The sequence below is a fragment of the Syngnathoides biaculeatus genome, chromosome 10 (genome assembly GCF_019802595.1).
Source record: "Syngnathoides biaculeatus isolate LvHL_M chromosome 10, ASM1980259v1, whole genome shotgun sequence".
Classification (NCBI taxonomy): Eukaryota; Metazoa; Chordata; class Actinopteri; order Syngnathiformes; family Syngnathidae; genus Syngnathoides; species Syngnathoides biaculeatus.
In genome coordinates this window covers 30,420,263-30,492,351 of record NC_084649.1, presented here as the reverse complement: position 1 = coordinate 30,492,351, position 72,089 = coordinate 30,420,263, and the positions used below count along the sequence as shown (strand labels likewise).

Here is a 72,089-nt window from a genome sequence, read left to right as displayed (position 1 = left end):
GAATTGTTTTGTAATGAGTTTTTAGCAATTTATCCTCGTCTCCGGTCAGTGTCAATGTATTCCCGACATCCGGTCATTTATCTCCGATCCACAGCAGGAGGAACTGCACTTTTTTTCCTCTTCAGCTCTGTTTTTAAGCGGTCCTGTGAGCATTAGTTTGGCGTGTTGCTTGAATCTCTGCCATGCATCTGGTAAATTGGATAAGTCCCAGTCCATCCTCAGGCTTCACACACCAAACGTATGCCGCTATCGTGGTCAATTCGTCATTGTCTTCGTTCATTTTTTTTCCCCCTGATTTTTTTTTTTTTCATGAGTCCATAGTTACTGTGAGGAAAATGAGTATTTGAACGCACTGCTATATTGCAAGTTCTCCCACTTAGAAATCATTGAGGGGTCTGAAATTTTCCTCGTAGGTGCATGTCCACTGTGAGAGAGAGAATCTAAAAAGAAAAATCCAGAAATCACAATGTATGATTTTTTTTTTAAACAATTTATTTGTGTGATACAGCTGCAAATAAGCATTTGAGCATCTGTCTATTAGCTAGAATTCTGACTCTCAAAGACCTGTTAGTCCCCCTTTAAAAGTCTACCTCCACTCCATGTATCATCCTGAATCAGATCCACCTATGTGAGGTTGTTAACTGCATAAAGACACCTGTCCACCCCATACAGTCAGTAAGACTCAAAGTTGTAACATGGCCAAGACCGAAGAGCGGTCCAAAGACACCAGAGACAAATTTGTACAACTCCAAACGGCAGAATCAGTCTGATGATTTGAAACCTTTGTGTGATAGGTATGCAAAAAAAAAAAGAACAAATCAGGAGGGAGGCAAATACTTTTTCATGGCACTTTTAGGTCACCCCATGATACTTAGTGTTCACTGCAGTCATTTCCACCTTTTTAGAAAATCTACCCCATCTGTCCCTGCAAGTGCTTATCGTGGACATAAACATTAGCAATAACTTCATCACTCGTTGTCTTTGACCAATATTTCAATTCGTTGGATGATAAGCAAGTGTGACAAATGTGGAAAAAAAAAAGTAAGAAATCAGGATGACTGCAAACACTTTTTCACACAACTGTACATGTCCCTGTCACATTTTAAAAATCCAAATCAATATAGTATCTTAAGACAGTGGTTACCAACCTTTTTTTTCTGGACACCCACTATTGATTCTACCATGAGTATCTCCTTACTCATACTGCACGTTTGTGATTCATGTTTTATGATTACCGGTAAAACTAACAGACCTGCCTATTGAATTAGTCATTTGAACTCTTTAATTTGAAGATTTGCTTGGAATATAGAGTGAACATGGAATGACTAAGAATATTTACTGTAATTTCTCAAATAATGCACAGATCTTTCAAAAAAATATTTTCAAAAAGTCAATAGAGCGCATTATATTTATGTATGGATAAAAAATACAATCACATTGTATAGTAGTATACAGGTACTTAGAGGGGTAAAAAAAAATATATATACAAATACATTTCGGTATGATATTCAATGTGTTATGTTACACATTTACATATATATCTATATCTATATATATCTATATCTATATATATTACAGCAATGTGTGCCACCAACCTGAACTCTGACCTTATGGAAGCTTGTCATTTTACGATCGTTAGCGTAGCATATTTGTTGCTACTGTACCAAACATCAGAAAAGATTTTCTAAAATGTTTCCTCACAAGTGCCATGGATGGCACAGAGCATGACATGCTCTGAGAGCAAGATGGAATGTTCATGATGCAATGCAGGAGGCACCGTAACTGGACCAAGTCATCAATGAGTTTGACAGTGATGCACCAAAAGTAGTTATGATGGATATTTTTCAGGTTGGAGATGAGTCAGATACTTCTTTTGAAGTCTTGCCCAAGGATGTGTAATGTAGTGGATAAACTGCACTATGCACAAGTGTTTTTTTACACACACATTTAATGCAAAAAAAGAGTAAATTTGTGGTGCGCATCGTACATTGGTAGAAGGGTCTTTTTTATTTTTTTAGGTTAACTTTAGGGGTGTGCATTATACTTCAGGACGCATTATCCTCGAGAAATTACGGTCATTGTCTTGAAAATGTGTGTACACAAAATGTGTGTATATATTTTCACACACAATTTGATGGGTTACTTTAAAAAAGTAAACTGAAACAATTACCTGTTAAAAATCTAGTTAGTAAAAATGTATTCTGATACAGTTATTAATACTTGTTAATGAATTTAATGTGGTTTAAGGACTATTATATTCAATATAACCTGATTACTTACTTTTTATTGCTTCAGTAACAAATGTGGTTTAATTAAAAAAATAAAATTAAATAACAATGCACTATTAGCTGTCTTTATCTGGTCAATTTGGTCTTGTGAATGTTTGATATGTATCGTTTAGGTGTTTTTTGACAGAGGAAGCCAGTACATCCCGACTAGGATGAGGAAGATTGTGCTGACAAGTTGTTCACCATGTTGCAGATACAGTATGAATAGAATGATAGATTGATGGATAAATTGAGGAAAATTTAAAACAATTGCTTAATTTCTTGAAGAAAAACATTTTTAAACTTTCCCCGAAACTAACTCCTTGCTTGGTGGCGTGAGAAAGTTTTGACCCGCTTCTCAAATTCTGTGTTTTTTGCATAGCTTCCCCACTTCAAGATAATAAAAATGTAACCATCAGACAGTAAAAACCTTCAAAGTTACCTGGCCCTGTATGAAAATGTAACTACATCCTTTGGTAAATCATGAATTAATTGTGGCTTATCCAAATTTAGGGTGAATTGTCATTCATTACTCCCAAGCCTGATTACGACCAGACCTGTTTCATCAAGAAATAACTTAAACAGCATCTGTCCAAACATAATTGTCGGACAAAAGATATACTATAGCCACAATAAGATGACATGATCCCAGGATGTACTTTTCAAGCAGCCAGTCTCTCATGATCGGGGGGGGTGCTATTGTGTATCGTCGCTGCGATGTGTGTGTGTGTGTGTGTGTGGGGGGGGGGATTTTTCCACTGGACTGTGTGAATGTCATGGTAATTATGGAATGTTTTATAACTCTCTTTATAGACCTTTTTGGAACAAACCAAAACAAAGTTCAGCAAGCACTATAAGGGAATGAATTTGTCCAAGATCACAACTACAGTTGGACTGAACAGTAAGTGGGCTTTTGCATGTTTGGTTGTGTAATTATACAGGTGTGCCTTGAGAGACCAGTGACCCAAATTACCAGTGTCTATAGATGCAACATGTCAGTTTTTTGTTTTGACTTGTGAGCACAAAGTCAAGATATGAGTGCTGTATTGTGGCAGAGATGTCAACTCATTTCCCTATCAGCAGCAGTTTGGCAAATATTGAACAATTCATCAAAAAAAGAGGGTTGAAGCCACTCATAGCTGAATTTTACTGTCATGCGAAACAATACAAATATAATTTACATCTTGAATATGAACCAGCTTTGTCTTATAAGTCAGTTTAATGCTAAGAAACAATGCAAAACGCGACATTTTAACCAGCATTGATAGTTTTTTGAAGCAACACATTTATAGTTAGATTAACAATACATAACACTACATCAGAATCAGCTTTATTGTGAGGCAGACACTTTAACCAGTGTCGCATATTCTTTATAATCTATTTTAAAAAATGGTTTATATTTCAGAGTCTACAGGAGTACAAGAAGTCTTCTTTGTTTGTCTACATGACTATAGTATTTCTGTAATTTCTAAAATAATGCACAAGATTTCCTCAAAAATCTTTTCAAAATGACAATAGAGTGCATTATATTTAGTTATGGATTAAAAATAATGAAGAAAATCACATTGTAAAGTTGTATACAGGTTCATAGTGTGGTACAAAAGAAGGTATACATTTACATTTCAATATGATATTCGAGCTCTTAAGATACACATGTATTATGGTAATGTGCGCCACCAACCTCAGCTCCCTGACTCGTGGAGTTTGCCATTTTACAATTATTAGCTCAACATATTTGTTGTTCCTGGACCAAACATCAGCAAATGGACAAAGATTATTATTAATGATAGTTGTACAGACAATTTGTTGAAAAACAATACAAGTACAAACCTTGCAAAATAGAAATACAGATAATTCCTATTATTTTGAGTTTATGGATAGCAGCAAATTGGTGGTGCGCATTGTTCATTGGTAGAAGGGTTTTACTGAATTTGATATATATATAATATAATTTCACAAGTACACTCAAACCTGATTACCAACTTATTGAATCAAGAAATCACTTAAATAGAAACTGGCAACAGTGGCAAACCTTCCCATTAGTGGATGACCATCTAAAATTTTCCAAGAATGCGACGACTCATCCAGAAGGTCACAAAAGAACCTCAAACAATATCTAAAGACCTGCAGGCCTTGGCAGGATTAGTTAAGGTCAGTGTTCATGACTCTACCAGAAGAAATGCCCTGGCTAAAAATGGCATCCATGAGGGAGAGTTCCGAGGAGGGAAAAAAACCCTACTGCCAGCAAAGAATATAAAGGCTCGTCTCTCATTTCCCAAAGAACATCTTGATGATTCTCAAGACTTTTGGAGGAACATTCTGTGTACTGACAAGTCAAAAATTTAACTTTTGTGAAGGTGTGCAGCCCATTACAGCTGGTGTAAAAATGGCACAGTATTTGATTAAAAGATCTTCATGCCAACAGTGAAGTATGGTGGTAGTAGTGTGATGGTCTTTGGGTCCTTTGCTGCCTCAGGAGCAGGACAACTTTCTGTGATTGATGGAATAATGAATTCTGCTGTGTACCAGAAAATTCTGAAGGAGAACTTCCGTGCCCTCAAACTCAAGCACTTTTAAATCATGCAGCAGGACAATGATCAGAAATACACCAGCAAGTCTACCTCTCAATGGCTAAAAAAAAAAAAATTCGGGCATTGGAGTGGCCAAGTCTGGATTGAAATCCAGTTGAGAACCCCCTGTGAAATGTGAAAAACCGTGAAGTAGGACCGCCCACCCCACACACACAACCCGGGAATTTTCATGTGTACCTGGGTACCAGAATGGTTAAAATATGTAAAAGGTATTTAAACTTTACATAGTTGAATCTAGGATTACAACAGTACACATATTTACTTAAATCTGGAATTATTAACAAAGGTTTGATCTTTTCCTACAACAGTCTTCTGACTGTGTTCGGGAAACGCAGGGGAGACACACACACACACACACACACACGGCGAAGGAGAGGCTAGTGGAGGCTTTAAGTTAACTCACCTGCAGCATTGGAAAATGACGATCGTAAACACGGTCCTTGAAGAAGTACGCATAGCTGTCCTCTTCCAAAAATGGCCTTTTTCATCCACGTTAAAAATGTGCGCCCGCCATTCAGGAAACTTTCTCCACGTACTGATGAGCAGCATCATGCAAAGGCATGTTTCTGAGGCTGTATATTTTTAAAAAAAATTTCAAACCAGCCTTTGCTGGTCAAAAAACCTGATCCTCGAGGGGGAGAATCACAATGCAGGGTCCAACAAGGTGAAAAGTGCCGTGTCCGGAGCCCTGGAGGACATCCCACTAGGTCCCCGCGGTGCCCGCGCCATTTGCTGCACGAAGTGGTTGATTCCTCCCGATGTGTCCCAAAAAGGATAAAAGTGTTCCCAAATAGGAGCCAATTCCTCTTGCTGGATCCATCAAGGAAAAATGTGCCTGCGGGATGACCACCTCTCGGGCGCCACGGAGTAAGCTTTCGCTGGGCCACAATGCTGACGTGGTACAGTATTGCAACTACATAATCAAAAAATCTTGTGGCTTGTAAAAAAAAAAAAAAAAAAAAAAGTTATCACAAATCCAAGACTAAGATACAGTACATATGCAGACAGTCAACAGCGTGGAGGAGACATGCATAACAAGGAAATGGGTGGGACAAGGGAAGTTGCCACTTGTGCTCTTATTGGTCGTTATCGTACCAGGAACCAATCCATTTGTTTTTTTTTTTTTTTTTTTGCTTCATTGTTCAACATGTTGCGCTAGCGATGTGCGTATGTATCAATCCCCCTCACGTAAATATAGTACTTAATGTAAGCCAATCCGGCTTTTTGTGGGGAAGGGGGGGTGAAAATAACGCGATGCAGTGAATATGTAATGGGTGAAACTGCAACGTAAAGAGGGATTACTGTATAGTGGAGAACAATTATGGGAAAAAAAAAAGAGTAGGACAAAACTTCTCCAGAGCGATGTGAAAGACTCATCACCAATTATTGTTCACACTTGATTTCACTTATTGCTGCCAAGGGCGGCACAACCCATTATTAAGTTAAGAGGGTAATTTCTTTCTCATAGAGTCTGAAAGGTTTGTAGTTTTTTTTGTGCCTTAATAAATTGAATTGTCGTTTGAAAACTGCAAGAACAGTAATTCAACAACTGCCTTGTCTCAAGTGTTTGGTGGAGGGGGAACTATGTTGTGGGGTTGATTGTCATGAGTCAGGCTTAGCCCTATAGTTCCAGTGAAAGAAAGTCTAAAGGCTTCAGCATACCCAAGATATTTTGGACAATTCTTTGCTCCAAACTGTGCACCAGTGCACAAAGCAAGGTCCATAAAAACATGGATGACAGAGTGCAGTGTGGATGATCTTAACTGGCCTGCAAGTCATAACCTTATTCTGATACAAAACCTTTGGGTTGAATCACTACAGAGACTGAGAGCCAGCCTTTCTTGTCCAATATCAGTGTGTAACCTCACAAATGCACTAATGGATGAATGGTAAAAAAAAAAAAAAAATCCCATAGACTCATTGCTGAACCTTGTGGCAAGCCTTCTGAGAAAGGTTCAAGCTGTAATAGCCTAAAAGGCTCTCCCAATGTCATATTGAACCCTATGGGTTAGGAATGGCATGTCACGTAATTTAATATGTGATTTAAGGCATGTGATATGATGTCAAATGCGTTTGACAATGTAGTGTACGAATGCCTTGAATTACAAGCATGGTCACATAATGAATTATAGTCGCATCTCTATGCTCTACTGTAGTCTTGTTTTCAATTCCTGCTATATTATTCGTGCTAATTTTAATCCTTTACAGTTGGAACTATTGACGTAGGAAAGGCACGTCTAATGTTCTGGGATCTTGGAGGCCAAGAGGAGCTGCAATCTCTTTGGGACAAGGTACGTGTTTACTCTCAATAACCACCATCAATGCTGCTTGACTTTCAAAAATATTTTGACTTCAAATCTGAAAATCCTGAAACTTCTATGGCTTTAAGATGTTTTATCTTCCCCTATCGTTATGCACATCACATTATGGTGGAATTTCATGTAGAAATTTCACAAAATGATCTCTTCAAATTTTGATTTTACCTGAGGACAACTTTGCCTGGTATACACAGAATCGGCCTGTTTTTGTGGCAATTCTAATTCCCCTTTCTTGACCAAGCACATTCAAATGCCAGATAATCTTAGCCTTTATAAAATTATCTGAAAAGATTCTCAGGTCTGATGTTAAGAGTTGATCCTTCCCAATTTTAGACTCCAAAACAGATGGGGCTAACAATCTCAAATAATGACCGCGTTCAACATTTACCGTGGCTTTACGAAGCCGTGGCAAGAGAAGCTGGCCCTTGGGATTTGAAATATCATCCCTCTGGCAGAGAAGGAGCCTGAGCTGGTATGCGAGGTTGAGATGTTCTCATTAGATATAAACAGGCTCACCACACACAGCTTCGGCTCTGGTACCAGTCTTCTGAAGAGGGGTTAGACTCTCCTCCAATCTAGAGTTGCCCATAGTGAGAGGCACCGAGCAGGTCTGGGCATACTTATTTCAGTCTGGGTCGGCATCTGTCTGTTGGGGTTTGTTTTTATTACATGTTTTAAATGTTTTCTTTCTTTGTATTCAAATCATTTTAATCATCAGAATCCACTTTAATGGCCAAGTATGCAACAACACACAATCATGAAAAGCACATTGAATTACCTTGAGTATGATATGAGGTATATAAATAAATTTGCTTTTTTTTTTTCTTCTTCTTTGCTTTACCTCAGTGGATGACATGTTAAGCTCCTCCTCCAATGGGTCCTGAGTATTATTTCTGCCTATGCACCAAACAGCAGTTCAGCGTACCCACCCTTTTTGGAGTCCTTGTAGGGAATGGTGGAGTACAGACTCCCTCGTTTTAGTATCCCTGTTCTGTTATTGGACATCTGTGTTTGTCTCAGACTGAACATAACAAACAACATATTCAGAGATGAGGGTGTCCACAAAGGGAGACGCGGAGGACGACAGGTAAACACATCTGCGTCGCAGTTCTTTGGACCCAGGTTTAAATCCAGGCTCACCTGTTTGGAGTTTCCATGTCTCCATGTGCTTGTTTGCATTTTCTCCGGTTTCCTCCCACATCCCAGAAATATGCATGGTAGGTTAATGGAAGACTAAAAGTTGTCCATGAGTGAGTCTGGAAAAAGTGCCCTAGTGTGCCTTGTGATCGGCTGTTAACAAGTTCAGGCTGTACCCCACCTTTTGCTCTTGGTTGGCTGGGATAGGGTCCATCATACCTGTGACCCTAATGAGGATAAGCAATGTAGAATATTGGATGGGTGGTTGTCCACATGTGCACTTGGTACCAAGACACCTTAGCCTGCAGATCAATGATTGACTTTATGGTCATGTCATCAAACTTGCTGCCATGTCTTGCACCCTCCAGTGAAGAGAGGAGTGGAGCTGTCAATTGATCACCACCTGTTGGTTAGTTGTCTCCGATAGTGAGGAAGATATAGGTCAGATCTGGGAGACTCAAATAAATTGTGAGGATCTACTGGAATGTCTGCCAGAGTCTACTGTCAGAAGGAGCTTCAACTCCCACCTGCAGCAAAATTTCAACCATTTGGCGGGGAGGTTTGAAGCCAATTTGACCATGTTCAGCTCTTCCATTGTTGAGGTGGCTGATCAGATCTATGCCACGAGGTAGTCGGTGCCTCTCGTGTCAATCCCTTAACCCGTTGGTGGACAAAAGCGGTAGGGGATTCTGTGAAGCTGAAGGAGTCCACTTGGGCCTTTTTGGCCAATGGGACTCTCTCAGCTAATGAGTACCAAGCGGAACATAGATTTGTTGGTCATTGAAGTAAACATTCACTCGTTCAAGGAGTTCGGCGAGGCCATGGAGAATGACTTTCAGATGACTTCGGACTTAAATGAGTGCGCCATCAACACTGTGTAGAGTAGGGCTGAGGTGCCGGCGACCTCCACCAGGCAGGTTGTGATTCTGCGGGCCGAATGCTTTGATGATCTCCTCAATCCACTGACACGCTTTCCCATTAGGAAGCAGAGTCAGGGTACTGTAAGGTGTGCTTTCCTATCTCTGGGGTTGAATTCATCAGTGTGGTCAAAAAGCTCTTCGGTCTCAGGGTCTCCCAGAGTTCCTCAAGGGTTTGGGTGTTATGGGGCTGTCCCGGATGACATGCCTCTGCAACATGGACATCAGGGACAGTGCCTCCGGATTAGCAGAGTAGCAGTCGACCGAAGGGCAAGTTCCTACTCTCCAATAAAAAAAACTCTGCCTCCCTGGTAAGATCCATTCAGGCATCCTGGAGAGGAGGGTCCATCAGGAAGTCATATCTCTGATTGATGAGGAAGAGTGTGGTTTACATCCTGTCAATGGAACAGTGGGCAAGGTCTCCACCCTCAGCAGGATTCTCTCGAGGGTAGATGGGAGTTTGCACAATCAGTCTGTTTTTTTGTGACTTGAAGAATACATTTGACAATGTCCCTCAGGAAGTCCTGTGCTCCAGGAGTTTAGAGTACCGGAACCCCGGATACCGGCTGTTTGGTCCCTGTACAACTGGTGTTAAGTCTTTGGTTCCCATTGCTGGACTTACTACAGTAAATCAGATTGCTTTATTTTTTTTTCCAGTGAGTTGGACGTGGCTGAATACTGGCCTAAAACTAAGCATTCAGAACATTTACACAACAAACCCATTAACAATGTTTGTTTTATATTTAGTACTATGCAGAGTCCCATGGAGTTATCTATGTGATAGATTCAACTGATGAAGAACGACTCTCTGAATCAAAGGAAGCGTTCGGTAAGTCACCCTAGACACGGTACTGGGTTTCCAGCTGGCTTTTATACATTTTGGGTTATTCATTTAACCATGGTAGAAAATGAGCAATGCACTTTACTTTAGTTTTAGCCATGATAGTGTCCGGAAGTCTGTTACTAAATTTTCCCATCGAGCTCCAAAATCTCGAGTTAATCATAAAAATCAAATTTGGTAAACAGTTTTAGAAAAAGCATGTCAATTACCTTATTTTACACGACACTGTACAGTGGCGACGGAAAGTATTCAGACCCCATAGATTTTTCACTATTTTGTATTTCAGCCATTTGCCAAAATCATTTTTCAATGTAACCCTCTGGGGGCACAAACCAGTGCAATCTATAGGCCGGTCCCAAGCCCAGATAAATGCAGAGGGTTGCGTCAGGAAGGGCATTCTGCTTAAAACTTTGCAAAACAAATATGAGCGTTCATCAAGAGAATCCCATACCGGATTGGTCATGGTCGGCCGTGGTTAAGAACGTCCGCCCCCGACACCACTACCTGCAGGGGCGTCTGTGGGAATTCAGCGACTGTGTGTAGATGACAAAGAAGAGGAGGAAAGCGGATTCCTAGGCAGAAGAAGAAGAGGAATGCACAGAGCCTACAACTGAGTGTAGAGACTTTGAACGTTGGGACTTGGACAGGAAAAGTCCAGGAGTTGGTTGACATAATAATGAAGAGAAAGGTTGACTTATTTATTTATAGAGAAGAGTTCGCAAAGGAAGAAGTTTAGGGGCACGGTTTAAATTATATTAGATGGGAAGAGAAATGGAGTAGGGGTTATTTTATTTTAAATGAGTCACTATTCAATTATTGGGTGACTTTCTTTTGAGTTAAGCTTGTTTGTTTGACTTAATATCACAATATTGATTTTATTTAGATTTAGAAAGTACTTCTTCTTTTCCTTTCGGCTTGTCCCGTTAGGGGTCGCCACAGTCTGTCAGTTTCCATCTAAGCCAATCTCCTGCATCTTCCTCTCTAACACCAACTCCCCTCATGTCTTCCCTCACAACATCCAACAACCATCTCTTTGGTCTTCCCCTCGCTCTTTTGCCTGGCAGCTCCAGCCTCAACAGCCTTCGACCAATATACTCACTATCTATTTCCTCTGGACATGTCCAAACCATCGAAGTCTGCTCTCTCGAACCTTGTCTCCAAAACATCCAATTTTGGCTGTCCCTCTAATGAGCTCACTTCTAATTCTATCCAACCTGCTCACTCCTAGTGAGAACCTCAACATTTACATTTCTGCCGCCTGGAATTCTGCTTCCTGTTGTCTCTTCAGTCCCACTGTCTCTAATCCGTACATCATGGCCGGTCTCACAACTGTTTTATTAACTTTGCCCTTCATCCTAGCAGAGACTCTTCTATCACATATCACAGCAGACACTTTCCGCCAGCTGTTCCAACCGACTTGGACCCATTTCTTCACTTCCTTACCACACTCACCATTGCTCTGAATTGTTGACCGGAAGTATTTGAAGTCGTCCACCCTCGCTATCTCTTCTCCCTGGAGCCTCACTCTTCCCCCTCCACCCCTCTCATTCACACATATATTGTTTTACTTCAGCTAATCTTCATTCCTCTTCTTTTCAGCGCATGCTTCCATCTTCCTAATGGCTCCCCAACTGCTCCCTGCTTTCACTGCATATCACAATATCATCTGCCAACATCATGGTCCAAGGAGATTTCATTCTAACCTCATCTGTCAGCCTATCCATGACCACAGCAAACAGGAAGGGGCAAGGAGCTGATCCCTGATGGAGTCCCACCTCCACTTTAAATTCTTCTGTCACACCTGCGGCACACCTCACCACTGTTCTGGAGCCCTCATACATGTCCTGTACTATTCTAACATATTTCTCCGCCAGCCCAGACTTATGCATGCAGTAACACATTTCCTCCCTTGGTGCTCTGTCATAGGCTTTCTCTAGATCCACAAAGACCAAATGTTGCTCCTTCTGACCTTCTCTTTACTTTTCCACTAGCATCCTCAGGGAAAATAATGCATCTGTGGTACTCTTTCCAGGCTTGAAACCATACTTCTGTCCTGAGTCTAGCCTCCACAACACTTTCCCATGACTTCATTGTGTGGCTCATCAACTTTATTCCTCTATAGTTCCCACAGCTCTGCATATCGCTTTTGTTCTTAAAAATGGGAACGAGCACACTTTTCCTCCATTCTTCAGGCCTCTTGTCACCCGCGAGTATTCTCTTGAATAAGTTGGTCAAAAACTCCACAGCCACCTCTCCAAATTGCTTCCATACCTCCACCGGTATGTCATCAGGACCAACTGCCTTTACATTTTTCATCCTTTGTAGTGCCTTTCGAACTTCCCCCTTGCTGATCATTGCCACTTCCTGATCCTTTACACTTGCCTCTTCTGCTTTTCCTTCTCTCTCATTTTCTTCATTGATCAACTTCTCAAAGTATTCCTTCCATCAAGTTAACACATTTCCATCTCTATCCTTAATCACCCTTACCTGCTGGACATTCTTCCCATCTCTATCCCTCTGTCCGGCCAACCTGTAGAGATCCTTTTCTCCTTCTTTCGTGTCCAACCTGGTGTACATGTCGTCATATGCCTCTTGCTTAGCCTACGCCACCTCCACCTTTGCCCTACATCTCATCTCAATGTATTTCTTTCACCTCTCATCAGTCCTCTGTGTCCCACTTTTTCGCTAATCTCTTTCCTTGTATGACTTCCTGTATTTTAGGGTTCCACCACCAGGTGTCCTTCTCCCCTTTCCTACCAAAAGACACACCAAGTACTCTCCTGCCTGCCTGAGTGTGTCTCACCTCTTTCGAGAAAAGCTGCACAACATTCTTTCTTTCTCAACTTCCACCACATGGTTCTCTGCTCTACCTTTGTCTTCTTAATATTCCTACACACCACCATCCTATGCTGTCGAGCTACACTCTCTCCCACCACGACCTTACAGTCAGTAACTTCCCTCAGATGACATCATCTTCATAAGATGTAGACCACCTGCTTGCTTCTACCTCCACTCTTGTAGGTCACCCCATGTTCCTGCCTTTTCAGGAAAAAGTGTTCACTCCTGCCATTTTCATCCTTTTTGCAAAGTCCACCACCATCTGTCCCTCAAAGTTCCTTTCCTGGATGCTGTACTTAGCCATTATTTGTTCTTTGCCCCTGTTTCCTTCACCAATATATCTATCACAATCTGCACCAATCAAAACTCTCGGTCTATCTGGGATGCTCAAAGTACTTCCTCTTGTTGCTTCCAAAATTTCTTTCAACTCAAGGTCACATCCAACCTGTGGGGCATAGCCACTTATCACATTATACATAACACCCTCAATTTCAAATTTTAGCCTCATCACTCGATCTGATATTCTTTTCACCTCCATGACATTCTTAGCCAGCTCTTAATTAAAAATAATGCCAACTGCATTTCTCTTCCCATCTACTCCATGGTAAAATAATTTAAACCCTGTTCCTAAATTTCTCGCCTGACTACCTTTCCACCTCCTTTCTTGGATTCACCTTATATCAACCTTTCTCCTAATCACCATGTCAACCAACTTCTAAGTTTTTCCTGTCATAGTCCCAACATTCAAAGTCCGTACACTCAGTACTTAGCTCTGTGCAATCCTCTTCTTCTTCTGCCGACAAATCCGCTTTCCTCCTCTTCTTTGTCTTTGACTCACAGTAGCTGAATTTCCACCAACGCCCTGCAGGTTAGCGGAACCGAGTGTGGGCCTTATTTATCAGGGCCAAAAACGATCCGGTATGGTATTCTTAAGATAAACACTCATATTCGTTCGGCACAGTTTTACGCCGGATGCCCTTCCTGACGCAACCCTCTGCATTTCTCCAGCTTTGCGACCGGGTTACAGATGGCATTGGCTTGTGCCCCTGTAGGACTGAATTTTATTTAGATGTTAACTGCAAAGGCAATTGTATGTAATGTATTGATCAATCTCTTTTACTTGGGCAAAGTGCATTGAACATACTTGTATTCTGTAGAGTATAATTGAATTTGAAAGTCAGTCTGTTCTAATTTACTCCTTTCTCATCTCATTCCAGAAAAAATGATCAGTAGTGATGTGTTAGAAGGTGTCCCGCTCCTGGTACTGGCCAACAAACAGGACATATTGGTAGGCTGGAGTTATGTTCAGTTAAATGCACAACATGTTTTTTACTCATATACAGTGCCTTGTTAAAGTATTCTTTTAAAGCTTTCGCCACATTTTAGGCTTAAATTTTTTGTCAAGAATCAACAATTGGGACAGAAACATGAAGTGGAATGAAATTTATTGGATATTTTAAGATTTTTTTAACAAATAAAAACCTGAAAAGTGGGGCGTGTAATATTATTAGGCCCCCTTGCATTAATACTTTGTAGCGCCACCTTTTGGTGCAATTACAGCTGCAAGTCGGTTGGGGTGTGTCTCATTCAGTTTTGCACAGAAATTCTTGCCCATTCTTCCTTGCAAAACAGCTCGAGCTCAGTGAGGTTGGATGTTTGTGAACAGCAGTCTTCAGCTCTGCCCAAAGATTCTCGATTGAATTTATGTCCAGACTTTGACTTGGCCATTCTAACACCTGGATATGTTTGTTAACCATTCGATTGTAGATTTGGCTTTATGTTTTGGATCATTGTCTTGTTGGAAGATAAATCTCCACCCAGGCTCTGGTCTTTTGCAGACTCCAACAGGTTTTCTTCCAGAGTGGTCCTTTATTTGGCTCCATTCATCTTCCCATCCATTTTAACCATCATCCCTGTCCCTGCTGAAGAAAAGCAGGCCCGACCCATGGGGCTGCCACCACCATGTTTGACAGTTAGTTTTTATGGATATCTTTAAGAAATGGCTTTCTTCCCATTCTTCCATAAAGGACAGATTTCGGCAGTGTACGACTGATTGTTGTCCTATGGACAGACTCTTTCACCTCAGTTGTAGATCTCTGCAGTTCATCCAGAGTGCTCATGGGCCTCTTGGCTGTATCTCTGATCAGTCTTCTCCTTGTTAGAGGTGAAATTTTAGAGGGACGGCTGGGTCTTAGTAGATTTGCAGTGGTCTGATATTGCTTCCATTTCAATATGATTGCTTGCACAGTGCTCCTTGAGATGTTTAAAGCTTGAGAAATCTTTTTGTATCCAAATCCCGCTTTAAACTTCTCCACAATAGTATCTCGGACCTGCCAAGTATGTTCCTTAGTCTTCATGATGCTCTCTGCACTTTAAACAGAATCCTGAGTCTTATCACAGAGCAGGTGCATTTGTATGGAGACTTGATTACACACAGGTGGATTCTATTTATTATTATCAGTCAACATTGGTCAAAGACAAAGAAGAGGAGGAAACCAGATTTGTCATCAGAAGAAAAAGAGGAATGCACAGAGCCTGCAACTGAGTGTGGGGACTTTGAATGTTGGGACTATGACAGGAAAAGCTCAGGAATTGGTTGACATGATGATTAGGAGAAAGGTTGATATATTGTGCATCCAAGAGAGCGGGTGGAAAGGTAGGAAGGCTAGAAGTTTAGGAGCAGGGTTTAAATTATTCTACCACGGAGTTGATGGGAGGAGAAATGGAGTAGGGGTTATTTTAAAGGAAGAGCTGGCTAGGAATGTCTTGGAGGTGCAAAGAGTATCAGATCAAGTGATGAGTCTAAAATTTGAAATTGAGGGTGTTATGTATAATGTGGTTACCGGCTATGCCCCACAGGTAGGATGTGACCGAGAGTTGAAAGAGAATTTTTGGAAGGAACTGGATGAAGTAGTTCTGAGCATCCCAGACAGAGAGAGAGTTGTGATTGGTGCAGATTGTAACGGACATATTGGTGAAGGATACCGGCGATGAAGAAGTAATGGGGAAGTATGACATCCAGGAAAGGAACTTTGAGGGACAGATGGTGGTGGACTTTGCAAAAGGATGGAGATGGCTGTAGTGAACACTTATTTCCAGAAGAGGGAGAAACTTGTAGTAACCTACAAGAGCAGAGGTGGAAGCACGCGGATGGATTATATTTTGTGCAGACGATGTAATCTGAAGGAGGTTAGTGACTGTAAAGGTGGTAGGGGAGAGTGTAGCTCGACAGCATAGGATGGTGGTGTGTAGGATGACTCTGGTGGAGGGTAGGAAGATTAAGAAGACAAAGGTAGAGCAGAGAACCATGTGGTGGAAGTTGAGAAAGGAAGAATGTGGTGCGGCCTTTCGGAAAGAGTTAAGACAGGCTCTTGATGGACAGCAGAAGCTCCCGGAAGACTGGACTATTACAGCCAAGGTGATCAGAGAGACAGGCAGGAGAGTACTTGGTGTTTCTTCTAGTAGGAAAGGGGAGAAGGAGACTTTGTGGTGGAACCCCAAAATACAGGAAGTCATACAAGGAAAGAGATTAGCGAAGAGGAAGTGGGACACTGAGAGGACTGAGGAGAGGCGAAAGGAGTACATTGAGATGCGACGTAGGGCAAAGGGAGAGGTGGCGTAGGATAAACAAGAGGCATATTATGACATGTACACCAGGATATACACAAAAGGAGAAAAGGATCGCTACAGGTTGGCCAGACCGAGGGATAGAGATGGGAAGGATGTGCAGCAGGTAAAGGGTGATTAAGGATAGAGATGGAAACATGTTGACTGGTGCCAGTAATGTGCTAAATAGATGGAAGGAATACTTTGAGAAGTTGATGAATGAAGAAAATGAGAGAGAAGGAAGAGTTGAAGAGGCAAATGTGAAGGACCAAGAAGTGGCAATGATTAGTGATGGGGAAGTTAGAAAGGCACTACAAAGAGTACTAGCGGGTGAAAAGATGCCTGAAGAATGGAGGAAAAGTGTACTAGTTCCCATTTTTAAGAACAAAGGCGATGTTCAGAGCTGTGGGAATGATAGAGGAATAAAGTTGTTTAGCCACACAATGAAGTTATGGGAAAGAGTAGTGGAAGCTAGATTCAGGGCAGAAGTTAGTATCTGTGAGCAACAGTATGTTTTTTTGCCTAGAAAGAATAACACAGATGCATTATTTGCCTTGAGGATGCTAGTGGAAAAGTACAGAGAAGGTCAGAAGGAGCTACATTGTGTCTTTGTGGATCCAGAGAAAGGCTATGACAGAGTATGAAGAGAGGAACTGTGGTACTGCATGCATAAGTCTGGTGTGGCAGAGAAATATCTTAGAATAGTATAGGACAAATATGACAGCAGCAGACCAATGGTGAGGTGTGCCTTACGTGTGACAGAAGGGACAGGGATCAGCTCTTAGCTCCTTCCTGTTTGCAGTTGTAATGGATAGGCTGACAGACGAGGTAAGACTGGAATCCCCACGGACCATCATGTTTGCAGATGATATTGTGATATGCAGTGAAAGCAGGGAGCAGGCGGAGGAACAATTAGAAAGATGGAGACATGCATGAAGATTAGCCGAAGTAAAACAGAATATATGTGTGTCAATGGGAGGGGTGAAGAGTGAGGCTCCAGGGAGAAGAGATAGCGAGGGTGGACGACTTCAAATACTTGCGGTCAACAATCCAGAGCAATGGTGAGTGTGGTAAGGAAGTGAAGAAACTGGTCCAAGAAGGTTGGAACAGCTGGCAGAAGGTGTCTGGTGTGTTATGTGACTGAAGAGTCTCTGCTAGGGTGAAGGACAAAGTTTATAAAATAGTGGTGAGGCCGGCCATGATGTACGGATTAGAGACAGTGGCACTGAAGAAACAGGAAGGCAGAACTGGAGGTAGCAGAAAAGAATATAGATGTTGAGGTTCTCGCTCGGAGTGAGCAGGTTGGGTAGGATTAGAAATTAGCTGATAAGATGGACAGCCATAGTTGGATGTTTTGGAGACGAGGTTCAAGAGAGCAGACATCGATGGTTTGGACATGTTCAGAGGCGAGAGACTGAGTATATTGGTAGAAGGGTGCTGAGGATGGAGCTGCCAGGCAAAAGAGTGAGAGGAAGATCAAAGAGAAGGTTGATGGATGTGGTGAGGGAAGACATGAGTGCAGTTGGGGTTAAAGAGGAAGATGCACGAGATAGGCTAAGATGAAAATGATGACGCTGTGGCGACCCCTAACCAGCCGAAAGGAAAATAAGAAGAAGATCATCAGTCATTGGATCATTCAGAGATCCTCGCTGAACTTCTGGAGCGAGGTTGCTGCACTGAAAGTAAAGGGGGCAAATAATATCGCACGTCCCATTTTTCAGGTTTCATTTGTTCAAAAAGTATAAAATATCCAATAAATTTCTTTCACTTCATGATTGTGTCCCATTTGTTGTTGATTCTTGTAAAAAAAAAAAAAAGACATTTTATACCTTTGTTTGAAGCCTGAAATGTGGCAAAAGATTGAAAAGTTCAAGGGGGCGAATACGTTCACAAGGCACTATATATATATATATATATATATATAATATATATATATATATATGTATATGTATATATATATATGTATATGTATATGTGTATATATATATATATATATATATGTATATATATATGTATGTGTGTGTGTGTTGTGTGTGTGTGTGTGTGTGTGTGTATGTACAGTGAAGAAAATAAGTATTTGAATATCCTGCTATATTGCAAGTTCTCCCACTTAGAAATCATGGAGGGGTCTGAAATTTTCATCGTAGGTGCATGTCCGCTGTGCGAGAGATAATCTAAAAAGAAAAATCCCGAAAGCACAATGTATGATTTTTTTTTTTTTTCCTTTTTTTTTTTTTTTAACCATTTGTGTGATACAGTTGCAACAAGTATTTGAACCATCAGGTAGAATTCTCACTCTCAAAGTCCTATTAGTCCACTTTTGAAACTCCACCTGCACTCCATGTATTATCCTGTATCAGATGCACCTGTCCACCCCATACAATCAGTAAGACTCAAAACTTGTGAGATGGCCAAGACCAAAGACCTGTCCAAAGACACCAGAGACAAATTTGTACAACTCCAAACGGAACATGTCAACCTCAATCGGAGTGGAGCCCTGACAGGACTTGGTCAATGACTGTAAAGAGGTGGGACCACCGTTTCCAAGGTGACTGTTGGTAATACACTTAGACGTCATGGTTTGAAATCATCCATGGCACGGAAGGTTTTCCCTGCTTAAAACAGCACATGTCAAAGCCCGTCTTAAGTTTATTAGTGACCATTTGGATGATACAGAGGAGTCATGGGAGAACATTTTGTAGTCAGATGATACCAAAATTGAACTTTTTGGTCATAATTCCACTCACCGTGTTTGGAGGAAGACAAATGATGAGTTCTATTCCTACTGTGACGCATGGGGGTGGTAGCATCATGCTTTGGGGGTGTTTTTCTGCACATGGGACAGGACGACTGCACTGTATTAAGGAGAGGATCACCGCGGGTATGTATTGTGAGATTTTAGGGAACAACCTCTTTCCCTCAGTCATAGCATTGAAGATGGGTCGTGGCTGGGTCTTTCAACATGACAATGACTCGAAGCATACAGCCAGGAAAACCAAGGAGTGGCTCCGTAAGAAGCATATCAAGGTTCTGGCATGGCCTAGCCAGTCTCCAGACCTAAACCCAATAGAAAATCTTTGGAGGGAGCTGAAACTCTGTGTTTCTCAGCGACAACCCAGAAACCTGTCTGATCTAGAGAAGATCTGTGTGGATGACTGGGCCAAAATCCCTCCTGCAGTGTGTGTGAAAACCTGGTGAACAACTACAGGAAACGTTTGATCTCTGTAATTGCAAACAAAGGCTACTGTATCAACTATTAACATTGGTTTTCTCAGGTGTTCAAATACTTATTTGCAGCTGCATCACACAAATAAATCGTTAAAAAAATCATACATTGTGATTTCTGGATTTTCTTTTAAGATTCTCTCCCACAGTGGACATGCACCTACGATGATAATTTCAGACCCCTCCATGATTTCTAAGGGGGAGAACTTGCAATATAGCATGGTGTTCAAATAGTTTTCTTCATTGTATGTGTGTGTGCGCGCGCGTGTTAAAAAAGTTGGATGTGGAGTGGATGTTGCCTGAAATATGCTTAAATTATATCAGTTTTGTTGCAGTCTCAGCATGTTATTTTTGCTCTTCCATCAGAATTGTTTGTCCGTGCCAGATATTAAAACAGCCTTTAGTGACTGTGCACCAAAGATTGGCAAACGAGATTGTTTAGTCCAGCCATGTACTGCCCTCACCGGGTGAGTTAGCAATTTCACAAATGTCACTTTTTACTTCCTTCTGAAATTACCTCACATTTCCATGTGTATTTATGATGCAGTGATGGAGTGAATGAAGGCATCGAGTGGATGGTGAAGTGTGTGATCAGGAACATTCACCGGCCGCCCAGACAAAAGGACATCACATAAAAGGGCATCACGTTTCTTTATTCTGATCCTTGGACTTTTTCATCAAGAATGTTCCTTACAAATCTTGGTGGTGAAAACTCTCCCTTTATGTCTGCTGTGACTTTGAACATCTTAATTATTTTCTGGTTTAGGGATTAAGGACAGAGTATCTCTGACTGGTACAAGTAATAAAACAGTTGTGTGGACTGTACTTGCCGGCATTTGATTGCTTTTTTAAGATCAAACTTTCCTCACTGCCTATTACCACATCAGAATGAACCGCTGTGTCAACAGATGGAATGATGTACATTGTTGCTGTCAGAGAGAAACCATTTTAAAATTCAATCTCACAAATTATTCAGTCACCATGTGGGCATGTCATTTTGACATTACTGAGAAAGACAAAAAAAATTAGTGAGAGCTAAAAAAATTCCTAACTTTCCTTGACGATGCAACATGAATACGGTAGCTCAACAAAAAACATCCTGTGAGCTTTGGAGATTTACCTCAAGACAAGCCAGCGACATTAATAAAAAAAGAAATAAGGGAATTGTAATTTTTTGTTTTTGCTTCAAATTGAGGAATGAACACCCGACACATTTTGAACATGTTCAAATGTAAAACCCTTGTAAAACTCAGCCTTCAATCACTAATCTCATTTTTTCTGCACTACTCTTTAAAGACAAAATAGTTGCACAGAACCACCAAGTACACATTTGTTTGCATACTTTTCATTTTGTTTCCCCGCAGATTGTATTTGACTTTGCTTTGGCAGTTGGATTTAAGTATTTAATATTTTTTAACTTTTTTTAATATTAGTTTATGGCCTCAGCGAACTCTTGCCAGACCCGGGTTTTTGTCCAGCTAGCCAGCTTGACTGCATCCCTCGCTATTTGTGTCCACCAACATGTTTGGGGGTTGCCGCCACAATAGGGACCGACCACCTTTCGGCCACAGCACCAGTCGACTGCCTTAGCAATGGAGGCACAGAATGACATCCACTTGGACTCAATGTCTCCTGCCTAACCCTGGACCATCGGATCCAACTCACAAACAGGTGGTGATCGGTTGACAGCATCTTCACCAGAGTCTCCAAGACATGAAGTTGCAAGTCCAATGGGATGATCACAGTCAATCATAGACAGTGACCGATGGTGACAAGTGCACATGTGGACACCCTTATGCCTGAACATGGAAGTCCTGTAATAGAACAGCACTCTGGTTCTGATTGGGGAGGTGCGTTTTTCCCAACCACGCCCTTCCAGGTCTCACTATCATTGCCCACATGAGCATTGAAGTCACCCAGCAGTGTACTAAGTACTAAGTCTCCAAAGTACTCCAAAAAAGGTGGGTACTCTGCTTATGTACCAAACAACAGTCAGGACCCATCCCAAAACCTGAAGGCGGAGGGAAGCTAGTCTCTCATCCACCAGGGTGAACCACAATGTACAGGCACCAAGCTGAGGGGCAATAAGTATACCAACACCTGCGTGGTGCCTCTCACTGTGGGCATCTCCAGAGTCCCTGCCCGAGAGGTGACATTCCATGTCCCTAAGAGCTACTTTCTGGAGCCAAGGATCGGATCGCCAAGGTCTTCGCTTCGGCTACTGCACAGCTAACATTGCAGCTGACCCCTATGAAGCCTCTCACAGGTAGCGATCCCATGGGAAGGGGGGCCCACCTTACCCTTTCGCGTCCGGGCAAGGTAACCCTGAACCCAATAATTTGTACTCGTCATAGGGGTTTATGGAGCTGTACTTTGACAGGAGAAAGGTTGATATATTGTGCATCCAAGAGAGCAGGTGGAAAGGGAGCAAGACTCCAAGTTTAGAAGCAGGGTTTAAATTTTTTTACCATGCATTAGATGGGAAGATAAATGGAGTACGGGTTATTTTAATGGAAAAGCTAGCTAAAGAAGAAGAAGAAGTGATGGGTGAGTACGGCATCCAGAAAAAGAACTTAGAGGGACAGATGGTGGTGGAATTTGCAAAAAAGATAGAAATGGCAGTAGTGAACACTTTTTTCCAGAAAAGGCAGGAACATAGCGTGACCTGCTAGAGCGGAGGTATAAGCACGCAGATGGTCTACATTTTACGTAGACGATGTCATCTGAAGGAAGATACTGACTGTAAGGTAGTAGTAGGGGAGAGTGTAGCTCGACAGCATAAGATGGTGGCGTGTAGGATGACTCTGGTGGCGTGTAGCAAGATTAAGAAGACAAAGATAAAGCAGAGAACCATGTAGTGGAGGCTGAGAAAGGAAGAATGTTATGTGACCTTTTGGAAAGAGGTAAGACCAGTCTCTTGATGGACAGGGGAGCTCCCGGAAGATTGGATGACTACAGCCAAGGCGATCAGAGAGACAGGCAAGAGAGTACTTGGGGTGTCTTCTGGTAAGAAAGGGGAGAAGGAGACCTGGTGGAACCCCAAAATACAGGAAATCATCCAAGGAAAGAGATTAAAGAAGTCGGACAGAGGAGATGCGAAAAGAAAACATTGAGATGCGACGTAGGGCAAAGGTAGAGGTGGCGAAGGCTAAGCAAGAGGCATATGAGAACATGTACACCAGGTTGGACACGAAAGAAGGAGAAAAGGATCTCTACAGGTTGGCCGGACAGAGGGATAGAGATGGGAAGAATGTCCAGCAGGTAAGGGTGATTAAGGATAGAGATGGAAATGTGTTAACTTGATGGAACGAATACTTTGAGAAGTTGATCAATGAAGAAAATGAGAGAGAAGGAAAAGCAGAAGAGGCAAGTGTAAAGGATCAGGAAGTGGCAATGATCAGCAAGGGGGAAGTTCGAAAGGCACCACAAAGGATGAAAAATGTAAAGGCAGTTGGTCCTGATGACATACCGGTGGAGGTATGGAAGCAATTTGGAGAGGTGGCTGTGGAGTTTTTGACCAACTCATTCAATAGAATACTCGCGGGTGACAATAGGCCTGAAGAATGGAGGAAAAGTGTGCTCGTTCCCATTTTTAAGAACAAAAGCAATATGCAGAGCTGTGGGAACTATAGAGGAATAAAGTTGATGAGGCACACAATGAAGTCATGGGAAAGTGTTGTGGTTTGACACGAAAGAACGAGAAAATGATCTCTACAGGTTGGCCAGACAGAGGACAGAGATGGGAAGGATGTGCAGCAGTTAAGGGTGATGAAGGACAGAGATGGAAATGTATGGACTGCTGCTAGTAGTGTGCTAAATAGACAGAAAGAATACTCTGAGAAGTTGATGAATGAAAAAAAATGAGAGAAGGGAAGGGTAGAAGAGGCAAGTGTGAAGGACCAGGAAGTGGCAATGATTAGTAAGGGTGAAGTTAGAAAGGCACTACAAAAGATGAAAAATGGAAAGGCAGTTGGTCCTGGGAAGCTGGAGTAAAGGGGAAGTTAGAAAGGCACTAAAGAGGATGAACAATGGAAAGGCAGTTCGTCCTGATGGCATATCGGTGGAGGTATGGAAGCAATTTGGAGAAGTGACTCTGGAATTTTTGACCAACTTATTCAACAGAATACTTGTGGGTGAGAAGAAGACTGAAAAATGGAGGAAAAGTGTGCGAGTTCCCATTTTTCAGAACAAAAGCGATGTGCAGAGCTGTGGGAACTATAGAGGGATAAAGTTGATGAGCAGCACAATGAAGTTCTAGGAAAGAGTAGTGGAGGCTAGACTCAGGACAGAAGGTAAGTATCTGCAAGCAACAGTATGGTTTCATGACTTGAAAAAGTAACACAGATGCCTTATTTGCCTTCAGGATGCTAGTGAAAAAGTACAGAGAAGGTCAGAAGGAGCTACATTGTGTCTTTGTTGATCAAGCAAGACTATGACAGAATACCAAGAGAGGAACTGTGGTACTGCATGTGTAAGCCTGGTGTGGTAGAGAAATATGTCAGAATAGTACAGGACATCTATGAGGGCCACAGAACAGTGGTGAGGTGTGTCATATGTGTGACGGAAGACTTTAAGGTGGAGGTGGGACTGCATCAGGGATCAGCTCTGAGCCCCTTCCTGTTTGCTGTGGTAATGGATAGGCTGACAGATGAGGTTAGACTGGAATCCTTTTGGACCATGATGTTGACAGATGATATTGTGATCTGGAGTGAAAGCAGGGAACAGGTGGAGGAACAACTAGAAAGATGGAGGCATGGACTGGAAAGGACAGGAATGATGATTAGCCGAAGTAAACAGAATCTATGTGTGTGAATGAGAGGGGTAGAGGGGGAAGAGTGAGGCTCCAGGGAGAAGAGATAGCGAGAGTGGACGACTTCAAATACTTGGGGTCAACAACCCAGAGCAATGGTGAGATTGTTAGGAAGTGAAGAAACTGGTCCGAGCAGGTTAGAACAGCTGGCAGAAGGTGTCTGGAGTGTTATGTGAGTCTCTGCTAAGATGAAAGGCAAAGATAATAAAACAGTGGTGAGGCCGGCCATGATGTACGGATTCAAGACTGTGTTCTTCAAGAGACAACAGGAAGCAGAACTAGAGGTGGCAGAAATGAAGATGTTGAGGTTCTCGCTAGGAGTGAGCAGGTTGGATAGGATTAGAAATGAGCACACTAGAGGGACGGGCATAGTTGGATGTTTTCGAGAAACAGTTTAAGAGAGCAGACTTCAATGGTTTGGACATGTTCAGAGGCGAGAGAGTGAGTATGTTGGTCGAAAGGTGCTGAGGACGAAGCTGCCAGGCAAAAGAGCAAGAGGAAGACCAAAGATAAGGTTGATGGATGTTGTGAGGGAAGACATGATGGCAAGCTGGTGTTAGAGAGGAAAATGCAGGAGATGACACACTGTGACAACCCCTATCGGGACAAGCCGAAAGGAAAAGAAGAAGATGACTTTGTCATGTTTTTCACCTTGAACCTGTTTGCCATGGGTGACCCTACCAGCGGCGTGGAGCCCCAGACAACTTAGCTCCTAGGATCATCTTGTGGAGTGGCATTCTGGAACCTATCCCAGTTGTCTACGGGCGAGGGGCAGGGTACACCCTGAACTGGTCACCAGCCAATGAATGGCAGGGCAGAAATAAACGACCACTCGTTCTCAGATTAACACCTATAGCACTTTACAGTGGATGTTCGGAGTATTTGGAGTAAACCCACACAGGCAAGAGGAGAACATGCAAACTTCTCTCAGGCAAGGCCCGATTTTAACGTAGATCCTCAGGCCTTTGAGGCAGATGTCCTAACCAGCCGTCGACTGTGCCGCTGCTGTACCAACAATCCAATCATTTTGAAAATGTATTTTACTTTTTTTTTTTTTTTTAATCAGTCTTTGTGGATAGAACATTTTAGTTTAAAAATTTTGGGTTTTTTTCCACTTTTTATAGGAAAAATCCAAAGATCCTAGCCAAGAATTCCTTCAAAGTAATCAATCCGCTTATCCTCACGAGTGCTGGAGCCTATCCCAGCTGCCAACATGCAGTAGGGTGGGATACACACTGAACCGGTTCCCAGCAAATAGAATTTTGAATGTTTATTAATCCAAATTTTAGAATGGAAAACTTTCTCATTCGAATTTGTTTCTCATCGTAATAAGAAACATCCTTTTAGGACCTCAGTAGAATAATGTCAATTCCTTTATATCTATTTTATATGATATATGATTATTTTTATATGAACAAACCGTTTGAATTGTAACACTCCACTCATTGCACTGTACTACTGTAGATCACCACAAGAAAGCATTGTAAACGTTTTAGTTCTGTACAGGTTTTAAACGGATGTACGCACCCTTTTCAAAAAGTTAAACTTTCATAGATGGAATCTGTGCCTACAGTTGAAACATCCATCCATCCATTCATCTATTTTCTTTGCTGCTTATCCTCACGAGGGTCGTGGGGGGTGCTGGAGCCTATCCCAGCTGTCAACAGGCAGGGGGGGGGGTACCAGCAGGTTGCCACCCAATCGCGGGGCACATCAAGACAGACAACAGCCGCACTCACAATCACACTTAGGGTCAATTTAGAGTGTCCAATTAATGTCACATGTTTTTAGGATGTGGGAGGAAACCGCAGTACCCAGAGGAAACCCACGCAGGCACGGGGAGAACATACAAACTCCACACAGGCGGGGCTGGGATTGAACCCGGGTCCTCAGAACTGTGACGCCAACACTTTACCAGCTGATCCACCGTGCCCCTGCAGTTGAATCAATGGGCTTCCAGCTCATAAAACTTACAAATTTCAAATAAGCGTACTGCATCTTTAAAAAAAAAAAAAAGTTGTTAAAAAAAAAAGAAAGGGGTCACATTAAATCGGTCTAAATGTGGTACAGTACTTCCAAAACAATGTCTCTCTTCAATACTTGATCGGGAATCCTTTTGCTTGAATGACTGTCTCAGTGCACTGTTGTATTGAGGCAATCAACTTGTGGCATTGACTGGAAATTATTGAATTCCATATTTCCTTGATCCTTGCTATCAGTTCCTTGTTTTGGGGTCTTGTATCCTTCATGTTTCTCTTGATAAGACAGAAATTCTCAATAGCACTGTAATGGCATGGGTATCTAATCAGGTTTTCGTGTTTCCGGCAATATGGGAAGGGCCAGGTCCTGCTGGAAGATGAAATCGCCACCTCAATCCAGACTCTCAGCATAAGGAATCATTAAGTCCTCTAAAACATTTTGCGAGACTGTTTGGGGTGACCTTGGATTTAAGAAAGCAGAGTTTATTAGCCCCTGCACTGGACATTAGACCCCAAAATCATGACTGATTGTGGATATTTCACATTGGTCTCCAAGCAGTTTGGGTTCTTCATCTGCGAGAGTCTTGTATCTTCTCTGATAATCCGCTGAAGGGCACAGTCATCTCTTTACCTGGTGTATCTTCTGCCTCATTTTGTCCTACTCGTACAGTGCCTTGTGAAAGTATTCAGCCCTCTTGAACTTTTCAAACTTTTGCCACAGTTTAAAGGCTTCAAACGTAAAGATATAAAATTACATTTTTCATGTCAAGAATCAACAACAAGTGGGACACAATTGTGAAGTGGAACGAAATTTATTGGATATTTTAAACTTTCCTAAATAACAACCTGACAAGTGGGGCGTGCAATGTTATTCAGCCCCTAGCATTAATACCTTATAGGGCCACCTTTTGCTGCAATTACAACTGCAAGTGGCTTGGGGTATGTCTTGCACATCGAGGGACTGAAGTTCTTGCCCATTCTTCTTTGCGAAACAGCTCAAGCTCAGTGACCTTGGACACAGAGCGTTTATGAACAGCAGTCTTCAGCTCTGCCCACAGATTCTCGATTGGATTCATGTCCAGACTTTGACTTGGCCATTCTAACACCTGCATACGTTTGTTTGTGAACCATTCCATTGTAGATTTGGCTTTACAGTGAAGAAAATAAGGATTTGAACACCCTGCTATATTACAAGTTCTCCCACTTAGAAATCATGGAGGGGTCTGACATTTTCCTCGTACGTGCATGTCCACTGTGAGAGAGAGAATCTAAAAAGAAAAATCCAGAAATCACAATGTATGATTTTTTTTAAACGATTTATTTGTGTGATACAGCTGCAAATAAGCATTTGAGCATCTGTATATCAGCTAGAATTCTGACCCTCACTGAGATGCCATGGTTTGAAATCATGCATGGCACGGAAGGTTTCCCTGCTTAAACCACCTCATGTCAAGGCCTGTCTTCAGTTTGCCAATGACCATTTGGATGGCACAGAGGAGTCATGGGAGAAGGTTTAGTGATCAGATGAGACTAAAATGGAACTTTTTGGTAATGATTCCACTAACCGTGTTTGGAGGAATACGAAAGATGATTTCCATCCCAAGAACACCATCCCTACTGTGAAGCATGAGGGTGGTAGCATCATGCTTTGGGATGTTTTTCTGGACATGGGACAGGACGACTGCACTGTATTAAGGAGAGGATGACCGCGGCTATGTATTGTGGGATTTTGGGGAACCTCTTTCCCTCAGTCAGAGCATTCAAGATGGGTTGTGGCTGGGTCTTTCAACATAACAATGACCCGAAGCACACAGCCAGGAAAACGAAGGAGTGGCTCCATAAGAAGCATATCAAGGTTCTAGTGTGGCCTAGCCAGTCTCCAGACCTAAACCCAATAGAAAATCTATGGAGGAAGCTAAAACCCTGTGTTTCTCAGCGATAGGCCAGAAACCCCTCTGATCTGGAGAAGATCTGTGTGGATGACTGGGCCAAAATCCCTCCTGCAGTTTGTGCAAACCTGGTGAACAAGTACAGGAAACGTTTGACCTCTGTAAATGCAAACAAAGGCTCCTGTAACAAATACTAACATTGATTTTCTCGGGTGTTCAAATACTTATTTGCAGCTATATCACACAAATAAATAAAAAAATCATACATAGTGATTTCTGGATTTTTCTTTTTAGATTATCTCTCACAGTGGACATGCAACTATGATGAAAATTTCAGACCCCTCCATAATTTCTAAGTGGGAAAACCTGCAATGTAGCAGGGTGTTCAAATAATTATTTTCTTCACTGTATTTTTTGGATCATTGTCCTGTTAGAAGATAAATCTCCGTCCCAGTCTGAGGTCTTTTGCAGACTCCCAACAGGTTTTCTTCCAGAATGGTCCTGTATTTGGGTCTATCCATCTTCCCATCAATTTTAACAATCTTCTCTGTCCCTGCTGAAGAAAAGCAGGCCCAAACCATGAGGCTGCCACCACCATGTTTGACAGTGGGGATGGTGTGTTCACGGTGATGAGCTGTGTTGCTTTTACGCCAAACATATCGTTTTGCAGTGTGGCCAAAAAGTTCGATTTTTGGTTTCATCTGACCGGAGCACCTACTTCCACACGTTTGGTGTGTCTCCCAATCTTTCAACAAGACTTTTTATGGATATCTTTGAGAAATTGCTTTCTTCTTGCCACTCTTTCAGAAAAGCTTGATTTGTGCAGTGTATGACTTGATTGTTTTCCTATGCACAGACTCTTCCACCTCAGCTGTAGATCTCCACAGTTCATTCAGCATGATCATGGGGCTCTTGGCTGCATCTCTGATCAGTCTTCTTGTTTGAGGTGAAAGTTTAGAGGGTCGGACGGGTCTTGTTAGATTTGAAGACTGAGCAGGTTATTCTTGCAAGGATTGTGGGATCTTATCTGCTGGAGCAGGAGCTTATGCTGGCTATCTTTGGGCAGGTGTCAAGGTACTCCCTGAATTTTTTGCCAGCCAGTCGGAGGGCACACAAAAACAAACAACCATATGTACTCACAATCACACCTAAGGGCAGTTTAGAGTTTCAAATTAATGCATGTTTTTGGGATGTGGGAGGAAAGTGGAGTGCCCTGAGAAAACCTATGCAGGCACGGGGAGAACATGCAAACTCCACACAGGGGACATTTTTGAGTGAGCCTGTTCGGGTTGATCAAGTCCTATATAGCTCGAAGCCTAATTTAATAATAAGGGTTTTCGGGATTACGGATAAATTGTCAAGATAACTTGCCCTTCATAGGTAACCACGTAATATCGCTGGTATTATCCTGCCATTACCTTATTATAGTAGTTTTACTTGCGCCCAATCTCAAAAAGAGTCGTCAATTTAGGCACTCCCAAGTTGCCAATTCCTTCTCCCCGCCATCTTGCCATACGACTATTACACCTATAGAAAGACCATGTCTCTTTGTTAGCGAAAACTGAACACAAAGCACCGAATTCCGTATCCAAGGTTTTTATAGCTTTTTGGTGGAACGTTCTGGAAAATGTTGGCTGAATCTACGACTAGTGGGAAGGGCCTCCCCCGGTTCATCCCATTGGGCCCCATTTGCCATTCCTGGCTTGACTTGTCACGCCCTTCTTTAGCTTCACTCAATTTTGTCATTCTCCCTTTAATTAATAAATGCATCTTTTTAAAAAATATAACCACAACTCGCGTTCGGTTTCACCCTAATTTTGAACAATAGGATAAATGTATCAACATTCTTATGAATACAATTCTCTCATGCATTCTCTCAAGCTTGTTTTAGTTGGTTGCTCATCATGTGTTGCCTTGTCTGAGAGAGACAGCCATACACAGGTTCTCTTCACAAAGCTGTTTCAAAGCATCTTATTTTCTGCTAAAAGTGCAGTGAAAAAATAGTTGAAATCTATTTCTGCTTGCCGACTTCCTGCGTGGTCATTCGAGTGTGACGGGCTTCCTGTTCAGTAACTTGATGCTGCAACCGTCTTGAAAAACGTTGGGTGTGACCTGACAGCTGCATCCTGACACTGTCTTCATATCAGAAATAAGATGTGAAAACAAAGATAAAACAATAATTGGGTTCTTAAAGTTGCTAACCCCGATATATGTATGTAATACAAAGATATGAAAAATAATCAGGTTTATATAAGGTTACTGATTTTGGTATACGTATGCAATGCAATGAGAAGCTAAGTGGGTAGGCTACATTTATCAGAGAGATCTTTGCCGTGCTGGTGACCCAATCAAGTGTAATTTTGTTTGGTGACATCTTGTGTCCAATTTGAGAGTTGGTGGCTCAGCTCAAAACATGAACGTTAAGCCATACACCCCAATTGTTATCAATTCGCTCCATTGCTATTTGTGGTATGGCAACCCATCTGACACATGGGAAAAGGCAGAAAAACAGTAGGTTCGCTGATCAGGGCCATTCAAGGCAGAGGGGATAAAACTGTTTGAATGCCTGGTACTTTTGACTTTTATTGATTTTAGTGCATTACCGACGGGAAGAGCTGGTGACCAGGATGTGGAGGATCCGAAATAATCCTACCTGCTTCGGACCTAGTTTGCGTTGCGTTTAAGTCCTCAATAGTGGGTAGAGTGGTGCCGATAATTCGTTCAGCCGTTTTTTTTTGTCTGTTGCAGTCAAGAGTTTGTCCTTTTGTGTGCCTCAAACCAGACTGTGATCGAGGTACACAGTACTGATTGGATGACCGTCGTGTAGAACTGACTCAGCAGCTCGCGTGATAGACTGTGCTTCCTCAGAAGCCGCAAGAAGTACATGCTTTGCTGGGATTTCTTTGAGGATGGAGTTGGTGTTCATCTCCTACCTCAGGTCCTTTGAAGGTCTCGACAGTTGGCCACAGTGTCAGGGGCAACTGTGGTGAAGGTTGCCTCCTGAAGTCCTCAATCATCTCTCCAGTCTTTAGAGTGTTCAATGTTCTGAGAGAAGGATTATGTTGTCAGACGCAGACTGAGCTTTTTATAAATACTGCTGCTTTCGAACAAGTGCACGGACACCACACTGCCTTCCTGGAACATTCGCTGGAAATAACATTTCTTCGAGTTTGGTGTCTATATGTCATTTGGCTAGTTAGCTCCTGTTACACGCTACTCAACTGTCTTTGTTCTTCTATTTTATTATTTTGTCTTGTATTGTGTGTGATTAGATTGTCTTAAATGCAATACAAGTGCTCTGTTATATTTTGCTGGTTTGACCAAGGTAAACTGAAACGAATTAAACCCCTCCAACTATTATTTTTTCATAATTCTATACACACCTACCTGTCATTTGGGACACACAAAGCTCTTGTCCTTTGCAGCTGTGCAATCCATTTTATTAAAACGAATCAGTTCCTTTGGAAACGTGTGAAAAATGAATCCATCCTCCCGAGTGTTCGAGAACAATCCAGAAATACAACAAGCTGACATTTTGGCTAACACACAGTAAAAACAGGTAATTTCTCGCCGGTGCAGTAGGTATAAACACTCGACCCCGGTACTGGAGAAAAACTTAACTTCCTGGTTCTTCTTCAACACAAAATCATAAAGACTTTTCATGGCGGGAGATGAAAAAAATCAATATACGGCAACATTCTGACGTCCTGTGAAGAAACAGAGGAGTCCATTATGGCTTTTTTTTTTTTTTTTTTTTTTTTTTTTAACATATTTAGTTTTAGGTGTCAGTGGCACTTTAAGATGTTCTTGCATCCATCCATTTTCTACCACTTCTCCGGGTCAGCTCGCGGTGGAAGTAGCTTCAGCAGGGATACCCAAACTTCCCTTTCACCAGCCGCTTCTTCCAGCTCTTCCGGAGGGATCCTGTGGTGTTCCCAGGGCAGTTGATAGACATAGTCTCTCCAGCATGTCCTGGTTAATTCCCGGGGTCTCTTTCTGGTGGGACATGCCTGGAACACCTCACCAGGGAGGCGTCCAGGGATGTTCTTCTAGTTTATTTGTGCAAGCACCTTGTGGAGAAGCGCTCGTTATTTCATATTTCGCAGTCATATAACAACAAAGGCTTTCAATTTGATTTGATTCATAAGAGTGTTTAATAGCTGGTTGTCAGAGTTATGGGGCATGAGGTTGGACCAAAATGTAGGACCCTGAGTCAGTGACATTATGTTGAGGGTGGTTTTATTCCAGGCAGAGGTAATACACAGGTAAGCAGTCCAAGAAAGGTAAAGGCACAAAAATACATGGTAAAAGGCAAGGTCCAAAAACATGAAAACGAGGTCCGATTACAAGGCAAAAAAACGAGACTTGACTATACTTGACTAAGGTGGACAAGGAACGCCGGGCCGTGGCAATGAGTCAAAATACAGGGTTCCCTCACTACTTCACGTTTCACTTTTTGCTGTTTCAGTGCTTCACTGGGTTTTTATTAATTAAAAAAAATTGCCAGATCCGTTTATTGCAGAAAGACACGTTTATACAAGGCATGTGATTGGTTCCCGGCGGGACATCTAGCACGAGTGGCTTTATCCCATGAGGTTGTGCATCATTGAAGCCTCACACAGCAACTTCCCTTGCCCAACCCATTTCTTTTTTGTGACATAATCTCTCCAGTATGTCCTAGGTCGTCTCCGGATCTCTTTCCATTGGGATGTGCCTGGAACACCAATCAGGAAGGCATCTGAATCAGATGCAGCGACCACCTCATTTGGCTTCTCTCAATGCGGAGGAGCAGTGGCTCGACACTGAGCCCCTCTCGGACAACTGAGCTTTTCACCCTATCTTTAAGGGAGAACCTGGACACCCTTCAGAACAAACTCATTTTGACTCTTTGGCAGGACAAAGGCCATTAAAATGTGTTTGGTCAAAAACTTGTTGTAAATAATAAAAGCAGAATACTGAGCTAGTCATATAAATTCAAGATTATCAATTCTACCCTTTGAGTGTGAGTGCATCACAAAATGAGGGAGACATATTGCGGGGGGTTACAGTACAACCAGGACTTAAATTTGTGTAACCTTTGGAGAAAAAATAAATGGGAAATGACAAAATAGGTGTCGTTTATTCCAAATTGCCTTGCATTTACAGTTGTCCTTGTCCCTTGTCCTTGCACACATTCCTGCACAGGGTTTAAAATCTTGTCCTTATGTAGTTGTGGAATGTGTTGGTTTGACAAAAATAAATTAAAAGGTTCAGCAAAAAAAAAAGGGGGGTGCAGAAACACGAGTTAGTGTATCACCAGTCACACCATCTTTGGTAGAATTAAAAAAAAAAAACAAAGGCCACAGCAATTTTTTTCCACATTACAGTTTTGATCTTTGCCCAAGTTCACAACTAAATGTAAGAAATATTAACCACTTTGATAAAAATTAAATACATCAACATAACTGCTACCGGGAACATACAGTATAGGCTCATGAAAGAAACTGATTAAATACTATTAACAACAAAAAGTGTTTGGGGACAGCATCTTGTCTCTCTTGAGCTACAATTACACTTTAAATACTAAGTACACTAGACCATTCCATGTTCCCTGAATGATTTCTTTATTGAAAAGGACCTATATTTTGGCTCCATTAAATCTTAACTTCCTAAGGGATAGAAGGCACCATAGTAAGTCACTGAAAATTCTCCTTAATTCCCCACAAAAAGTATTCAGTGAAAGGACAACAAAATCATTCATTCCTTCATCATGCATTCTCCAGGGGAGGGAAAAATTATAAATAACTTACAACAACCATTCATTTTTTCTTAGCTCTTATCCTCACAAGGGTCATGGGAGTGCTGGAGCCTATCCCAGCTATCAACGGGCAGGAGGCAGGGTACAGCTCACTCCACGCTAACATTGACCTGGAACTGGTTGCCAGCCATTCACAGGGTACATAGAGACGGGGACAAATGTCACACTTGCAATCACACGTAGGGGCAATTTAGAGTCTCCAATTAATGCATGTTTTGGGGAAGTGGGAGGATACTGTAGTGCCCAGAGAAAACCCATGCAGGCACTGGGAGAACAAGCACACTCCACACAGGCGAGGCTGGAATTTCAAACCCCTTGCCTCACTCTGAGGGCAACACTTTACAGCTGTTCCACCATGTCGCAACTTACAATAACCTTTTTCTTCAAAACCGGCTGCTGTTGAGCTCTGACAAAAATAATGGTGCTGAGGTAACAAGTTTGTTTCAAAGTTGTTGAGGTTTTTCTGATTACTATATTTAAATACAAGAACAGAACTTGCTGCCTCCAGTACAAAAAAAGTGGCAAAATTTCTCTTATGGCACTAAAGCAGTTGGAACGCACATGAAACTATTGTTACATCTGTCACACGCAAGTGGCATGTACCCGCATATTCAAATATTGTGAGTAAAATTATTGATTTACCGAGAGTTAGGATTGGGACAAGTACCAGTACTTGCAGGGATGTTAGTATTTTAAGCATGTGAGTGTTCAACAAAGAGAAGTCAGAGAGAGAATAGAGGACTATGGGTAAAAAAGATGCATGATAATTCAGAAGGGTGTTTGTGCGCCCATGTCACAGGGGTGGCAAACCCGTGGCTCTTGAACCCCATGCGGCTCTTTGCCTCCTTTCTTGGGGCTCTCTTGAAGGCATGAAAGCATATACAAGTTCTCTATATGTGTGGGCATGTGCTTTGGTTGAGTTTATTAGTTATGGGTTTTGTGACAAGCTCAGTGTGCGCGTTGTGCTTCGCCGTGTAAGATGGGACTGCCCAGCAGGAGGAAATAAAAGTGCACTGGCGACCGGGGAAGAGTGCGCTTATTGTTCCTGCCACACAGGTCAGCTGTGCTTCGAGAGAAGAGTTAACCCTGAGCAGGTTGACCTCAGCACCGAGAATATGTCTCCCCTGCGTCTCCCGACCGTGGTCACGTGACCGCAGAGGAAAGGTTAGCAAGGTATTTTCGCAAAACTGGGATGTGCATTGAATGAAAATAGCTTGAGTTTCCCAGTTGGATGGTGATCATTGGAGAAAATAGTAAGTTTCTTTTGGCTTGTCCCGTTAGGGGTCGCCACAGCGAAACATCTGAGATGAACGGTCATATTTGTTTGGCACAGTTTTTACGCTGGATGCCCTTCCTGATGCAACCACTCTTGAGGAGTAGAGGCCCCCAGTGAGATACAAACTCATGACCCCTGGTTTACCAAACCAATGCTCTAACCACTCAGCTATGGGGCTTAAATCTTTTGTACTGAAAACAAAAATCTTAAACACATGGTATCAGCCCTTCAACTGTCTGGCCAAACTGTTGTACAGAGAATATGGGACATTAGCATGGCTACTGATTCACAGTTGCACGCAGACCTCCAATCATTTGAGTATTTCAGTGTTGCTTGAGACGAGAGTAGTGACATACAAAACAAGACTTGGTTGAACTGGTAGCTTGTGTGAGAAGGCGGACAATTTAATTTTTTTAATTACTGGCCTGTAGATTTAGCACTCTGTAGGAATCGATTTTTCTTTGGTGGTTGGTGTAATATTTACAATAAATCTGGCTGAGCAAAGGTATGTGTGTGAGGAGGGAATGATATCCATGTGTATGATATGGCTCTCTGCCGTAACAGAGTAAAAAATGTGGCTCCTCATCTCTGACTGGTTGGCCAGCCTTGCAGGTTAACATGACAAGTGATAGAGAGCAGCCCAGTTATAGTAACACTTTAATCAAAGTGAGTAGAAATATTAAAGGGAAGATGGCAGATTCCAAACTCAACAATATACTTGCTATTTTAGTTTCTACCATGACTTACGTGAATACCTGAGAAAGGAGGCCATCATTTTTTCAGGCACCCAGAAAAAGCAGGGGATGTAAGGTTTTTTCTTTTATTAGAACAATCAAGGCAACACAAATATTCTCCATCACAATTTGCTCTCGAGTTTTATGTCAACAAATGTAAGCATTAAACTAGATACAAATGCTTTCCCCATTTATCTTCACAGTCATCACAGACAACAGGAACACTTCAGTGAAGTAGGAGCTCCAGGTAAAGATGCAAGTCTGCAGACACAGACAAATTTATGTTTTTAATGGAACAATCACAAAACCTCTACAAAACCATGTGTACAAAAGATAATAAAAGCTTAAAAAGGTTGGTAGTGACAGGCATTTCATTGTTTGACCTGTGAAACATCTGTGGGAGAATAACATTTACTTAAAGGGCTACTGTCATGAAATGGATGATTTTTAGTATGTTATTAATGAAAAATCGTCAGCCAATATGGGCCCATGCGTTTTTTCACCACAAAACATGATTTTCAGGTATACATCTTTTTGTAACTCCTGCCATGAAAATCCTCTCAAGGGATTTGTTTTCAAGAAGAAGCAGGAAGTGACGTAAAGGACAGCGGCGCCCTCAAGTGGACCCGTTTGTTTCCATTAGTTTTACCTCCAGGATGGGAGCTCGTTGTTCCTTCGTGTTAGTCAAAATGCCGGGTCTATGGATTGCTGGACATTGCTTGAACACTCGGGAAAATGGATTGACCCTTCATAAGTTTGCAAGAGACCCGATTCGGTGTGAAAAATGGATTGCACGGGTGCAGAGGACGAGAAATTTGTGGGTTCCAAATAACAGGTCGGTGTGGATACAGCTACTAAAAAAAATAACAGTTTGGGGCAGACCACGTAATCGGTCTGTCATATCTTAACAAAAGATCCGCGTACGAAATATGTTGATGTGCACGTCGGACGGCGTCGGGCTGCTGCGCGGTCGGCGGAGAATCTGAAGAACTAGCCAAGAATGCCTTACTCGCAGTAATGCGCCCCGGCTTGACGGTGTTCATGGAGTACTGCGGCGGCTATGAACAACCCCCTAAAAGCAGCATGGCTTGGCTACATTATATGCCACCACGGCGCCGAAAATCAGCCACACTGGCTGAGCTGCCGCGTTCGGCGGTCGCGGCTTCTGCAAAGGCTGCGCGCCGGGCTTTGCGGACGGGGGCGGCTCTGAAGAACCCAGCCGAGAATGCCTCACTCAGCCGCGTGCGCGCAGTAAAGCGCCCCGGCTCGATTGTGTTGCTTATCACGTACTGCGAACAACCCCCGAAAGCAGGACAGCTCGGCTGCGTCATAAGCCACACCGGCCGACTGTGATGAGCCGTGATGGCTCATCTCCGCCGCGGAAGTGGATCGGACGGGGATGAGGTTTGGCCGCAATCGCATGTCATCTGAATATGGCTCGAAACAATAGTGTAATATTGCCCCAAGGGCTCGAAACAACAGTGTAATATTGCCCCGGTATCTTCACTCGGTTGTGTGGTGTTGTCCTTTTCGAAAAGAGCTTCCGTGTCAGAAGGTGCGCGTTTGTCTCCCATAGTTAGGGTGCACCGCGTGTTTTCATTGGCGAATGTCACGGATGACGTCATGGACGGAGGATGCAGCCAATATGACGACCACTTGGAAATCGTAGAATGACACTTCTGCAACTTTGCGCGTGGATGACGCCCTCTCCGCTCACATTTATTTTTTCGTATAGACATTGAAATGAATCATGTATTTTTCATTACAATATCTATTTTAGAATGTTTATAGGGATGACTCTTGGGCTTTATTTACAAATAAGTGATCTTTATGAAGGAAAATTTAAGGTATGCAAAAGCCTGACAAATACTACAAATACCAAAAGACTTAAAATAGGCATGGTAAACTGAAAACTAGTGCTAGGAAAGAATGAGTTACCGATTCGGATCACTCACGAGTCTGCTTGAAAAACACTCTCAAATCATGTATTTTGCATCCCAATAAAATCAAAGAATCAATCAAAGAGCCTATTCTATTTTGACAAGAACTGGCTGTGAAACTGCCTAACTTTGTTTACAATATGCGTAGTCGTATAGAAGCCTCTAGCTGACCATATGGATCATGGAGCCCTTGATCTGATAATCTCTGCGACACAAAGCGTCCAATGAGGAGGAGCTAAATGATAGTTCATGGGAGACGTGTCTGCAGCAGATAAACTGAATAAGTTACGCGAGATTCTTTCAATACGTTGGGCAGATGATTGACGAACGTGACTATGAAGTAGCATCTTAACTAACAAGGTGGTTTTGTAAAAGCAGTTGTTTGATAACAAATGGCTTCATCCAAACACTAACCATGAGTGAAAAAAAAAATGTTTGTGTTAACATACATAATCTCTGAAAAATGGCTGACAAATTATAAATTATGACAGGGCATAACTATATAAATCAGCAGAGAATAAGAATTCATAATTCAAAATTTCTCCACTAAATATCACACTAATTGATCCAGAAAGCCAATATATAATTGTCGGTAGAACTATACTTAAATCATACACAGTTAACGTATACGCCATTAATATTTGTGATCCAGCCTTTATTCATATACTTTTTTTGACATACAATGTGTCTACTAATTCAACAATTATAGGTGGAATTATTGCAATTATAGGACTTAATCCAACCACAGACTGCTCAAATTTATAACATACCAAAGAATCGCAGTCTTTCTGAATATTAGATGTATCTATGCATGGTTTTTCGGATTCAACAACAGAGAATTAACTGTTCACTGTTCGCGGGCCCACATTCACAGATTTTGATCTCCAAATTGTTTTGTTTTTTTAAATGTAATGTATTTGCAGAATCGCAGAGGTCTTAAATTATTTTCTAAATAGACAAGGCAGAACCATTAGACAAGGCACCGAACAATGTGGTGCACCTTAAGTGCACACTGAGTTCCAACATTTGAAAAGTTTGTTTTCAAAACGCGACATAGGCATTTTTTTCAGATTTACGAAACTCGCGCCAAAATTATCCAGCTCCGAATGGTAGTTATCGGGATACTCTGATTTTTGTTGAAAGTGCGACATATCGTTCTATATCAGCCAAGGAAGATCGCGTTTTATTTCAAAATGCGACATATCGAGATCTTATTTACAGCAAAATGCTACATAATTTCGTTCAATCAGTGTGCGCTGCTGAAGCAAGCAGCATCCAATCAGAATTCGTCTAGAGGGAAGTTCCGGTATCTTCCACATCATCATCCAAAATGGCTGCGCCTACGTTTGAGAGAGATGCTAATGCCGAGTTTGATTTTATGTACGAGACACCGGAGAGAATGAAGCTGGGAAGGAAAAAAAACCCAGCGGAAACGGGGTCAGAAAAGAAGAATCGCTTGCTATGATAGTAGACCCTATTTTTTCCTCTTTGTGAAGTTGACCTATTGTTTCCTTTTTTATCACATTTGAATTTTCTTTTACATGAATTCCATTTTTAATAGAATCTACTGATGTGTGAATCAGTAATGTTTTTTTTCTACTTATGAATTGAAAGAAAATAAAGACTTTTGATCTTTGTAGATTGTTTTTGTTTACACTGAAAAATATCTAGTACAGTCAGTAGCAAACCTTTTCATTGTTTTGCCATGTGATACATTTTACCATGTTTTTTTACTTGGATCCTTGGGATGCATTTTTGTCGATTTTATCTTTACAGTGTTTCTTGCTTTCAAGCTGAACTAAGTCTTGTATTTTGTTTATCAATGTTTAATCATATCGAATAAATGAATCAGAGATTGTGCTGGTTTACTTGCAGGCTGTCCCATTGTGAGGGTGCTTTTCCTATTTAATTTTAATTCTTTATGAAATTATTGCAATTTAATACTTCAGTTCTCATCCAAGTACCATTGTATCTGAATGTAATAAACATACTGTTTTGTCTATGATTGTGTAATGCTTGAATAGTAATTTTGTTGTTCAAAATATTTCACCAACGATCATTAATGAATGAATAAATTTTTAGAATTCTATGCAATCTTTTTTTTTGCCATTTTTAAGTTATCGGCTATGACTTAAGAAAAGTTGACATTAAAAGGAAATCAACACCCTTGGAGTAGACTCAATTTCTGTCTATGAGCATTATGAATACTGTTATTATTACTACAGACTTATATCCTATTCTGCAGTGTTCTTTCCCCCGACAGCGACAGCTATAAATAAAATCAAAAGAAAGCAGACTCAATGAGTCAGATTTCAAACAGTGAATTTGTGAGTTTGAAACTGATTTCATTTTGGACATGTGTGTATGAGATTGACTACCTATTTTTTTTCTGCTGGTATCCCTCGCAAAAAAAAATACAGCTGCTCCTGAAGCTTTAAGTCGAAATTTGGATATGTCTCACTTTGCCAAGAATAGAATGTTTGGATATGTCTCACTTTGGAGAAAAAAATGAAATTTGTCATCAAAAAAACTCAGTGAATATTAAAGTCAATATTTTTTTGTAGTATGGTGTTTAGTTACTTTTTAGCATCTCTTTCCATCCCCCAATAGTTAGAAACATAAATTGAGTTTATTGTTTTCACTTCAATACCAAGCCCTTTTCTCAACGTTGGTCTTTTGAGTGTCATCTTTGTCTCCTGAGTGCCGACCAGCACCGATCCTTTCAATAAAACATTTTTGGCGTTGTCGGCAGGATCGTGCAGGCTACGCGCAGGAGATAAAAAGAGGATGCGTTGTTTCAGAAGGAAAACTAAGAGTGCGCAAGAGGCACCAGAGGAGGAGGTGGCGCCCGGGTGGGAAGGAATCACTTTCCGAGAGATAGAAGCTGTCTTACGGGAGCGTGGGGGACGCCCCGGATCGTGGACAGGAGTGAATCCCGCTGCCACGCCGCTGGCATTATGTGATATGTTGAAGCGGGTGGATGTGAATGCTCGTGGTCCGCTGGGAGGCACGCAGCAGATGTTGTGGATGTGTGCGGAAGCTTGGAAAAATTGCGTGTTGGAGTTGGATAAGGTTAGAAGCGCAGAAAATCAAAAGGCGCAAGAGGTTATCCAGCTAGAGGTTATAGTGAAAGAATTAAAGGAGCATTTGGCAAAAATGCAGAGTATAACGGAAAGAGCTGTAATGCATATCTCCCGAGTGGCGCGAAGAGGGCGAAAGAAGAAACCTCGTAAAATAGAACAAGCGCAAATCCGTTCATTCACCACTGGGCTGTCAGCGCAGTGGAATCCGGAGGAGTGGAACGGGGATATGTGGGGGGATGATGATGATGATAATGATCTTGATGATGAATATGATAGAGGTGCAAGACCGGACCCGCCACCACAGACCGGGTTGTATCCCTCGTTAAAGGGGCTGCCGATACACCCTATCACGCGACAAAAAGAGCAGCGACGCGTGATACCGGATCGAATCCAGGATCTGATGGGGGCGGACGGTCGACCGATTCTGGATGAAAATGGCGAGCGAGTGCAGGGGCTGGTCCCACAAGCGCAGCCAGAGCCAGAATTGTTTATGACTAGAGAAGATTATACACAGGAAGAGACTACTCATATTGTAACAAAGTATCGTCAGAAACCGGGCGAACCGATCGATGTTTGGCTCATTCGGTTGCTAGAGGAAGGAGCTGATGCCGTTATTATAGATGCTGGGGATTATCAGCGGTTCGCAGCGCTTTCCACCGATAGCCAGCTAAACGCAGAATTCCAGGGAATGTGCAGAGTCATGGGCGGTGATGTAGGGCTCCCTCTCTCGGCGTTATATGGGGCAGCCACGCAGCTGATATTTCCATCATATCAAGATTGGCCAGAACTGAGAGGGCAATGGTCAACCATCAGGGATGCAGTGATGAGATTGACACGGTTGTGTATGAGGCACTCAATTTCGAGTGATGGCTCTGTGGAAATAAGAGATGGGGAGGTCCCGAAAATGATCCGGGATGCGATAATACGTGATGCTCCCCCACATTATAGAGCGGCGGTATTAACTATTTTGTTGGGAGCCGCTGACCTGACATTCTCGATGGTGAAAAGTAGGTTGGCGGAGTTAGCAACGCTCGGAGACTGGTCTAACGTGAGTGCGCCGCGTGATCGTGAACCACGTGAAAAATCGAGGGAAAATCGGAACGGTTTCGCGAAAAATGGAAAACCTGAGGGAAGCAGAAGTGATATGTGGAGGGCACTAATCAAAGCAGGGGTTCCAGCTGAGGAAATTGACAGGGTTCCTACGTCAGCACTTGCTGAAAAATGCAGACAGAAGGGACTACAGGTTAGATGTTTCTCAGGAGGAGGCTTTCCTCAAATGACGATGGGCGTGGCGGAGTTAACCAGTATGCTCAAAGAGTTGATAAAGCGCCTTCCCATTGTCCCTCCTACCATTCCTCCTATTGCACCTCCCACAGCACCACCCTTACCACGGGAGGAGGAGGAGACTTCGTCAAGCGAGGAGGAGGAAGTGAGCCAAGTAGCAGCAGTGCAGCGACGGAAAAAGGGGAAGAAAGGCAAAAATAAACGACGCCATCATAGTGATGAATAGGATGATGGCCAAGCCCTGGTAGCTCGTCAACAACAGGCTCAGCGATGGTCTGCTAGTGATATTAGACCTCATGTGAGGATGGAAATTTAGTGGGATAAATCAGTTCAAACAGTAACAGCGTTAGTAGATACCGGTGCGGAGGCCTCAATAATTGATGGAAATCAAGAGAAAATGAAAGGACCCCTAGTACCATTAACAGGACTAGGAGGAAAAGTGGTTCATGGAAAACATGTAAACTTACCTTTGAAAATCGGAAATATGCCTGTAAAAACATATATGGTGATTTTAACCCCTATCCCAGAGTGGATAGTGGGCATGGACATATTAGCCGGAATGACACTTTATTTGACAGCCGGGAGATTTGAATTCGGTGTAAATCCACTGAAAATTCATGCAATATTGGTGGGTAAAGTAAAAATGCCACCTTTTCCGATACCACAAGCTACACAGGTAGTTAGTCAAAAGCAATACCGGATACCTGGAGGACAGGAAGAAATTTCAGCGACCATTAAAGAATATTTAGAAGCTGGTGTATTGAAAACGGTGACGACAAACTGGAACAATCCGTTGTGGCCACTCAGGAAATCAGTTAACTCTTGGAGGATGACAGTAGACTAGAGGATTAAATAAACACACACCTGCATTGACTTCCGCGGTGCCCGACGCAGTGACAATTATAGAACGAGTGCAACATCATCCCGGAACGTGGTATGGGGTCATAGATTTGGCTAACGTATTTTTCACTATTCCCATTCCTGAGGATAGGATGAATCAATTTGCGTTTACCTGGGAAGGGCGCCAATACACGTTTACCAGACTACCTCAGGGTTATTTACATAGTCCCACAATCTGCCACCGGGTGGTAGCAGAGCACCTGGAAAAGCTAAAAGTTCCTAAAGAAATAATGGTATCACATTATGTCGATGACATACTAGTGCAAGGAACGAGCGGGGAAGAGGTGAAGGAAGTTCTAAGACAGCTAATACAGCACATGAAAGGGTTCGGATGGGAAATTAACCCTGGAAAGGTCCAAGGACCTTTGCAAACGGTGAAATTTCTAGGAATCATCTGGAACAAAGGGGAAAGGGAAGTGGCAGCAAAAGCTAAGGCTAAAATTGCTAACTTTCCAGTTCCACACACCAAGGCAGATGCTAGGAAATACATCGGGTTGTTTGGATTTTATTATATTCCTCATTTGAACTGATACTTCAACCTCTCTACAAATGCACTAAGAAAAAGGATGACTTTAGTTGGGGAGAAGAACAACATCGATCATTTGATATGGCGAAGGAAGCGATACAGCAAGCAGTGTCATTGGGAAAAATGAAATCGGGACCGGTAGAATTGCAAGTGTCAGCGTTAAATGTGTACGCTAACTGGAGTTTGTGGCAAAAGCAAGATAGGATTCGTAAACCCTTGGGATTCTGGTCGAGAAAGCTCCCAGAAGCAGGCCTAAGGTACACACCTTTTGAAAAGCAGCTATTAGCATGCATGCTATTGGGCATTGGTTGAAACTGAGGCTCAAATGGCGGGCCACGAGGTGTTAATGAGAACACATATACCGATTTTGACATGGGTTAAAGGTAACCCGACGACACATAGAATAGGAACCGCACAGGAAGCTAGTATTATCAAATGGAAATGGTATGTCTGAGCGAATTAAAATGTTGCATGAACAAGTTGCAGATGCTCCGGAGGATGGAGAGACGCCGTTCGAGGTACATCTTCTCGAAGAGTCTCCAGTAAAGGCGGGAAAACGATGGGACGACCTAGATAAGGAGACAAAGAGTGTGCTTGGTTCACTGATGGGTCGTGCCAATACATTGCTGGTAAACGGCGATGGAAGGCCGGGGCGTTCAACCCACAACTCGGACAATCCCTAGAAGAATTAGTAGAAGGAAAGAGTAGTCAATGGGCTGAATTGAAGGCAGTACATATGGTAATTATGCAAGGAGGGCCGCAAGGACTCTGCATATTTACAGACTCGTGGTCAGTAGCCCAGGGGCTTCTTACGTGGATGCCCACATGGGGTGGAAAATTCATTCAAAAGAAGTTAGGGGAAACGAGTTGTGGGCGGACAATTGGGAAAAAGCTAAAACTATTCCCATCACTGTGGTGCATGTGGATGCACACACTAACAGAGGAGACTCAAAAGCTCTCTATAACAAAGCTGCAGATCAGCTAGTAAAAATCATGACAGAAGTAAGAGAGTCTAGCCCAGGATTAGCTAGATGGGCTCATGCTAAAGCAGGACATTGGGGAGTACAAGGAACTCTCCAGTGGGCTCGAGACAGGGGCATAGATCTGAAGTTCGACGATGTCAGAACCGCTATTGCAGAATGTGAAGAATGTCAACATCAGAGGCGAGGTGTTCGTCAGCATGTGGCAGGACAGCTACACAGGGGTAAAACCTCCGGACAGATCTGGCAGATGGATTTTGTTGGACCGCTGCCACAGTCGCAGGGCTGTAAATATGCCTGCACCGCAGTAGACACATTCTCAGGGGTTCTGGTAGTTCATCCCAGTAAAACAGCAAAACAACAAAGCACAATACGATGTTTAGAAGTAATGCAGAGGTATTATGGAACACCAGTTCAAATACAGACGGATAATGGAACGCATTTCACAGGGAATGTGGTAAAAGAGTGGGCAAAGACTCACCATGTAGAATGGATCTATCACATTCCCTATTATGCAGGCTGCTGGGCTAATGGAGCGAATGAATGGAATTCTTAAGGAAACATTGAAAAAGCTATCTCGAAACAGAACGCTGGACAAATGGTGCAAAGACTTACCCGAGGCGGTGAATCAGATTAATAATAGACCGCTTGGGTCGGGAATAACGCCCCTAATACGAATGATAATGGGGGAACCGGTACAAAATTCCAATGGGGAAATTAAAATGTGGAAAATTGATCCTCAAGCTGAAATTCCCGTACGAGCTACTCCAGGCTCAGCGGGATTGGATTTGAAAATCCTCACAAACATCACTCTGGTTCCCAACGAAATCCAAATAGTGAAAACAGGATTGGGGCTCCAATGTCCACCAGGGACATATGGACACATTCTACCACGAAGTGGGTTATCACTAAAAGGGTTAACAATTCAAGCCGGAATAATTGATGCGGACTATCAAAGAGAAATTGGAGTGGTATTAATTATTAGCAGAACAGCCCCTTACATTGGAAAGAGGGGACAAAATTGCTCAGTTGATAGTGAAGCCTTGCCTTGTAACCAAGGTAAAAGAAATACCTAAACCTGTGATGATAACCACCAGAGGGGAGGGAGGATTTGGCTCCACTGATTTGGCAGGGGCAAAAGTTTGGGTAAAACAGCCAGACGGTCCTCCCCGAGCAGCAGAAATTATAGCTCAAGGGCAAGATGCTACTGTGAGTGTCTTATATCCTGGAGAGGAAAAATGGGTAAATGTACCGGTGTCAAAATGTTATACAAGAGAGAACTAATCACATGTTTGTAGTATGCACTATTTGTCGTAATACAGATGCTGTGGTGGTATTTGCTGATTGGAAGACCATCATCGGAGAGGCGCCATGGCCGGACAAGGGAAGACCGAGGGCCCAAGAGGTGGCAGTGTCGTCTGCTGGGTCAGGCGTATCCTTGTCCTTGGTGCCATGGTCCAACTCTGCTGCGCAATGACGGAGGGTGACAAATTGGAGCAGGTCCAGTGGCTCCGCATAAGATGGAAAAGCAGTACCCAGCACCGTACTCAAGGAGGCTACACCTGTCCAGCTTACCAAACTTGCGACGTGGTAAACGTCACCAGCAATTGTCAGATGTGGAAGTGCAAAAGGTGCCTTGGAGGAAAGGACATTCCGGTGGTGGAACAAGGATGCAACTTAACCGTCACTTCAGTAGTCCCCATGTGCCACTACAACAGGACGACCGAGACCTGCAATGAGCACAACTGGACGAGGTGGACAATTACCGTAAAAGAAACTCTGTTATTTTTTAACAGCGCTGAAATCTCGGGCCGGAACACATTTTTGTATATAATATCGGTGTTACCTGGGAAACCTAATGCTATAAGAACACACATAGCACCAGTATTAGATACCTGTACACACATGGCACAAGCCAGGGTTAAAACCCGAGTGTACTGGGAAATAAAATTCCCCGATATATCACACTGTACACGAAGACGTAGAGCTTGGTATGATACTCTCTTAGAAGGAACGGGAACACTTTTTGGTGTAGCTAATGCTGCAGATAACGAAGTAACCAGAACAATGTTATCTAACACAGGGCAACGTGCATCAGAGGCTATACATCAGGTAGGGGTATGGCTTCCAAAAGCTATGATAGGACAATTGGAAAACACAGATGTTTGGAAAAAGGCATTTACATGGGAGTTAAAATTATGGAATGAAACATATGATGCGTTAAAGAATCTATCACATAGAGGTAATTGGACAACCTGTGCATTGCAAATTATACATGCGGAAGCTCAAAAAGAGCGATTCCAGAGAATAATGACAACGGAAAATTATCACGATTGGAGACAGGTTTGGAATATTAGTAGAAAACTTTGGTAACAGTTACACTCGGAGCGAACAAAATGCAACAGTACATATTGTGCTGGGTATTGGACTCAGTACAATGTGTCTACTGTTAAAACGATATGTAAGTATCAAGCATTACCGGTGATTACTGCCACAGGATTTTGGTTTCTACATCTGGATGGAGAGTGGATGGATGTGGGAACTAATACGACTTGAGATGAAAATGTGTGACGAAACAGACAGAGGAATGGCGTGTACATTACAACAGGGACACAGCAATCCATGTTTAACCGACTCAGAGGCTGTACTTTGTGATTGGACGAGGGAGCCAACGAAGGGAGATGTTGTGGCAAATCGGACCACATGCTCTATGTGTGGCAACAATGCAAAATAATTCACAAGTACCATCGGTTCCTTTCGTTAGTTGCTTATATAATGTGCACCTATGGCATTGGGGAAACCAGACGTATCGTTTGACGAATTACTCTGTGTCTAATCGGCTGACACAAGTACAATGGGATGTACTAAAGAATCCCTGGAACCTCTCACTGGAGCGTTTCAAATGCGCATTGGAACAATCCACTGAAGTTCAGAAAATTATACAGTCACATACGTCTAACATCTCCAAGCTCATGGTGTCCACATTAATAGCCAGCGGACGGGTACAACATGCTGCTAAAATAGTAAAACAGTCCTCAGCCCATCACTGGTGGGACATCTTTTCAGGGATGTCAGTCACTGCTAGGAGGACTTTGGTGCCCCCTCTGATTCTGTTGGTTATTATAACAATATTGCTATCACTATGTAATCTGCTAACGCGTATCTACGTAAGACATATCCGAGCTGAAGTGGAGTGGGTGATTATGCAACGCATGAGATGATTGTACGCCTTGAGAAAAGTAATGGACACTTCGGTGTCGAAAACTATACTGTTAAGTTGGTGCCTCACACCACTCATATATGTACATTTATGCTAGATGGCAAGGATGTTTATCACATCAATATATTCACAGAAACCTAACGTTGCGGGAATTATGGTCCATGTTCTTTCATGACATCATGAATCACACTGGAAATGGAATAGTGTTACCATCTACGTTTGACGGGTATATCAACTAATATGTGAAGCCTCAAGAGTGGAATGAAAGGAGTGTTAATTAGTGATGCTTCCCATAACCGTTGAATACCCGAATGTATTGTATCTCACTTGTTTTATCTGGTTCAAAGACAACATTGTATTGTATCTCACTTGTTTTATCTGGTTCAAAGACAACATTGTTGTGGGATATCTTGACTGTTATCTCACTTGTTTTTCTAGTCAAGACGTCTCGACCGTTTCACATTCACTTGTTATCTGGTTCAAAGACGAACATTGTTGTGGGATATCTTGATTGTTAGGTTTCTCAGAGCCTGAAGGACACACTTAGGTGTCAAATGTAAATTGGCTACAATTGTTGCGGCGCCAGGTGGGACGGGTAGGCCACCCGCCCTTTCTCTCGCACGCAACTGAAAAGTATAATAGAGAGATGCAGAGTACAAACAGGTAGAGTCTGCTGCGGGTTTCGTACGAACGCCCAGCTCGTTGACAAAGCGGACCTCTACCTGGGTGACGGCTCTCCACCTTCTCGGCATAGGTAAGGGGCTCATAAGATTGATTTCACGCAATGTCAACCGTGTTTTGAGAACTTGCATTTGGTCGAAATAAATATGCCAGTTATTGAGGCTAAATAGCATTTGGGAACGTTGGTCTTTTGTTGAGTGTCATCTTTGTCTCCTGAGCGCCGACCAGCACCGATCCTTTCAATAAAACAATTCCAAACAAACTTCCAACAAGAACAGGATATTTCTTGCTGCAAACAGCTCGAGACACGATTGAACAACCACAAAATGACATGGGAAGTGACTCATTGCATCTATGTAGTATAAGATGCTGTAAATTTATAACACCCCACACCAGACAAAATCATGATTGATTATCTGTACTCAGATGGTATATCAGTCGTGGTGGCAGGAACAAGACTGACTGACAAACAAAATGCATTACACAAGGAATGGAGACCACCATACACGTCATTAAAAACTTAACAGGAGTGGAAGAGTTTGGGACAATTTGTATTGATAGTACGCTCCTGATTGGACAGAAAAAGAACCAGATTTGGATTGGGACGACTGAACTGGACAGACAATATCTTATTGGACAGTCTTAAACAATGAGACCAGATGCTGCTGTATTCACGGTGGTATCACAATCTACACCAGACAATGCTGGAAAAATAAGAGGGATAGTGACAACTATAGGAAACACAGTGACACATGCAGAGCTACTACAAAATGTGCTCATAGCAGTTCAATTACCAAAGGAAATAGCGATGTGTAAATATGCAGTACACACATCAAATAAAGACAAAGTATCATTAGGAAATGCATTTACAGATAAAACAGCAAAAGAAGGAGCAGCCAAAACCTTTATGGGATTATCTGACCATGCAACAAATGAAGACATACTTTCAGATGATGTGTTAAACAAAATGCAACAATAAAGCTTACCAGTAGAACTAAAAATGTGGAAAAATAAAGGTGCTACATTACAAAATGAGAATTATGTCAGCACGGATACAAAAAAAAAAAAAAATAAATTCTACCATAAACATTTTTTAAGTGGGCGGCAATCTTGAGCCATGGGGAGTCTCAGGTCTCAACAGGGGGAATGGTAGCCCTGGTACAAAGGCATTGTATGATCCATGGATTTAAGTTGTATGCAAAAAAAAAAAAAAAAAAATTAGTAGGGCTTGTTTGACATGTGCGTGACATAATAAATAAAATAATAAAGGGAATGTGCATCCAAAACGTGGTCAGTTTCCTCAAGCTACAGATCCATCCATTCCTCCATCCATTTTCTTAGTCGCTTATCCTCACAAAGGTCGCGGACAGTGCTGAAGCCTATCCCAGCTGTCAACGGGCAGGAGGCAAGGTACACCCTGACCTGGTTCCCAGCCAATCGCAGGGCACATGGAGACAAACAGCCGCACTCACAATCACACGTAGGAGCAATTTGGACACAATGATAAATTTGGTCTAACTGTACATATATTACAAGCACATAAGGGTCTCATTCCATTCAAAACATTGTTTAGGAGACCATACAAATTACCAATATTTCCACACAATGAGAGATAGACAAATGATGAAAAAAAGAAAAAATTCACACAAGTGGGTCCATTTCAGGAGTTATTAACAACCCCAAACAGCTTAAAAATTTGCAAAATGGGGTACTTGAGTTAATTTGTTGATTGTAAGAAAGTTATTGCTTTTGACACCATTGCTAACACAAAAAAAAAAACTAATTTGTTTTTACTGGCCACTTGTAAAATAGCTGTTCTCATTACCAGTGCCAGGGTCGCTGTAGTCCGGTTACATATGGGAGTGAGACTGCTATCATAATGATGGCTAAACAGTTAAATTTTGCTGTTGGGTGTTGGATGAAAACGCTAGCTGTTATTTTCATTTTACTTTTCGAATGGTACCTGTTGGAACCACTCAAGGTCCCACCCAAAAAAATAAAATAAAAACAAAACAAATTTGATAACTACGTACAAAAAAACTAGTCCAAAAGATTGTGCCGTTTGCATGGATCCAGAGATAATACCAGTGCTATTACATTGCTATTAATTGATAACAAATGCAAAAAAAAAAAAAAAAAAGTTGGGGGATTCTGTGTATCCATTAACTTCTGTTGAAAAACAAGAAACATTGTTTTCTAATGGCGTGTCACTAAGAAATTTCACATGCATCAATTTGATAGGACTGGAAAAAAATTGGGAAATTTATCCGCATTTATGTGTAAAACCATTTTTGTGCTATTGTCATGGTTTTTTACGGCAGATGCCTTTCCTGACGTAACCTTTATGCATTTATTCCGAGAGAGACCTGGAGCCAATCCCATTTTACTTCGGGCAGCGGCAGACTACACCCCGAACTGGTTGCCAGCCAGTCACAGAACAGATGTCGACACCATCACTGAGCAGGAATCGATCCCACGCTGCCTTCACTCAAAATGTCCCTCTGAGGGAAACCCGAATTACAATGTGGCCCGCAAGAGAAATGAGTTTAACACCCCTGCACTACACCAACAGAAAGAAAAAAAAAATTAACAAGTTACTGTCCTTTCATAACTTTATTAATGCCATTTGTCTATTCATCCTATGTCTGTTTATGAATTAACATCTACTGTACATGCAGTTTTACCCGAACACTGGCATAGACTGAGCAAAAGCTGAATGACATGGACAAAATAGCAGGAAGAAACACGTAGATACATCTTACACACCGTAAAAGGTCATCTCAGCTAAGTCACCCAAAGGGAAAGGTGAGCAAAGTCCAGCATACGGTGGGTGCAGATTTATGGTATCTGAAAATACCCGAAGGCTGGTGAAGATTTAAGATACTGGACTCATTTAGGGGTGACTTGGTCGACATGACTTCAAAATGGTTAAATATGATAACATGTTGGGCTGCAACATTGACAGCCGTAATGATATTTTTGTTCATATGCTACTTTTGGACACCTGTAAAGCTGACAAAAATACATACCAACAGAACCAATAATTATACTCAGTCAACTATTCCTACTGCACATATGATAGAGTCGCAACCGCATTTCAGATAACATTGGTAAACAACTTTGCGGGAGTCACCGAGGCATGAGGGGAGGACTCCAGGTGTGCCTCCCAATGAATCAGTTAAGCACTTTTTCAATTCCTTGGCAGAGTCTAATTGCTGGGGATTCCATCTATGGGCTTATGCTAAAGGAAAACCCCATTTTCTTCTCACCATTTGCCAATTTAATCCTACCTTAAACCCGAATGCTATACAAAAGAGTACATATACTATGGAGGGAGCATTTTAACTGAAAAAGCCTGAGGAAATTTTTTTCATTATTATCTTTTTTTTACAAACCGGTTGTTATTAATGTAGAATGCAGCTAACAAGGTAAACTATAGATACATCACATGCATGGGCCTTAGGCCACCAATGTGTGTCATTCCATCAGAAATACCAACACAGTGTAGCATGGAGGTAATGACTAAAACAACTCCTAACACCACTTGTCAGAAATGGAAAAGTGTTTATCCACAACTAAAGCAGAAAATGATAAACTGATATTTTTTACTAATGTTGCATTGGCTAATTTCTCCTGTTAGCTTTACAGGGACAGATTTTAAGGTGGTAAGTCTCAGCAAAAGATGGTGTCATGATATCCATCTGCAAACTGCCCCACTGCTTCCATGCAGTTATGTGTGGTGGTGGTGGTGGTGTGTTGGTCAAAAGTTGTTTGACACACTGATAAATGCAGCAGGAACGTGTGATGATGAGTATAAGTTGGTTAACGAGATTCCTGCAGGATGGGAATCCATCTTGTTATGGATAACTGAATAAAAACGTTGACAGAGTCAACTACATACATTACAATGTACAGAAACTAGGTAATTATACAGAAGCGGGCTTTATTGCCATAAGGGAACAAACAGGTGCAACCTCACTCATGATGTTCCAGAACCGCATAGCGGTCACATGCTCCTGGCCGAGAAGGGCGGCGACTGCTCAATGTTCGGTGACCAGTGTTGTTTATTCCAAATATCACATCACCTGATGGGTCACTCACAAGGGCCATTCAAGGCCTCCGCATTTGAAAATGCTTAAAGTTTAGTTCAACATAATCGGCATTAGTGGCAACAAAATACTGATACATTGTAACAAACATTCCTGTCGGCAATCATGATGTACTGTTATAATCTAGCGTAATTTACGGCAGTATCTATTGTCAATCCATTGACGAAAACTAGCAGTAGATAATCTACATCTTCCTAAAGCGTGTAGAGGGGAAAAGTTAACGCGTACCACGTGGAAAATGACCGTTCGGATTTAGATGTATGGACAGGCTAGTCTAACAGAACTTAGATCAAGTCAAAGTAAATCAAATCTCATACTTATCATAGTTAGATTCTGAAACATTACCCGTTTTATAGCCCAGAAATGTTTTCAATGGAACTCAAGGGTTCCCAGATTATCCCCCCCCCACCCCCAGATCTACTTTTCAAGCAGCCAGCCTCTCGCGATCAACCAGCGGGGCGAGTGGGAGGGGAGCGTGCATACGCGCATCACCGCAACTGCCATAAAGAGGAGGCCAGCTTGGTAGAACACGCCTTTATGTGCATGCGCTCGACGTATTGGCCACACCTGAATAAATCGACGAGGTGGATGATAGTCTAACGTCTTTTTGGGGGGGGGCACGCCGTCACACGATCAACCAAAACTGCCTCCCGATCGACGAACACCCCTGGTGTAACTAAATTTCCTTTGACATGGTTCATGATGATGTTGAGTTTCAACGTAAATGCGCCCTCTGTATGTGAAGCAGCTCGGACCATGTGCTTTTGGCTTCACTTCCGAACATGCTCAGTACGGTTAACTTGCATTTCCTGCTCCCGGGTGAATAGTGATTGTTTATGGGCAGGCTTGTGTAGTTAAAGTTTATGAAATAAACACGTAAATTAATATCAAGACTACACAAAATAAGCAACGTCTTTTAATAACTTTTTTTTCTACTTGTAACAAATTTTACGCGTGATTTTCGTCCTCGACTGTGCAGATTTGCACGCTTGATGGCACGCGATCTCGCTCGTCAAATCACAGACTTATACTGCATCCTTTAGTTGCAGATTTTCTCGTTATTTGTGGGGGTGTAAGAAACGTAACGCCCGCGAACACCGGGGTAGCACTGTACTTTCTTACGAATAAAACAGTACTGTAGTTCCAAAATAAATCCATTAACCAGCAATCATGCTCCGATTTCTCTTTGGCTCAGAATTTAATAAGATATGATACCTACTCTAACCTGATGCGTTTAATGCTTCTCTACTGAAACATCAAGTTTGACATATTTGGAAGGAAGGAAATGGAAAGATTTATCCATCCATCCATTTTCTCTGCCACTTATCCTCACGAGGGTTGCGGGGAGTGCTGGAACCTATCCCAGCTGTCAATGGACACCCTGAACTGGTTGCCAGCCAATCGCAGGGCACATAGAGAGACAACAGCCACACCTACAATCACACCTAGGGGCAATTTAGAGTGTCCAATTAGTGTTGGATGTTTTTGGAATGTAGGAAGAAACCGGAATGCCTGGAAAAAACAGAACATACAAACTCCTCAAAGGTTGGGCTGGGATCGAACCTGGGTCCTCAAAACTGTGAGGCCAACACTTTACCAGCTGATCCACCATGCTGCCCCGCAAAGATTTAGTACATATGAATTAATTCACAACAATATCCGAATCGTTACTGTGAGAAAGCTGTAATTAGAAGCCAAATCATTTTAGAATCTTCCTCAAAGTAAAAAAGAAAAATTATGGAGCAAATCGGGGATGAAAATCGAACAACTCAAAAGAATTTGCACTCTGACAGACCTACTTGGGAACCAGCTTCATAAGGGTAAACAATTTGACTGCACATACAGTGGTACCTCTACTTAAGAAATTTCCTTAATTTCTCATATATAATGCGTAAAATTTTCCACAAAAATTTTCAGTCAATAGAGCACATTCTAGAGCTCGTGCACATGACGTCACCATTTTCACGGTGCATATTGCCTGTCAAACACAGCTGCTCGACATTGTGGGAGACATTGAACCAGAGCAGAATATTCAAAATGTTGTACTGTTGGTTGTCACAATAGACGCGACAGATCTTCAGAGATCATTCTATGAAATACCAGCTGAAAAGACCAGAAAAGATTGATGCATTTTGGCAATTAAATGTGATAAATGGTGCCCAACAAAAAACACACGCTCATGAAGCAATCACTTCATTTCAGGTAGAAATTATTCTTCTCAATCTCAAATTATCAATAAGTATTTATAATACCAAATTGACTCATTTGAAAAATATGCGTATTTAAAAAAAAAAAAAAACTGTCGCAGGGAGGTTTACACTTCCGTGTAAAGAGGAGACGACTCCCTGTCCAAATTTCCCCCCCCCCCAATCATAGTTAATGAACGCGAGTTTGTGTAAAACCAGGGGTCATTTATTTAAATATTGGTATTTGTATTGAAAAAATCTTCTTGAGTCTATCACTGTGGCATGTACTCCTGATTGATAACAGATCCAAGTATTTGTATGCGTCCAGACTTTTATACACTTTCGAACTTTGTGTAAATCTCGACGACTTGCCAGATACAGTGCCCTCCATAATTATTGGCACCCCTGTATGTGTGTGTGTGTGTGTGTGTGTATGTATACACACACACACACACACACACACACACACAAAGTATTGTGAAACTATTCGGCCACCTTGAACTTTTCAAACTTTCGCCACATTTCAGGCTTCAAACAAAGATATAGAATTACACATTTTTTCAACAAGTGGCACACAATCGTGAAGTAGAATGAAATTTATTGGATATTTTAAACTTCCTTAAAAAAACTGGGGCGTGCAATCTTATTCAGGCCCCCTTGCATCTACTTTGTAGCGCCACCTTTTGCTGCAATTACAGCTGCAAGTCGCTTGGGGTATGACTTTCAGTTTTGCACATCGAGAGACTGAAATTCTTGCCCATTCTTCCTTGCAAAACAGCTCAAGCTCAGTGAGGTTGGCTGGAGAGCGTTTGTTAACAGCAGTCTACCCACAGATTCTCAGAACTGTGAGGCCAACTCTTTACCATCTGATCCATCGTGGCGCCCTTGTTGTTGATTCTTGACAAATTAAAAATAATATATATATATATCTATATGTTTGGACGACACGGTGGATCAGCTGGTAAAGCGTTCACCTCACAGTTCTGGGGGTTCTGGGTTCAATCCCGGACCCGCCTGTGTGGGGTTTGCATGTTCTCCCCGTGCCTGCGTGGGTTTCCTAAGGGTACTCCGGTTTTCTCCCACATCCCAAAAACGTGCAAAATTAATTGGACACTCTAAATTGCCTCTAGGTGTGATTGTGAGTGCGGCTGTTTGTCTCCACATGCCCTGCGATTAGCTGGCAAACGGTTCAGGCTGTACCCTGCCTTCTGCCCATTCACAGCTGAGATAGGCTCCAGTATGCTGCGCGACCCTTGTGAGGATTTGGTGTCACTGGGCTTTCAGCGCATGCCGGCTGTCAAATCTGCCTGCTGGCACGTCAAGTCGTGTCAAAGGTTTCTGAAGAAGGTGAATGGTGCTCACAAAAATTGCACAAGCTTTGAAGAAAGAAGTTAAAAGCTTTTACTTAATAAGAGGACATGATAACCATTTTTGAGACAAATATACACTTCAAACGGACACTTATTTTCCAAGCCGCGCAGAGCCGCAACACAAGGATGAAAGACCCATGGGTTGCAGACTCCTGCATTAGATCATCTACAAACGGGATTAATGTTATAAAACACAACAGAACGGAGAGAGTGCAAGTGCACGTCAGACACCAACACCCCAACATCCTTCGCTCCCAGCATTCGTGACCCAAACACATATTCAGATGTCTATAAAATAATCAAAATAAACAACAGTCCGTGCTTACATTGTTTCAAATGGCGGTGCGGCATTAAGGACCTCATCATTCCGCAAAGCACATTGGGAACATGTAAAATGCAGTTTAAAGTCCATGTTTTGTGTCAATTATTTTATGAGTCATTCTTTTATTTCATTGAGAGTTGTGCTTTTCTGTTTGCTGTGGTGTGATAATTTTAGTTTCAATGTGACATTGAGTGTGTACATCGTCAGTCATGACCTGCCTACACTAGCAGTTTGTGGGAGCAATGTAAGCTTCTTCTGCTTATAGATGTTAAATGCAATTGTTCCTTACTGCCTCGTGAGCGCCATCATATGGTAGTTTCCATACATGCTAAAACACGTGCTGGCATGCATGCTGTGCAACCAGTGTGTTTAAGTGTATTTTGAGTGTCCTCCTGGATATTTTTTAGTCCTATCGGAACACAGAGTGAACAGCACTTTGCCGGGAAGGTCCACTTTTTGTATGTGTTCGGTTAGACATGTTGATACCGTTGGTCCTATCTGCACGGTTAAACTTTTTTCAAGCCATCCCCGTCTGAAACAGTTTTTGATTCCAGCATCCTTGTCAATTGCCCTCGCTCGATCTTCATCCTTTTTTTCTAACACTTTCGCCATCGTAAAACTTTCAACATACAGTCACTCAGTTCGCGCTATGTAAGTCCCAAGCACCATTACTTGAATAACTAACAAGTTACGCTGCGATTTCTGAGAACCGAGAACACATGTACATGGCAATGGTGAAACTCAATTAACCACTAACACGATTGGATCGTTATACTGTATAACTCTGTTGTCTAATCGAGTAATCTGCCGCAAACACGTTTTAATGTTTATTGGCAAAATGCAAATATTTACACTACCGAGCATGTTAGAACGGCATATGATAGTCATGCTTGTGCTTAAATATGAAAATTCTGAGTCAGTGTTTTTTGTGTCACACTCCTAAATTAACTAAATTTACCACTGATTTGTTCGTAGCACAACTACATTAAGACCACTTGTGAAAAACAGGACATAGTATTGAAAGAAATAATGGGAATTGTCACCTGAGAAATGATCAAAATCAGAGTCATGCAGGACACGTAACTTTAGCCATTCTTGTTTGGAGCTCGAAAGCATCTGGTCTGTCCTGAGGGTTGACAGCAAGCATATCCAGCAGCAGCTTCCTCACTCCATCAGACATGCATGACCTGCGTTTCTGGGGGATTATCAGTATCATTTTTGGATTCGCGAGCAGCGCCTCACCCACTGGCACAATGTCTGCTCCCTGTCTCACATATGTTCCAAGGAGCTCTCGCTTAGACTCAGCATCAATAAAAGTAATTCTCTCCAACATGGCCCAAATGATGATGCCTAGCGCAAATATGTCAGCCTTGGCTGTATAGTGACCTTCCCAGACTTCGGGAGCCATGTAGAAGTCTGAGCCACATGCTGATGACAACCAAAACTTGTTGACGTTGACATTTTTGTCCTCATCTTCTCTGCCCTCTATGACATTTCCTAAAGCTGCACAAACTTTGCTCAGGCCAAAATCTGCAACCTTGAGGACAGGAGTCCCTGATTTCTCAGAGATAAGGATATTGTCCGGTTTAAGGTCTCTGTGTACAATCTTGTTCTCATGTAAGAAAGCCACAGCACTGGTAAGCTGCAGCATAAAGGTGTTGTTGGTTTGAGAGTCAGGCCGCCGAGATAAGATGAACTGGTTAAGGTCACCTCCTTCACAAAACTCCATGACAAACCACAAATAACATGGCTCTTCTGGAGGCGTCAGCACTCTCTCACCTGCAACACACAAATGACATTTTTTTAAAGCACAGTGATTTCATTGCAATGAAAATTTACCAGAACAAATGATGTGATCGGATTATAGATTTTTTCTTTTCACATCGTGAAGGAGCCTATTAGGCATTGCAAACATTATCCACTGTTCATCAGAAGACCTTGTATACGGCACTGCTGTAAACAACTTCTTGGTATGAATTTCTAAATGTATTTTGATTCAAGCGAGCAAGAAAAACATTTCATGATGTAAATCATGTAAATTACACTTTTTACTAAAATTAAAATAATGATGAGATGGTCTCAGTCCAATGACAAACATGCACTTGTAATGTATGTCACCTTTCTATTTATACACACCCAGGTGCAGTAAAAAACCTCTCTTCACTCGGAACAGGGAAGAGCCCTGTAACAAAGAAAAATAATTGATGTCCTCCCCGCAAAAACGTTTTTGCCTATACCTCGGCCTTGCAATATTAGGAAGAAAATCTTATCACAATAAGGCTTTTCACACTAGTCGATATCAAACATTACTACATTTCTCAACCTTAAAGTTACAGTTCAATTGAGTTGTTGTGTCCTTGTCTAAAAGGGATAACTGGATGAGCCAAATTTCTCTTCAACTAAACCACAACAAAACAGATATAGCGGTATCTCTACTTACGAAATTAATCCATTCCGGAAGTCGTTTTGTAATGTGATTTTTTTTTTTTTTATGTGGTGGTCCATTTTCCATGTAAATAGCCTAATCTGTTCCAAGCCACCCCCGTCCCCACACAAACACACACCCAGACACACACGCACGCACACACACACACACACACACACACAAGGAAACATAAGGATTCAAAGTACACATGTAAAGAATAATAAAAGAAATGTTCATTTACCTTTGGCATAGGGCGACTATGCGAAGAGAAGGGTGAGTGACTTCTGGAACGGATTAATTTGCAAGCATAGGCACAACTGTACAAATGTAATTTCGTGACCATAAGCCACACTTATTCTTTCTCCAAAATGGGCAGGGCGCCCTAAAACACGGTGCACCAAGTTCTAAAATCTACGTGTTGAGTGACTATTTCAATAAACTACGACCAAACAGGCTCGTTACATTGATAGCATGCAAGAAAACCAGCATGTGTGTTAGCATACTATCACATGGTGGCACTCACAAGGTTAGTGAAAAATAATTGCTTTTACATGTGTAAACAGCAATTATTCTGAATTAAACAGCAAACAGAATAGCATAAGTAGAAAATAAAACAATGATTGAAGAAATAATTGACACAAAACATGCACTTTAAATGCTATTTACATCCTTACTGCCGCAAAGCTTGCTGGGAACACCTCACAGTCATTTAATTATTTGCTAGTTAGCACAACCTACGCAATCATTTTTGAAAACGTACTGTACAGTTCTTGTCCAAGTCACTGGAGTCACGACGGCTGGTATTGGTTTCCTTAGCACATTTTGGTCATTTCCAGCAGGTGTTAAATATATAAAATAAAATATGCCGCCTACCAGTGTGGCAGCCTCGGCCACGTTCTCCCTGGTACTGTTTAAGTTTGTGTGTTTTTGGGTCATGTTGGGGCTCAAGCACACTAGAAAGGACTTGTTAACCATCAGAGAGTCTTCTCCGGACATTTTTCAACAACTCTCGCCAATTTGACTTTTTTTTCCCCCTGAAGTAACTCGTCGGTGCTGTCTTCAAAGCTTCACATCAATGGCAGCAGAGGGGCTCGCGAGCCAATACACATGTTCAACTGTGAAAAAGGGGACGTAGACTGCCGCTTCCGTCGATTCATCTTACATCTCCCTAGCCAACAAAATGGATGATCTTCAGCTTCTGCTCAAGACCTGAAAAGACTGGATGTTTTTAACGGAGACTTGGGTTTGTGGAGACGTTCCAGTGGTGCCATAATACTATCTGGGTTTCATCTTTATCATGCGGACAACGTCATGAAGCCAACATGGAAATCAAAAAGCGTTGGAATATGCTTTTACATCAATGAAAAATTGTGCATAAATGTTCTACAGCTCATCACACACTGCAGCCCGCTTTTGGAATCATTCTTGAACTGTAAGCCAATTAACTCGCCGCGGGAATTCGCTTTCATTTTCATAGGGGTTTACATTCGGCAGCTCTGCTAACGCTCGTCGAGCAGGTAACCTAGATTAAAAAAAAACAACCTGATTCACTGCTCATTATCGTAGGAGATTTTAACACAGCTAAACTTGACTACAAACTCCCTAAATACCAGCAGCACATAAAATGTCCGACAAGGGCAAATAACACTCTAGACCACTGTTACACTTAAATTAAAAAGGCATATCTCGCAATTCCCTAACGCTCCCCGAGGCTCCTATGATCACTGCTGATTCTACTGCATACCTGTATCAGTCACTGTGATTTGACGGGCACGATTGCGTTCGCTTGCCATCACTCCCGCGCGCCATCGCACTCGCAAATCTGCAGTCGAGCACAAAAAAAAAATCACGCGCGTAGAATTTGTTACGAGTAGAAATACATTCTCAGCACACATGAAAACCAATCCTGCGCAGTGAACCACAGCCTGACTTTTTTTTTTTTCCCTCAACACAGAAGCATGGACTACTGCTAGTTTACCAGACTCCACCCCCCTTCGGTTCTTAATGAGGTACACTCAATTACAAACACCGTCCACAGTCTGGGCAACGTAGAGCAGAGAGACATGGTGCTTGTGTTTTCTCTCGATAATAATGGTAAAAGTACAACAACAAAAAAAGTGCTGTTGCTTTAATTAGAGATGAAAGTGGACTTTCGTGAAAATTCCTGAAAATCCAAATGTGAGCACGGAAGATGTGAAGTCCAGCACGGCGCGTCTGGGAACAAAATTCTGATAAAAAATTGGAAATAAAATTTAAAAAAAAAAAAAAGTTCTGACCAAAAAAAAAATTGGGCAGAAGTTCCAAGGGCCAAGCCCAGATTTTTTTTCTTGCTGTCCTGTCCGTGCTCAGTGAAAGGAGTGGTAATTAGTGATGCTTCCCATAACCGTCGAATACCCGAATGTATTGTGCAACCATGGTTATATAAATTGTTTTTCACTCACCTGTTTTCATATCTCACGTGTTTTTCTGGTCAAGACATCTTGACCGTTTCACTCTCACTTGTTTTACGAACATTGTTGTGGGATATCTTGACTGTTATGTTTCTCAGAGCCTGAAGGACACACTTAGGTGTCAATAGTAAATTGGCTACAATTGTTGCGGCGCCAGGTGGGACGGGTAGGCCACCCGTCCTTTCTCTCGCACGCAACTGAAAAGTATAATAGAGAAATGCAGAGTACAAACAGGTAGAGTCTCCTGCGGGTTTTGTACGAACGCCCAGCTGGTTGACAAAGCGGACCTCTACCTGGGTGACTGGCTCTCCACCTTCTCGGCATAGGTAAGGGGCTCATATGATTGATTTCATGCAATGTCAACTGTGTTTTGAGAACTTGCATTTGGTCGAAATAAATATGCCAGTTATTGAGGCTAAATAGCATTTGGGAACGTTGGTCTTTTGTTGAGTGTCGTCTTTGTCTCATGAGCGCCGACCAGCACCGATCCTTTCAATTAAACACTCAGGTCTTCTATTCTATCACTAATGGTGTCATTTGAAAGAGGAATTTGGGAGAATCTACCTTCGGCCGCTGCTACAAATATCAGCTTCACCATCTTTAACGCAGCTGGTTTTACAAGTGTTTCACCAATGGTGTGTGGCTTGCCCTGCTTGGCGATCAGGTATGCAACTTCATATGATGCTATGAGGATCGGTTTGTTATTGCGTACACATCCAAGAGCAGATAGACTGGCCTTATCATCAAATCTGGCTCTCTTCACCTAATGTCATTGGGTTGTAATATTACCCATCAAGATTCAGCTTTTCGACGTGTTCCTTTTAGTTTTGTAGCGTGAGGCGAGAGTTGCTCAATTTAGCATTGCAAATCATGCAGATGGGACGCTGACTCCCATCCCGTTCCGTGATACATGAGGATCCATATTGTACGTATTCGTCCGACCACTTTCTTTTTTTGCTCGACATACTATGGATTCAAATATGAAGTAATTACGATACAATATAATGGCATTCACACGTTGGATCATTCCTGAGTGTACTAAATTCCTCACAGCACTGATTGGCCATGCAATGACACGTGATCATCTGCAGCCAGTGATGATTAAGGGGGGCATGTCATTACATACAGACATGATGAGTCAGTGTGTCCTGATCTCTTTGGCAGAGGCTCCACCGAACCCCTGAGACTGACTTACTGAACCCCCAGGGTTCAATCGAACCCAGGTTAAGAACCACTGGATTAGACCAAGTATTTAAGTTGGAAAATTGTCATTGGCATTTGCCAGTTCCTCACGGTGACGACAGACTTCCAGGTGAACCACACTCCTGTCCAGGCAGCGAAGGCTGGTCGGCCGCCTCACGTTCCTGCCCAAGCACCGGCGACAGCTCGTCAGCCGCCTCATGTTCCTGCCCTCGCGGCGGGGACGGCTCGTTGGCCGCCTCACATTCACGTACCGGCAGCGACGACCCCTTGACCGCTTCATGTGTCCGTCCTGGCAGTGACGACTCCTCGGCCGGCCCACGTTCCTGTCTTGTCGGCGACTGGTCCACGGCCTTGACATGTGCTGGTTTAACCAGGGGAACCTCCCATGACATGCATGATTTCAAACCATGATGTCTTAGTGTATTACGAACAGTCACCTTGGAAACGGTGGTCCCATGTCTTTTCAGGTCATTGACCATGTCCTGTCCTGTCCTGATTCCTCACCTTTTATGGATCACTGAGACCCCACGAGGCGATATCTTGCATAGGGCTCCACTCCGATTGTGATTAACCATCATGTTTAGCTTCTTCCATTTTTTTTAATTATTGTTCCATCAGTGGACCCTTTTTTCACCAGGCTGCTTGGCAATTTCTCTGTAGCCCTTTCCAGCTGTGTGAAGTTGTACAAGTTTGTATCTGGTGTCTTTGGACAGGTCTTTGCTCTTGGCCATGTTACAAGTTTTAGTGTTACTGATTGCATGGGGTGGACAGGTGTCTTTATGCAGCTAACGACCTCACACAGTTGCATCTGATTCAGGATAAGACATGGATTAGAGGTGGACTTTTAATGGCGGACAAGCAGGTCTTTGAGGGTCAGAATTCTAGCTGTTAGACAGGTGTTCAAATATTTATTTGCAGCTGTATCACACAAATAAATCGTTCAAAAAAAAAAAATCATACATTGTGATTTCTGGATTTTTCTCTTTAGATTATCTTTCTCACAGTGGACATGCACTTATGATGAAAATTTCTGACCCCTCCATAATTTTTAAGTGGGAGAACTTACAATAGAGCAGGGTGTCCAAATACTTTAATTTTCTTCACTGTATATGACCGCCTGCCTGATTCTGACTCAGATACTGATTTTGGTTTTTCCCTCCCTATTTTTAGTCCCAGTCAATTTGATTCACCTCCCTCTGTTTCCATCCCCCGTGTGCCAAAGCCCAGGTCCTCTTCCTCCGACCTTTTCTGGGGCACCCGTTTGGCCATCAATCCGGAGCCACCGCGTGGTGGCCAGTATAGGGACCTAAGTAGAGTACAGAGTTATGCCTCCCGCTACACCCCCCCCCCAGCCACACCAAGCAAAATCCGCCAGTCAGTCCACTCATTCTATATCACCCTTGGTACCCAGTTCACCTTTACAAGTCCCTGTGCACTCTGCCACCTGCATATCAATGCCTGTCAAGCCTGGTTGGCAGGCATCTGATGACCCAGAGCTGCCCCTTGCTCATGTCTCTGCGTCCTTCATCCATAGCCGCCTCTCACTTATGTCTCAGTGGGGCCTGATCCACAGTCGCCTCTTGCTCATGTTGCTGTGGCACCTGAAGCCCATTCGTCGATTCCTCATGTCACGGCGGGCGCCCAGCCACCTCTTGCTCCTGTCCCAGCGGCTCATGATGCCCAACCGCCTCTTGCTTATGCCACTGCAGCACTTGACGTCTATCCGCCTCTTCCTCATTTCACGGCGGCGCCTGACGCCCAGCGGACTCTCCCCCACACCTCAGCAGGGCTTCATCCTCAACAATCACCTACTCTTGTTTGGTTCCTGCTTTGCCATTGGCACCCCCCTCGTGGACGTCCGCCTATGTCCCCCCATACCTACTTACTGTCCTCGCTGGCCCTCTGAACTGCTTGTCATGACCGGGGCCAAATGCACGACTACAGAGGCAAACAGGTAGTGTAAAGAAAGCCTTTATTCGGTCCGTGGTCAATGATCAGCGAGTCAGTCAGGAAAAGCAGCAGTATCAGAAGAGGCAGGCTTACTAGGATGGTCAGGGAACAGGCGAGGGTCGGTACACGGTAGGTCAGGTATACGGGAGTGCGGGAACGAGGCATGGGAATCAACGATCTGGCAGAGGACTAGTTGTCCCCCTTGTCCTATAAGTACCGGGTGTAATCAGCTGAAACAGGATGCAGGTGTGTGCCGACTAATTGGCTGGCCATGCCCAGCCTGGGCAGGATGCCATGAGCATGACACTGCTCAGCCAAGCTCCTCACTTTTGGGTGGCCTGGATGGCCACCAGACAGACTGGGGTGGGGGTTTATACCCGCCTCCGTGCCCCCTTTCATTCTCCCGTTGTTTTTTTTTTTTTTTTTTTTTTTTTTTTTTTTTTTTTTGGCGCGTCTGGGCAGAGCTTCCTCTGGCAGCATCCCCACACCTGGACCCGTATAGACACTAATTAGCCCAGAGATATAAGCCTTGAGTTTGTCACTCTCATTTGCTAGTTCATTGTGCTCAGGACTGCAGTAATCTGAATATACGAGCCTCTTGTTATATATTTGCCTCATTGTCACGGCCAGCATTGCTGTCCCACCACAGCCAAGTCAAGTCTTGTTTTTTTTGCCTAGGAGTAACCCGACCTCGTTTTTGGACCATCCTTGTTTCCACGTGTTTTAATACCTCTGCCTTTTTTGGATTGCTTATCTTCCATCAGCCGAGTACGCATTGCGAGGGCGGCAAACCTCAAAGGTCCTGGGGCCCATACGCCTTACGAGGAGCATGTTTAATAGATTGGCATCAGAACCTGAGCCAAGCCCAGATTTTTTTTTTTGCCCCCCATCCTCTTATCCCTGGATAATACAAAATCACATTTGGCATTAAAATATGCTTAAAATGTGCCATCTTATCTCAAGACAAATGAATTAAGTGAACTATTCAGTAAAAAGACATCTAAAATTGTCCTTTTCCCCACATTATACATATTATAGTATAGAGAATATACATGAAAACATATCCTAGAATTTTTACACCGTACAGCAAAACATGTGAAAGAAGTCGATCTGTAGTAATTACTATTAACATTTAAGTCTCAAACTTGTTACGTCGTGTTGTACTGATACATTCGACAACATTGCTCACTATCTTAGATATAGATCTAGTTATAATATAATGAATTGCCTTTAATATTTTGATATGTTTTGGAGCAGGCTTGTTTAGTTAATGTTTATGAAATAAACATGTAAATTAATGTCAAGACTACACAAAATGAGCGACGTCTTGAGAGAATGGGAGGGAGGGGCGTTACTGTTACTCATGTTAGTGCCTCAACATGGTTACGCTCGTGAGAGCAAAACAACGAACTCAAAGACAAGTTCGTTCCATGTTGTCAACTAATATCCGGATTAATTTTAGGGAATTTTTCCTCAATTTTCCAGAGGAATTTTCATGAAAACTTGAAAATCCGGAATTCTGGGAAAATACGGAGGATTATCATCATTGCTTAAAGCCCAGGTGTCATCCCTATAAACATTCTAAAATGGATAATTGTAATGAAAAATACATATCATTATTCACTTCAATATCAATACGAAAAAAATCTTTGTTAGCAGAGAGCGCGTTATCCATGCCCAAAGTTCCAGAAGTGTTATTCTACGATAACCAAGTGGTCGCCATATTGGCTGCGTCCTCAGTCTGTGACGTCACCCGGACATTGAAAACCGGCAAATGAAAACAAGCGGTGCACCCTAACTATGGGAGACTGATAAAGATATGATATTACAATGTTAGTTATTCATGATAAAAGTATATCATTGCTACTATAGCTGCTGTTAGAATTGTTTTATCATGCGTTTGTTTCTGTTAGTCTTAGTCTGAATTGTTCTCTTTGTGACCTGCGTGTGTGTCTTGAAGTGTGACCCAGTGACACCTGGGAGGCGATGCCCCCCTGCCGACCTCAAGCTGATGCCCCTGAACACTGGGAAGCAATGTCTCCATCCTGGCCTCAGCATGTTACCCTTCTGATCTTAAGCAGATACTCCTCAACACCAGGAGGAGATAACGCCCTTCTACCGCAGGAGGATACCCCCAAATGCCATAAACATGTCTTTAAACAATGCCCTGCTTTTTCTCTTGTGGGTTTATCAGGACACTTTTGCGGCCTTGAAGAAACATGTACCTTAGTGTTTATGTGCTGTTGGTGTAGCCATCTGTGTCAGCATTTTCACTGTGTAACCATGTAACCCATTGACCTGAGAATGCAATAAAAAAGAGCAGACAGGGACTACCACCTTGGCATTCTGAGGTAGCGCACTCTCACAGTGTGTCCTCCGTCTGTCCCGTGCACGAAAAGACAATCTTGGTTGGTTTGAGTTCACTCTCTACAGTCCTCAGGCTTGTCTTAGCTGTTTTTCGAGGAACATCTCTGACAGAGACAAACGCGCCCCGTCTAACACGGAAGCTCTTTTCGAAAAGGAGAACACCATACAACCGAGTGAAGTTACCCGGGCAATATTACACAACTGTTTCGAGCCCTCGGGGCAATATTACACAACTGTTTCGAGCCATATTCAGATGATATGCGATCACGGCCAAACTGCATCCCCGTCCGATCCACGTCCGCGGCGGAGATGAGCCATCGCGGCTCATCTCTGCCGGCCGGTGTGGCTTATGACGGAGCCGACCCGTCCTGCTTTAGAGGGGTGTTCACAGACGCCGCAGTACTGAGCAAAACAGTCGAGCCAAGGTGCTTTATGTGAGCACGCGGCTGAGTGACGCATTCTCAGCTGGGTTCCTCAGAGCCGCCCCTGTCCCCAAAGCCCGACGCGCAGTCTTCGCAGAAGCAGTGAACGCTGAACGCGGCGCGTCAGTGTGGCTGATTTTTTGCGCCGTGGTGGGATACAATGGAGCAGAGCCATGGTGCTTTTAGGGGTATGTTCAAAGCCGCCACAGTACTTGTTGAACACCGTCGAGCCGGGGCGCATTATTGCCTACCTGTTATTTGGAAGCCACGAAGCTCTCGTCCTCTGCACGCGTGCAATCCATTTTTCAGAACGAAACTTATGAAGGCTAAATCCAGTGACGAAAATAGGTATTTGAACACCCTGCTCTACTGTTTTAGTTATAGTTTTCCCACTTAGAAATCATGAAGGGGTCTGAAATTTTCATCATCGGTGCATGTCCACTGTGAGAGAGATAATCTAAAAAGAAAAATCCAGAACTCACAATGCAGGATTTTTTAACGATTTATTTGTGTGATACAGCTGCAAATAAGTATTTGAACATGTCTATCATCTAGAATTGTGAACCTCAAAGACCTGTTCGTCCACCTTTAAAATTCCACCTCCACTCCATGTATTATCCTGAATCAGATGCTCTTGTGTGAGGTCGCAAGCTGCATAAAGACACCTTTCCACCCCATACAATAAGTAAGACTCAAACTTGGAACATGGCCAAGACCAAAGAGCTGTCCAAAGACACCAGAGACAAAATTCTACAACTCCACACGGCTGGAAAGGGCTACAGAGAAATTGCCAAGCAGCTTGGTGAAAAAAGGTCCATTGTTGGAGCAATCATTAGAAAATGGAAGAAGCTACTAAACATGATGGTCAATCTCAAACATAGTGGAGCCCCATGCAAGATATCATCTCGTGGGGTCTCAATGATCCTTAGAAAGGTGAGGAATCAGCCCAGGATTACACGATAGGACTTGGTCAATGACATGAAAAGAGCTGGGACCACCATTTTTAAGGTGACTGTTGGTAATACACTAAGACGTCATTGTTTGAAATCATCCATGGCAGAGAAGGTTCCCCTGCTTAGACCAGCACATGTCAAGGCCCGTCTTAAGTTTGCCAATGACCATTTGGATGATACAGAGGAGCCATGGGAAAAGGTTTTGTGGTCAGATGAGACTAAAATGGAAATTTTTGGTCATAATTCCACTAACCGTGTTTGGAAGAAGACGAATGATGTGTTCCATCCCAAGAAGACCATCCCTACTGTGAAGCATGGGGGTGGTAGCATCATGCTTTAGGGGTGTTCTTCTGCACATGGGAAAGGACCACTGCACTGTATTAAGGAGAGGATGACCCCGGCCATGTATTGTGAGATTTTTGGGGAACAACCTCTTTCCCTCAGTCAGAGGGTTGAAGATGGGTCGTGGCTGGGTCTTTCAACATGACAATGACCCAAAGCACACAGCCAAGAAAACCAAGGAGTGGCTCCATAAAAAGCATATCAATGTTCTGGTGTGGCCTTGCCTGTCTCCAGACCTAAACCCTTTGGAAGGAGCTGTAATTCAGTGTTTCTCAGAGACAACCCAGAAACCGGTCTGATCTAGAAAAGATCTGTGTGGAGGAGTCGTCCAAAATCCCACCTGCAGTGTGTGCAAACCTGGTGAACAACTACAGGAAATGTTTGACCTCTGTAATTGCAAACAAAGGCTACTGTACCAAATATTAACATTGGTTTTCTCAGTTGTTCAAATACTTATTTGCAGCTGTATCACACAAATAAATCGTTAAAAATTCATACATTGTGATTTCTCAATTTTTCTTTTTAGATTATCTCTCTCACAGTTGACATGCACCTACGATGAAAATTTCAGACTCCTCCATGATTTCTAAGTGGGATCATATGCAATATCGCAGGGTGTTCAAATATTTATTTTCTTCACTCTCTTGTTTTCAAACAGTGAATGTAACATGGCAGTAAGATGGCTCAAACGTAACAGTCATTGTTCACCGAAACCAGTAAGGTCGTTGTCTTCAGTATCAGGGTTGGAGAGCCTCAGAATGTGTCAGTCACAAGCATTTCAGTCCCTCTGTCACTCTAAAGGTGCTGTTCTCCTCACGTTCACAGTTCAGCCTTTCAAAATCTATTGGTGATGGTTGATTCCAATGACGTAGAATAAAAACTGGAGTCCGCACTCTGCATCCATCAGTGGTTACACCATGATCAACAGGCTGTGACTTCCGGTCAGGGCAAAAAGTAGGTAAACATACACACATTGTTATGGAAAGCGATACGCTAAATATATAATTAATTATGAAGGTTAAGATGAAACATACTTATTGGGGAAAAGTTACTTCTTTGCGACTGCCTGCATAGGCCTGTCATTTTGAATATTTCATTGGGTTCCTTGTTCGTCTGTCAGGGAGTCTGTTGTTAGTTAGAAGTGATCTGCATATCATCTAAATATAGCCGGAAACAATAGGGTAATACTGCCCCGGTCCCTTCACTCTATTCTGATCTCTTCTTTGAAATGAGCTTCAGTCTCAGAACGGGCGTCAGAAAAATCCGAAAGTCTCTCTCGTTCAACTCCCATAGCAGGTGGCACAGCGTCTTCTCAATGACGACCTTAATGTAACCTGCACGCCTTGAGATAACTCTCGTAAAGTATTCGTAATCTTTTGACAGAAATGTTCGTAAATGTCGTTACATGTCAACGCACCACATTCCATTGAACTAAGTAGGAGACATAGTCTATATTGTTCGAAAGCAATACCGCTCAACTCACTAATCACCCAACGAGATAATTTCCAGACGTGTCTACACAGTTCAAAGCACCGGAAATGAGGTGACACGATACAAATGGCTAACGTTGCCTACCGTTGGGAAGACAAACCTTACCTTTGAGAGAAGTTTCCACGAGCCGCAGGTACTGTTTGGACCGCTTGTTGCCGTGGCTCATTTTTTGGCCCATCCCGTTCCTTTGTAGCACACACTCTTCTAGTTGTACGACGTTTTGATGGCGTTTCTCCAAACTGGTGAAAGCCCAGAACTCCTGAAGGGCGAGTTCGACGTTTTCCGGTGCGTCGCACCGCAGCTTCTTCACTGCTACTGTGGCACCAGATTTCCGGGCGAGCGCCTCGTAAACCACACCGTACGTGCCCCTCCCAACCTCACGGCGTAAACTGTACCGCGGGGCCATAAGCCTTCTCTCCAAGTCGGCCTGCTTGAAGAAACCGATATCCTGTTCCATGTCATGACCGTCTCCTGCGTTCGTGTCGCTCAGGCATCGCAGCACAGTGCACTCGTCAACTCGCCCTCCGGTTAGCTTGTAGCAGCCTTGCGCGCTCCTCGTGCGTCTTCCCCAGTTGTCGCCAACTGTGCTCATCGTGAATCCAATGACGCGAACATCACAAAGACGTTTGGCCCCATGGTTCCTTTTTACGACACCACTTTCTTGTGCGACTACTTTTTTGGCTCGTTCTTTCGGTAGTATGAGGTGGAAAGAAGCTAGCCCGGTGGTATAGTGGGCAGAACCACATCAGTCAAGGCCATTCTGTCTGGGCAGACTTCCGTATTCGAGCCTTTCAAAATAAAACCTACATCAGTGATGAGTTCGTGCAATCATTCGATGACCGTCTGGTGATTTCTTTTAATGATATAAACTCACGATTACCACTTATATTGCTACATGTCTATTATTTATATAATAGGCTCAGTAATAATAATTCTATTTATTTAATTCATAATGAAAAAAGATTTAAACTTCAAAGTATACAATTTTTTAATTGCTTTCAAGGTCAAGTGTCGTCAAATGGATGATTTTTTGGTATATTATTAATGAAAAACCCACAGCCAATATGGTCCATGTTTTTTCACCACAAAACATGATTTTGACGTGTATAGCTTTTTGTAACTCCCGCCATGAAAATCCTCTCGAGGGATTTGTTTTCGAGAAGAAGCAGGAAGTGACGTACAGGACTGAGGCGCCCCCTAGTGGACTCGTTTGTTTCCATTACTTTTACCTCCAGGAAGGTAGCTCGTTGTTCAATGCAGCCCTATGGGGGCACAAACCAGTGCAATCTGTAGGCCGGTCCCAAGCCCGGATAAATGCAGAGGGTTGCGTCAGGAAGGGCATCCGGCGTAAAAACTATGCCAAACAAATATGAGCGTTCATCTAAAGAATCCCATACCGGATCGGTCGTGGCCCGGGTTAACAACGCCCGCCCCCGGCACTGCTAACCTGCAGGGCGTCGGTGGAAATTCAGCTACTGTGGGTCGAAGACAAAGAAGAGGAGGAAACCGGATCCAGCGTCAGAAGAAAAAGAGGAATGCACAGAGCCTACAACTGAGTGTAGGGACTTTGAATGTTGGGACTATGACAGGAAAAGCACAGGAGTTGGTTGACATGATGATTAGGAGAAAGGTTGATATTCTGTGCATCCAAGAGAGCAGG

General features: G+C 42.6%; 3 protein-coding genes across 10 annotated transcripts in view; 2 read left to right on the top strand and 1 right to left on the bottom strand.

The window, feature by feature from the left end:
* Positions 1–20,565, top strand: part of arfrp1 (ADP-ribosylation factor related protein 1) — a 28,572-nt gene extending 8,007 nt beyond the window's left edge. Inside the window, exons 2-7 of the mRNA XM_061831338.1 lie at positions 3,081–3,168; positions 7,067–7,149; positions 9,978–10,059; positions 14,127–14,197; positions 20,107–20,207; positions 20,288–20,565. Of these exons, the coding sequence (XP_061687322.1) occupies positions 3,081–3,168; positions 7,067–7,149; positions 9,978–10,059; positions 14,127–14,197; positions 20,107–20,207; positions 20,288–20,375 (513 nt within the window). The 3' untranslated portion in view covers positions 20,376–20,565. The remainder of the gene's footprint in view (positions 1–3,080; positions 3,169–7,066; positions 7,150–9,977; positions 10,060–14,126; positions 14,198–20,106; positions 20,208–20,287) is intronic.
* An 8,207-nt stretch (positions 20,566–28,772) lies between these two features.
* LOC133506936 (serine/threonine-protein kinase 35-like) lies at positions 28,773–71,224 on the bottom strand. 8 transcript variants are annotated; one of them, XM_061831328.1, is made up of 4 exons: positions 70,535–71,224; positions 60,996–61,073; positions 57,870–58,605; positions 28,773–31,463 (listed from the first exon to the last, which is right to left on the bottom strand). In XM_061831328.1, the coding sequence occupies exons 1-3, from the start codon at positions 71,019–71,021 to the stop codon at positions 57,893–57,895; spliced, it is 1,278 nt and encodes a 425-aa protein (XP_061687312.1). In that variant the 5' UTR covers positions 71,022–71,224; the 3' UTR covers positions 28,773–31,463; positions 57,870–57,892. The 8 variants fall into 8 exon arrangements, with proteins under 8 accessions (XP_061687312.1, XP_061687310.1, XP_061687315.1 ...); XM_061831326.1 differs by lacking the exon at positions 28,773–31,463 and adding an exon at positions 36,298–36,486 and having other exon boundaries at positions 70,535–71,223; XM_061831327.1 differs by lacking the exon at positions 28,773–31,463 and adding an exon at positions 44,408–44,527.
* LOC133506934 (Friend virus susceptibility protein 1-like) lies at positions 36,335–43,758 on the top strand. The gene is made up of 2 exons (XM_061831319.1): positions 36,335–36,472; positions 36,748–43,758. The coding sequence occupies exon 2, from the start codon at positions 40,953–40,955 to the stop codon at positions 42,756–42,758; it is 1,806 nt and encodes a 601-aa protein (XP_061687303.1). The 5' UTR covers positions 36,335–36,472; positions 36,748–40,952; the 3' UTR covers positions 42,759–43,758.
* Positions 71,225–72,089: the final 865 nt, after the last annotated feature.

Coding starts and splice junctions, on each gene's coding strand:
- LOC133506934 (XM_061831319.1), top strand. CDS start 40,953: ATGCGTTGTTTCAGAAGGAAAACTAAGAGTGCGCAAGAGGCACCAGAG.
- LOC133506936 (XM_061831328.1), bottom strand. CDS start 71,021: ATGAGCACAGTTGGCGACAACTGGGGAAGACGCACGAGGAGCGCGCAA. Junction 61,074..70,534: donor CGTGGAAACTTCTCTCAAAG/GTAAGGTTTGTC, acceptor GCTCGACTGCAG/ATTTGCGAGTGCGATGGCGC. Junction 58,606..60,995: donor AATCACAGTGACTGATACAG/GTATGCAGTAGA, acceptor TGTGTGTTGCAG/GTGAGAGAGTGCTGACGCCT.